The sequence below is a fragment of the Dipodomys spectabilis genome, unplaced genomic scaffold (genome assembly GCF_019054845.1).
Source record: "Dipodomys spectabilis isolate Male_0828 unplaced genomic scaffold, ASM1905484v1 ptg000002l, whole genome shotgun sequence".
NCBI classification, from domain to species: Eukaryota; Metazoa; Chordata; class Mammalia; order Rodentia; family Heteromyidae; genus Dipodomys; species Dipodomys spectabilis.
In genome coordinates, this window is record NW_024870679.1 from 43,295,774 (window position 1) to 43,354,581 (window position 58,808).

The window sequence follows — 58,808 nt, forward strand, 5'->3', positions numbered from 1 at the left end:
TTGAAGGCTGGTGCTCTACCACTCGAGCCACACTTCTCTTTCTAGTCCCAGCTTTTTGGTGGTTAATTGGAGATGAATCCCACAAACTTTCCTGCCTCAGCTGGTTTAGAACCATGATCCTTGGATCTCAGCTTTATGGATTATAGGTGTGAGCCACTGGCACCTGGCTCCTACTTTACCTTTTGACCACAAAGAAGTCCTGCTTCAAACTCAGAACAAAAAAAAAAAAAAAAGAACAACAACTTTGGGCAGCAAAGAAAAAAAAAAGAGAAGAAAAAGGAATACTTTTTTCTCATTATTTTTCCTTTATGCAAAGTCCATCACTTACCCAAAAGGACCCCTCTTTATTAAAGGGAAGATGGTTTTGTGACATGACAGTACGTGCTCTAACATGTTGTCTACCTCCCTTGAGAACTGTCAACGCATAAGCCTCCTACTGACCCTCAAGGACCTCTGGGATTCCTCTCAAGCTTTGGCCCTGCTAAACCACTCAGCAATTCCTGGGAGTTGGCTGTTCTCCTACTCCTCACCCCCATGTCAGTATCAAGGAGCACTGGATTAAGTGTCATATCTCACCATCACAGGCTGGTGAATTCAGGTCCTGCCAAATGGCCAATCTTTGTGAGCAATAAGGAGTCAAATGGTTCAGAAGGGCATAGGCAGAAACAAATGTAAACACTGCAATACTCAGCCTGAAAATTCTAAACATGTATGGAACCCCCTTGAAATATGCATGTTTTCTGAACCAGCACCCTCACTTCCAGAGAATGGAAAATAAATATATTGTTGATTTACAATTAAATTTACACACAGAAAAAAATGGAATGGACTCGGAATGTGGCTTACTGGTAGAGGGCTTGCCTAGCATGTACAAAGCCCTGGGTTTGATTCCCCAGTACCACATAAACAGAAAAGGCTGGAAGTGGAACTGTGGCTCAAGTGGTAGAGAGCTAGCCGTGAGCAAAAGAAGCTCAGGGACAGTGCCCTGGGCCCTGAGTAAAAGCCCCAGGACTGGCCAAAAAAAAAGGTGTGAATAACTCAAAGGTGTGAGTAACTCAAGGGAAGGGGTGAGATAAATGCAATATACCCTTAGGATGGAATACTATTCAGTTATTAACATTAATGATATAAAACTGACAGAGAATGGTAGTACAGAATATTGGGTTCTGAAAGCAAGTAATGAAGTAGGTTATATGGTCCTGTTTTCATTTTTAAAATATATATCTATATAAAGGAACAAAAAGGTCAAGAGGTACCATTATACTAAATCATTAAAAGGGATTATTTCAGGACATTGGAATTACAAGTGATTTAAATTTCTTGTGAGTTTATTTTCTACATTTACATGCTATGTGAAATGTTAGTATGTCTAGTGTGTACCCCTCTAAACAGAACAGTACAGAACAATCAAAGCCAGGTAGACAAGGTATCTTCAACACTGAATGACCCCACACGTAGAAATGTAGTAGACTGTGTGTTCCAGCATGTTCCAGCACTGGTAGCTACATGGCTTGAAGAGTCTTCCAAGGTTCCCTGAATGCATGGCGAGTCTTCCTCCTAGAGGATCTGACCACCTTCTTAGTTTGGGTTAAGAGCTGACAGATGTCCAGCAGCAGCAGGAGCCCCAGACAAACAATGGCTGGGATGCAGGTGCTCAGTGATTCTTTCAGAGATGCCAAAGTGAAGATTGCCCCTGGAATGCAAGGTGAGGTCCCTGAGGGGCACCCAGGAGATTCCATCTTGGGCTGACTGCCTCAATCCCACCCCTTCCATTAAGCACCCTGCCCCACAAATCAGCTGCACTCCTCTCTGGCCTCCCCAAAGAAAGTAGGACTGAGTATCAGAAGTATCTTACAAGTGACAAGAAAGAAACAGAAACATTCCAGTCAAACAGTAGGGGCTCTTCTCCTTTCTTAATCTTACATCATACTGGCAGAAGCAGGCAGAGGACTGGTGGTGGAAGAGTGGCAAAGATCTGAAAAAGGAAGAAAGTTCTAGAAATGGAAAAAACATCAGAGAAGAGGCAAGGCTGTAGCTGTGGTAATAATAATGGTTTACCTGTAATTCTAGCTACTCGGGAGGCTAAGATCTGTTTGAAGCCAGCCCAGGCAAGGAAGTCCCTGAGACTCTTCTCTCAAATTACCGCTCCCCCCTTCCCCCCCCACACAAACAAAAACCTGGAAAAGCTGTGACTCAAATTAGCCTTGAGTGAAAAAGCTAAGGGATGGTGCCTCCATTGAGTTCAAGCTCCAATAATGGCACACACATACAAAAAAATGATAACCGGCACACACATACAAAAAAATGATAACCCATGTCTGTCTTTTTTTGTTATTTGGTCAGTCATGGGCCTGGGCGCCGTCCCTCAGCTCTTCAGCTCAAGGCTAGAGCTCTACCACTTGAGCCACAGCGCCACTTCTGGCTTTTTCTGCTTAGGTGGTGCTGAGGAATCGAACCCAGGACCTCATGCAAGGCAAGCGCTCTACCACTGAGCCACCTTCCCAGCCCCCATGTCTGGCCTTTTAAGCCATAGCTGTTTTGTGGATCTCCAGTTCTGTGGGAAAAGCTTCTAGCAGAAGCCCTTCTAGAGAAACTCTGTGCCCCCTGCTTTTCTGCTCACCACTCCTAACTGCGAGGTGTGTAAGTCAAGTGGCAGCTGCTGCTCCTCCCAAAAGTGAGCTTGTGGCAGAACAAGTAGGGGCTTGGTGGTTACAAAACATCCTCACAATAGAATATTATACAGCCATAGAAGTGATATGGGAGAAAATCAATTCAACCTGAGTCAGTGCTGGACATTAAATTCCCAAAGTACCTGCCCTAGTCTTGAAGCTCACAGAAGATGCAGCTGAGCGGGAAGTGTACCAAGACTCAGAGAAAAGGGAGACAGCCAGATCTTTCCATCATCTTCCCCCACCCCAGAAGACCCTAATTCCCAAGGCTAATTGGCTCTCTTACCCATCATGAGCAGTGTCAAGAGCAAGTTACTGATCTCTTGCAGCATCGGTGGGCCCAGGATCAGCAGCAACCCAGCCAGAAGTTCCAGCCAGCCCACCGCTGTTTGATAGTTCATGGGATCTGGCTGGTAGCCGAACAACTTCAACGGGAACACATCAGTGAACTGCACAAACAGGGCTTTCTAGGGGAATGGTGGAGAATGCCAATCAGTAACACTGACCAAGGACAAGTTGCCCTGAGTCAACAGGAACTGAGGCCTGACTCCTCCAACAAAATATGCCTCTAAGATTAGGTCAAGGCCTGAGGTGAGCCTGGAGAAAAAACGGTTCCCTTCTGGGGCTGAGCTTTGGAATCAGGAAACAGTGTAGAGGGCTTGGGGTGGTGCAGAGATGGCCTGATTTTCTCACAAGACCTCTCCAAGTCCCAGGAGGAGGGAGCCAGGCTTGAGCTGTCCCATCTCCGGCCAAGGCTTTGAGAACTCCAGATTTTTCTTCTCCTTTGGACCATGCCTGCTTCCTTCTTCAGGATGCTATGAAGGGAATATTTAGAGGTGGCACAGAAGAGAGGGGCAGAGAGGAGGCTGGAGGGTGACATCTAAGCCTCTCTTTCAGGTTCCTGAATTAGGAGGACTTGGTTTAGGTGCTGTTTCTGGACTAGATGTGAAACTTTTGTCAAATTATGCATCACCCTGAGGCTTGTTCCTACCCTCGGTCCCCCCACACCCTGTTCCCCCCCCCCCCTCCGTCCCATCCCCGCCGTGGGGGTTACAAACCAGGCCTTACCAGGCTCCCAAGGACCAGGAAGTGGGGCATTCGGTCACTCCCTCCGTTCCTCCCCCCGCCCCAGATCCCCTTGGACTCTTAATTTGCCCGGGGATTGCATTCTCGACCAGGGGTGGAGGTTCGATGTCCTCCACCTGGGAGAGCTGCAGAGACCTCGAGGATTCCCCGCCCCCCCCCCTCCCCCCCACCCCCAGGAAGGTCCCAGCCCCGGCGCTGTCGGACCCCGCAGGGAACTAGACGGGGCGGTCAGGCCGAGTGCACGCCGCCGGGTCCCTTCCCGCCGCGCCGCGCCGCTCACCATCTGCTCCGACACCGGAGAAGAGAGCTGCGAGAGCTTGGCCGCCCCGGTGAGCACGAAGAAGCCGCCCAGCAGGAAGCGCAGAGCGGCGAGCGCGCGCGCCATGGCCGCGCCTGCCCCGGGCCCTGCGCTCGGCCGCCCCGGGCTGCCCGCGAGGCCGCCCCGCCCCGCCCCGCCCCGCCCCGCCCCGCGGAGCGCTAGGTTGGTCTGTTTTGTCCTTTTGCTCGGCCGGAAGGCCGCGCCACCCGCTCCCGCCCCTCGCCTCGCCTCGCCTCGGGGGCCGGGACCGCCACGGTCTGCGCCAGCGCCCAGCACCCGGCGCGCGGGACGGGGACCGGGACGCGACCTACCGGATCTGATAGTCAGGCCCTTGGACTTCGGGCTGAGCCTCGACCTCCCCGCCAGTACCTAGTACCAGTAAACGTGGCTACAGAACAGCCAGGCTCCCGCTTACCGGTCCCTCCCAGACCTCTCTAGCTGCCGGCCACCCAAGCTAGACCCAGGGTCTGCATCCCTGGAGGCGCTGATGACCGCCACTGCAATGGCTCAGGAAGTGCTTGGCGCTGGTGGCTCACGGCTGTAATCCTGCTAAGGACGCTGAGGCCGACTTGGACAGACACCCCCCCCCCCCCCCCCCCCCCCGCCGTGAGACTCCTATCTCCAATTAACCACTCAAAAACCGGACCTGGTGCTGTGGCTCAAAGTGGTAGAGCGCCAGCCTTGAACGAAAGCGCTGAGGGACAGCGACCAGGCCCTGAGTTCAAGTTTTTAAATTAGTACACGGTACAATCACTAGTCATAACCAACAATTACAGTACATCCTCCTTCCCCCTAACTGCTCTAGCTCGAATTAAAACATGGAAGACGTCTGTGAATCTAGAAATTTGAAGCTATGGAAATTGGCTTCAGCCAACCAAGTCTGGCCCATCCATCGGTGGTGGAAAGCTGTGAACTTTGGGCCAAATCAGTCAGCTGACGGTGCTGCCCCCATATTTAATTTTTAAATGGAAAATGCCTAAAAGCTTTCATGACATATGAAAATCATCTGAAATTCCTCTCAGTATTAATATACAAGCTACACTTGTATATTATGTATGGATGTTTTTGTACTGCAAGTGCAGAGTAGTGACCACAATATGAGGAGAAAAATGAGGGCTGGGAAGGTGGCTCAGTGGTAGAGCGCTTGCCTTGCATGCATGAGGCCCTGGATTCGATTCCTCAGCACCACATAAGCAGAAAAAGCTGGAAGTGGCGCTATGGCTCAAGTGGTAGAACGCTAGCCTTGAGCTGAAGAGCTGAGGGTCAGCGCAGTGCACAGGCCCAGAGTTCAGACCCCAGGACCAACAAAAAACAAGTCTAAAATATTTACTATCTAGTCCTTTATGAAAAATTTTTGCCAAGTACTAGTCTAGCAGGTCTTCCTGGAAAGTCTCAAACATTTATGCTGTTTCCATCTGTGGGATGTCAGGGACTGGCTAGAGAATGAAATTCCCCTTCCCTCCTTGTGTGTGCCTGAAATGGGATTTGAACTCAGGGCCCTGTTGTTTGTTATCCCTTGGCTTTTTCACTCAAGGCTGGAGTTTTACCACTTAAGCCACACTGCCACTTCCAGCTTTTATTTATTTTACTGGGTAATTAGAGATAATCTCATAAGACTTTTCTGCCTAGGCTGTCTTTGAACTGGGATCTCCTAATCTCAGCCTCCTGAGTAGCTAGGATTACAGGCATGAGCCACCTGTGTCCAGCTTCTTATGTACTTTCTAAATGTACTGTTTAAACATCCAGGAGCTGGGAAGGTGGCTTAGTGGTAGAGTGCTTGCCTTACATGCATGAGGCCCTGGATTCGATTCCTCAGTACCACATAAGCAAAAAAGCCAGAAGTGTTGCTGTGGCTCAAGTGGTAGACTGCTAGCCTTCAGCTGAAGAGCTGAGGGACAGTGCCCAGGCTGAGTTCAGGCCCCACAACTGACCAAAAGAAAAAAAAAATCCAGGTAGGGCTATTACAAACTAGGTCTTTAATTACCTTCAATCTTGGTCATCAACCCAAGTTTATTAGCTAATATTAGCTAAATTTTCTACCTTGTATTAAAATTACACATAATTATGTATAAATGTACAATTACCAAGTCTCTCCACAAAGAAAAATTATTAAAGACTTTAATTATTGAAAACACAAATCCACACTAGGAAATTATATTGTAGGATACTTATACAAAATTTCACACAAAATTATAGACTCTAATGATAAGCAATATGCAGGTTGCTATTCTTTCTCCTTCACTAACTTTTCTACTCTTGGAATTAAGGATGTGACTGCCAGTCGTAGAGCAGGGCCAGAAATCAACAAGCTTCTCTGTTTTGACTCAGCCAAAGCTGAAAAGGTAGCATCACACAAGTAAACAGTAGAAAAGGGCAATAAAAATTTCATTGCCTTTTCATGGAGTTCTGGATAATCTGCCTTTGCATTTATCCAAAACTGAGTTACAGACACTGATTTAAATACTGATTGCAATCCTAAATCTGAAGATAACTTTGTCAGTTCTTCTTCTTCCACAACAGTAAAATTATTATTTTGGTGATTCATAAAAGGATTAACTATCCACAAATTTCCTGAACGCAAGTCTCTTTCTGGTGGGTAACAGTCATGGAACAATTGAAAAAGTCCTTGCAGATGCTCAAAAATGATGCTTGTAATGCTTTTCACATTTAAGTCTGTTGATTTCACAAACTCAGATAACGAAGGAAGCATGTCATAATCACTCTCCTGTGTGTACTTCAAGCACAATTTTAACTTTTCCTTAAATATGTCCATTTTGTTATACAAACTGAAGAAAGTCGTCATGCTTCCTTGGAGACCTGAATGTAATTCGTTTATAAGCGAAAATATATCTGCTAAATAGGCCAACTTTGCAACCCATTCCTCATCATGAAAATAAGAAGCCAAATCTGAATGTTTCTGATTTAAAAATATTTCAACTTCATTTCGCAATTCAAACAATCTCGTTAAAACTCTCCCTCTTGATATCTGACGAACCTCAGCATGAAGTGGTAGATTCACATGCTCAGACCCTGGCTCTTCACACAATATCGTTAACATTCGTGAGTTTGATGCATTGCTTTTTATGAAACTTAAAATTTGTGCTGACTGTAAAAGAATTTCTTGTAAGCATGCAGATATCGTTGCAGCTGTCAGATGTTCCCGGTGAATAAAACAATGTGTGAATGCCATTGTATTCATGGCCACTTCCTCAATTTTTGACCTTAAACCAGAATACCTGCCAGTCATGCTGGTAGCTCCATCAGTACAGAGACCAACACAATGTTTCCAACTCAGGGATTTGCTATCAATGTATTTATTTATTACTTCGAAGATCTCAGTACCAGAGACTGGAGAAGGCATTTCAATGCAAAATAATAATTCTTCTTTTACATCACTACAATCATAGTCAATGAAACGAATATAGCACAAGAGAAGGGTGACGTCTGAGATTTCGGATGACTCATCTATCTGAAGGGCAAACCACTTCGACTCTCTGACCTTCTGAATCAGCTGATCTTCAACATCTGCAGAGAGCTCTTCAATCCTATAGCCAATTGTATTATTAGAAAGAGGAATGGTTTTCATTTTGTCTCCTGCACTTGAACCCAAAACTTCTGAACACATTTCTACTAAATATGGTTTAATTAATTCTTCAGCAATGGAGAATGGCTTCTTGCTGGCAGCAATTTGGAAAGCAATTAAATAAGAAGCTTTCACAAGTGACTTTTCAACTAGTAAACATTTTTTTAAAGAACTGTTTTGACGTTCCATTTCAAGAGATTTTTGTTCAAAAAAATCTATTGGCTTGTTTTCCAATTCTGAATGTTTTGTCTTCAAGTGATGAGAAAGGCTTGCTGGCCTCATGCTTTCACTGGGTAAGATCTCTCCACAAATGACACATTGTGGCCTTGGTGAACTCTCTTTTGATCCAGGACACATGATAAAACCGACTTTTAAATATTCTGCATCATAAGTCTGGAAAAACCCTATTCTATTTTTCTTTGCAGGTGGAGAATCGGGTTGTGCATCATTTCTCTCATTAGGCATAGGTAAATCTGAAGGAAACATGTGAATCACTGTTACGTTCAAGAACAAGTGAGCAATGTTTTTCTGTTTTTCACACACACATTTACAATTTACACTGTGCTACTATCTGTATTTTCTTTTTTTTGTCGGTCGTGGGGCTTGAACTCTGGGCCTGTGCGCTGTCCCTCAGCTCTTCAGCTCAAGGCGAGCGCTCTACCACTTGAGCTACAGCACCACTTCCGGTTTTCTGGTGGTTTATTGGAGATAGGAGTCTCATGGTCTTTCCTGCCCAGGCTGGCTTTGAACCGTAATCCTCAGATCTCAGCCTCCTGAGTAGCTAGGATTACAGGCGTGAGCCACCAGCGCCCGGCCTACTATCTGTATTTTCAAAGAATACACTACTCAAGAGGCGGAAATAAAGATTCATGTTCTGAGGTTAGCCCAGGAAAAATTAACTCAAGATCTTTTCTTTTTGGGGTCGGGTCGTGGGGCCTGAACTCTGGGCCTGGGCACTGTCCCTCAGCTCTTCAACTCAAGGCTAGCGCTCTACCACTTGAGCCACAGCGCCACCTCCGGCTTTTTTCTTTTTGCTTATGTGGTGCTGAGGAATTGAACCCAGGGTCTCAGGCATGCAAGGCAAGCACTCTACCACTGAGCCACCTTCCCAGCCCCTAACTCAAGATCTTATCTTAAACTAAAAGCAAAAGGTCTGGAGGTTTGGCTCAAATGATAAAGTGCTTATCTAGCAAGCGAAAGGCCTCAAGTTCAAACACAAAAGTTTAAAAACAACTGATATGCCATTAATTTAGCTTAATGCTTAGTCAATAACAATATGTTATTTTATGTTTGTGGCTTTTTTTAAGACAGCCTCTCACTATATGTTATATAGTTATGTTATAGAATTATGTTAGTCTTGAACTTGTAATCCTCTTGTTCTAGCCTCCCAAGTGCTAGGATTATAGGAATATAACATGATGTCCAACCAATTATTATTTTACTTTGACTCTGTGGTGGTACATAGGCTAGAACTCAGAGTCTCATACTCTCAGTTACTTTCAAAGAGTTCAGAAAAAGGAAAAAGAGGAAAGAAACATTGGAAAGTTAACCCTTGGTAAACAGATATAAAAGATGTAGCCAGGCAGTGGTGGCTCATGCCTGCAATTTTAGCTCCTTGGGAAGCGAAGATCTGAGGATCAAGACTCAAAGTCAGCCCAGGAAGGAAAGGCCATGAGACTCATCTCTAATTAACCACAGAAAAACCACAAGTGGTGCTATGGCTCAAAGTGGTAGAACACTAGCTTTGAGCAAAAAAGCTCAGGGACAGCACCCAGGTCCTGAGTTCAAGCCCCACAACTGACCAAAAAAAAAAGAAAAAAAAGATGTACTGGAATTTGTTATGCTGCATTATTAACATATTTGAATCTTAAAATTTTTCATACTTAGGATTAGGAAAAATATGAGTAACAGATTTTAATAGCGCCAGTGAGGGTACAGAAAAATGGATCCTCTTGAACACTGATAGTTGAAATACAAACTCATAGAACTTTTCAGAAGAACACTATAGCAACAGATCTTCAAAAGCCTTAAAAATCTGGGGCTGAGAAGGTGGCTCAGCGGTAGAGTGCTTACCTTGCATGCATGAGGCCCTGCGTTCGATTCCTCAGCACCACATAAGCAAAAAGAAAAAAAGCTGGAAGTGGCGCTGTGGCTCAAGTGGTAGAGCGCTAGCCTTGAGCTGAAGAGCTAAGGGACAGTGCCAGGCCCAGAGTTCAGGCCCCACAACCGGACCCCCCCCCAAAAAAAAAAAAAAAAAAAGCTCTAGGACTGACCACAAAAAAAAAAACAAACAAAAGCCTTAAAAATCTATAGTAGGGGCTAGGAATGTGGCTTAGTAGTAGAGTGCTTGCCTAGCATGCACAAAGCTAGTGATACCTAGTATCACCTAAACAGAAAAAACTAGAAGCTCTGGCTCAAGTGGTAGAGTGCTAGCCTTGAGCAAAAGTAGCTAGGGACAGTGCCTGAGCGCTGAGTTTGATCCCCAGTGCCAAAAAAAGTCAACAAAAACAAATAAGTAAATAAGTATCTAAATGTCCAATCTTAGGATGATGGTTATGTCACATATAACTGCAACCTATATGGGGTTTTGGGTTTTGTTTTGTTTTTTTGTCGGTCGTGGGCCTGAACTCTGGGCCGGGGCACTTTCCCTCAGCTCTTCAGCTCAAGGCTAAAACTCTACCACTTGAGCCATAGCACCACTTCCAGCTTTTTCTGCTTATGTGGTGCTGAGGAATCAAACCCAGAGCCTTATGCATGCAAGGCAAGCACTCTACCACTGAGCCACCTTCCCAGCCCCAACCTATTTGTTTTATGAACCCCAAATACATAAACTTATATTGATGCAAAATGTTTTCACTGTAATGCCAAGTGACAAAGAAACTGACAATAGTACACAGAAAACAATCCAATGTTTAATCTAGAATTTTTTTTAATAATCTAGAAATTTTAAAAAAATATATAAGCACACACATACCACACATATCGGTGTCCACAGACCCTTTACTATCTTGCATACAAGGTAGTATATACACAAATAGTATATAATTTCAACACGATTATAAAATAATCAAATTTCCTGTCAAAAATTAGATTCGCTTTGACTCCAACCAAAGGAAAGGCACCATACATAAAATATCAATAATTACTAACAAAGCTTTTTTTTTGAGACAGGTTCTCACTATGTAACCCAAACTAACCTTAACTCAAGATCTTCCTGCCTCAGTCTCTCAATACCATATGACACCACACCCAGCTCCAGTTTTTGTTTTTTATGGTCACTCCTAGGGACTGAACTTAAGGACTTCACCCATGCTAGACAGGTACTTCTAGTCAGGAATTCTATAAGACTAAGATTTTCAGTCTAACACTTTTTTTTTTTTTTTTTTTTTTGGGTCCGGTCGTGGGGCCTGAACTCTGGGCCTAGGCGCTGTCCCTCAGCTCTTCAGCTCAAGGCTAGTGCTCTACCACTTGAGCCACAGCGCCACTTCCGGCTTTTTTCTTTTTGCTTATGTGGTGCTGAGGAATCGAACCCAGGGCCTCGAGCATGCAAGGCAAGCGCTCTACCACTGAGCCACCTTCCCAGCCCAGTCTAATACTTTTTTAAGACTAGGTTTACTCTACGACGGAAAATTAATATTTTAAAAAAGAAAAAAAGACTAACACCAGTGATTACCAGCTGTAAACTTAGCTATTCAGGATCTGGAAGATCAAATTTTGAGGCCAGCCAGAGCAAAAAAGTTCACTAGATCTTATCTCTAAAATCAACAGCAAAAAGCAGAGCTAGAGGGAGGCCTGGCTCAATGATAGAGCATCAACTTAGCAAGCATGAGGCTTCGAGTTCAGTACCACCAAAAAACAAAGTGCCAGGCACCAGTGGCTCAAACCTGTAATCCTAGCTACTCAGGAGGCTGAGTTCTGAGGATGGCAGTTCAAAGCTAGCCTGGGCAGGAAAGTCCATGAGACTCTTATCTCGAATAAACCACCAGAAAACCGGAAGTGGTGCTATAGCTCAAGTGGTAGGGCGCTAGCCTTGAGCTGAAGAGCTGAGGGACAGTGCTCAGGCCCAGAGTTCAAGCCCCATGACAGATTAAAAAAAAAAAAAAAAAGAGTAAAGGTTTGAACAGTAACTGCTTTAACTTTTTTTTTTTTTTTTGTCGTGGGGCTTAAACTCTGGGCCTGGGCGCTGTCCCTCAGCTCTTCAGCTGAAGGCTAGCGCCCTACCACTTGAGCTATAGCACCACTTCCGGTTTTCTGGTGGTTTATTGGAGATAAGAGTCTCACAGACTTTGCTGCCCAGGCTGCTTTGTACTGTGATCCTCAGATCTCAGCCTCCTGAGTAGTCAAGATTACAGGCCTGAGCCACCAGCACTTGGCTATTTTTTTTTGGTCAGCCATGGGGCTTGAACTCTGGGCCTAGGCACTGTTTCTCAGCTCTTCACTCAAGGCTAGTGCTCTACCACTTCAGCCATAGCACCACTTCCTGCTTTAACTTTCTTACAAAAGCAAGCCAAAAAACAAACTTTCTACAAGGGAAAGCACAAGGAAACATACCTGTCTGACATTCTATGTGCTGCAAATGTGGTTTGCAAGAGGTGGCCTTGGTCTGTGTGACCGGCTTACACAATATACCTTTGTTCTTCTGAAGCTTGGGAGGCTGAGAACACTGGGGAGGCAGAAGTTTCAGGGTCATTGTTGGCGTAGATTCCTAGTTAAAAATAAATTCAAAAAAACAAAGAGTGGTTTTAGTACCTTACCACTAAGTATATTTGCTATCACTTGAAAGGTAGCACTCTGAAAATATACACTGATTCCTCCTTCTCTTGATCAGTATCAGTCCCATTTGATTTAAAAAATGTTCTGGGAGGTCAGGGATGTGACGTGATAATGAAGTGTGTGCATGCCTGGCATGAGTGAGGCTTAGGCTCAATCCCCAGCAGAATGCACACACACACACACACACACACACACACACACACACACACTGATGCCTATAGTATGATCCAAATATGAAAATATTTTTTTGCTGATTAGAACTGGCTACTTAGAAAAATTAGCTACAACCTGAGACCATACACAAAAAACATATTCAGTATCAATTAAACATCTCAATGTGGAAAAAAGAAAAAGTACTGTACAACTTCAAATGATGAAGAAAGAACTTTAATTGAAAAAGAGTAAAAGGAAAAGATGAACACATTGACTAGAACTTCAGACTTTTGAAATGAAGGGTCTTTATAAAACCAAGCTAAAATATAAACAGAAGACTGTATTTAAAACAGATTTATTCATTCAGTACATATTTACTGAATGTTTACCATGAGTTATATACTGTTCTGGGAATACAGAAGAAAATAAAACAAGAGTCCTGCTCTAATGGACCTTGTATTCTATGGGGAGACAAAGAAAGCAAACAAAAAGAACAAACATAATGTATAATTCAGGTGGTGAATAGAGATGTGAAGAAAAAAAATCAAGCAGGAGCCGGGTGCTGGTGTCTTACACCTGACCTAAAGATCACGGTTCAAAGCCAGCCCAGGAAAGAAAGTCCATGAGACTCTAAGCTCCAATTAACCACCAGTAAACTAGAAATGGCGCTGTGGCTCAAGTGGTAGTTAGCTTGAACTGAAGAGCTCTGGGACAGCGCCCAGGCCCAGAGTTCAAGCCCCACAACTGACACACAAAACAAAACAAAACAAAAAAACTTTTCCATTTCTATATTAAAACTTTTTCCTGAGATATATTAGTGCTTTTATAAATTTCTTATATTATTTTCTGTATTATATAAATATAAGAAATTATGGTGGGGAAGGTGGCTCAGTGGTAGAGTGCTTGCCTCGCATGCATGAGGCACTCGGTTCGATTCCTCAGCACCACATAAGCAGAAAAAGCTGGAAGTGGCGCTGTGGCTCCAGTGGTAGAGCTAGCCTTGAGCTGAAGAGCTGAGGGACAGCGCCCAGGCCCAGAGTTCAGGCCCATTGACTGGCAAAAAAATAAAAATAAATTATGTTAAATATATATATATATTTTTTTTTGGGTCCGGTCGTGGGGCCTGAACTCTGGGCCTGGGCGCTGTCCCTCAGCTATTCAGCTCAAGGCTAGCACTCTACCACTTGAGCCATAGCTCCACTTCCGGCTTTTTTCTTTTTGCTTATGTGGTGCTGAGGAATCGAACCCAGGGCCTCAGGCATGCAAGGCAAGCGCTCTACCACTGAGCCACCTTCCCAGCCCTTTTTTTTTTTGGGTCCGGTCGGGGGGCCTGAACTCTGGGCCTGGGTGCTGTCCCTCAGCTCTTCAGCTCAAGGCTAGCACTCTACCACTTGAGCCACAGCGCCACTTCCGGCTTTTTTTCTTTTTACTTATGTGGTGCTGAGGAATCGAACCCAGGGCCTCATGCATGCAAGGCAAGCGCTCTACCACTGAGCTACCTTCCCAGCCCTTAAATATTTCTTTAAGTATTTTTTCCATCTGACCTACATTTTGGTCTAAATTAGCTGGAGAATTCCAACTAAATTTTCTTCCATTTGTTTACTCGGCTGTCATACTCTTTATTAATTATCCATATTTCTCCTGTTGATCTAAAATGATACCTATCATTACTAGATTTATATACTACATATATAGTAACTATGTATGTGTGTCTTATTTCTGAGTTTCTGTTGTTTTAACAATGTACATGGTTTTATAATACCTGTAGTCTCCCTATAACTTTAATAATACAGACACTCTTCTCCCCCCCACCCCACCCCCAACCTGCTTTTTTTTGCCAGGTCTGGAGCTTGAACTCAGGGCCTGGGCAATGTCCCTGAGCCTCTCTGTGCTCAAGGCTAACGCTCTAGCGCTTGAGCCACAGTACCATTTCCAGCCTTTTCTGTGTATGTGGTACTGAAAAATCGAACCCAGGACTTCATTCATGCTAGGCAAGCACTTTACCACTGAGCCACATTACCGGTCCTCTTCTCCCCTTCTTTGTCTTCTTTTCCAGGAAGGCATTGAAGTTGCAGAGGAATAACATGATCTATTTTGTGTTTATCAAAGATCATTCTAGCAACAATGTAGAGAAAAAAATGTGAAGGGTAAGAATGGATACGGAAGATAGGGAAGGGTAACTACAGAAGAAAAACAAATGGTTTCTTACTATGAGGGTTAAGAAGCAGAAAAGAGCTAGACACTGGTATATCTTAACTGCTCAGAAGCTGAGATCTTGAGATCAAAGCCAGTAAGGGAAGGAAAGTCCAATCAGACTCTTATCTCCAATTAACAAGCAAAAAGATAAAAATGGAGGTGTGGTTCAGGTGGTTGAGCACTAAAGTTCAATGCCTGGAGTCCAAACCCTATAACCAGTACAAAAAAAAAGAAAGAAAGGAAGAGAAGGAGAAAGAAGACAGAAGAGAGGAAGGAGCACTGGAGAGAAGTCTAGAGAGAATATAAACATTCTAGATATATTTGAGACAACTATTAAGCATCCAAGTATAAATGTTAAGTAGGCAGTTAGATACATGAATCTGGATTTCAAAGGTCAGGGCCAGAGAAATGTATCTGGGAATCAGCCATCACCTAAGTAGTATTTAAAACTATCAGGCTGTTGGAAGTGGTGCTAGTAGAACGCTCGCCTTGAGCTGGAGAGCTGAGGGACAGCACCCAGGCCCAGAGTTCAAGCCCCCCAATCGACCAAAAAACAAACAAACAACAACAACAAAAAACTATCAGGCTGGGAAGGTGGATCAGTGGTAGAGTGCTTGCCTTGCATGCCTGAGGCCCTGGATTTAATTCCTCAGCACCACATAAGCAGAAAAAGCCAGAAGTGGCACTGTGGCTCAAGTGGTAGAGTGCTAGCCTTGAGCTGAAGAGCTCAGGGACAACATCCAGGTCCAGAGTTCAGTCCCCACAATGAACAAAAAAAAAACCTATCTAAGGACATATGGGATTGTGCAAGATTTTATAAATACTACTTAGAATGGTATATGGTTTAAAATGTATGAATTATTTATTTATAGAATTTTCCATTTAATATATTTAAACTGCAGTTGATTGTGAATAACTGAAACTACAAAAACAAAAAATATGCCAGGAGCCAGGTATCAGTGGCTCGCATCTGTAATTCTAGCTACTCAGGAGGCTGAGATCTGAGGATTGCAGTTCAAAACCAGCCCAGACAGGAAAGTCCCTGAGATGCTTACTTCCAATTTACCACCTAAAAACTAGATGTGGAGCTGTGGTTCAAAGTGGCAGAGCACTACCTTAAGCAAAAAATCTCAGGGACAGGGTTTAGGCCCTGAATTCAAGCCCCAAGAATCAACAATCAACCAACAAACAAAAGCATCAGCGACAGTGGCTTGGGAGTATATAAGCCCCAGGACCAGCATTAAAAAATAAAACTGGGGCTGGGAAGGTGGCTCGTGGTAGAGCGCTTGCCTTGCATGTATTAGGCCCTGGGTTCAATTCCTCAGCACCACATAAGCAAAAAGAAAAAAAGCCGGAAGTGGCGCCGAGACTCAAGTGGTAGGGCACTAACCTTGAGCTGAAGAGCTGAGGGACTGCACCCAAGCCCAGAGTTCAGGCCCCACGACCAGACCCAAATAAATAAAAATAAAACTATGGACAAAAGCAAACTGCTTCATACAAGACATTGTAGAAACTAGGAAAAAAAATTCAACAGGAAAACAAAAGCAAAGAAAAGCAGAAAAAAATTTCAAAGCAGGGGCTGGGAAGGTGGCTCAGTAGTAGAGTGCTTGCCTTGCATGCATGAGGCCCTGGGTTCGATTCCTCAGCACCACATAAGCAAAAAGAAAAAAGTCGGAAGTGGCGCTGTGGCTCAAATGGTAGAGCGCTAGCCTTGAGCTGAAGGACAGCGCCCAGGCCCAGAGTTCAGGCCCCACAACCAGACCCCAAAAAAACAAAAACATTTCAAAGCAATGAAAATCCAAGATGGACAATGTTGGCTCACGCCTGTAATCCTAGCTACTCAGGAGGCTGAGATCTGAGGATCCAGGTTCAAAGCCAGACTGGGCAAAAAACTAAGTGAGACTTTTTTTTTGTCCGTCGTGGGGCTTGAACTCTGGGAGTGGGCACTGTCCCAGCTCAAGGCAAGCGTTCTACTGCTTGAACTACAATGCTACTTCTGGTTTTCTAGTGATTTATTGGAGACAAAAGTCTCACATATTTTCCTGCCCGGGCTGGCTTTGAACTGTGATCCTCAGATCTCAGCCTCCTGAGTAGCTAGGATTACAGGCATGAGCCACCAGCACCCAGCTCCCTATTGGGTTCTTCCGTAAGACTCTTATGTCCAATAAACAACTCAGAAACCCCGAAGTGGCACTATGGCTCAAGTAGTAGAGTGCTTACCTTGAGCTGAAGAGCTGAGGGGCAATGCCTAGGCCCAGAGTTCAAGCCCTATGACCAACAACAAAAAATGTTCAAGCCTTATGACCAACAACAACAATAACAAAAGAAAATGAAAATCCAAATGACAAAATATATATATAAGTAAATTTACAAATAATCAGTGACATACAAATTAAGAAAATAGCAAAACCCTATCAAACAGAATGGCAAAATAAAAAAATTTAAATATCACAGTATTAAATGATGATGAGACTGCAGAAATGGGTAAAAACTAAAACAGCCAATATGTAAGGCAATTAAAAACCTAAATATCCAATTACTTTGACTCAATCATTCCATTTTCTATTTCTAAACAAGAAATACCTGCATATATGCACAAATAATATACTTATGTATATACATAAATATATCCTTCTAATAGTGAAAACCCAGAAAGAGTCTGGTGTTTAAATATGGTACCTACAGACAATACTATATACCAGTCAATAGGAATGTACCCAAAATACTGTGTCACATATTAACATAATATAGGAAAGATAATATTAAAATTTTTTTCATGCAGGGCTGGGAAGGTGGCTCAGTGGTAGAGTGCTTGCCTTGCATGCATGAGGCCCTGGGTTCAATTCCTCAGCACCACAAAAGCAGAAAAATCCGGAAGTGGAGCTGTGGCTCAGGTGGTAGAGCACTAGCCTTGAGCTGAAGAGCTCAAGGGACAGCGCCCAGGCCCAGAGTTCAGGCCCCACGACCGACCAAAAAAAAAAAAAAAAACAACAACAAAAAATATTCGATTGTGGGGATTGAGAGTGCCTGCTGAGCAAGCCTGAGTAAAAACCCTAAATTAAACAGTAATACCATGAAGAAAAATAAACAAATAACTTTGCGATAGGGGCTTGAGCACGGGGCTATCAAGCCTGAGGTGAGAAAAATTAAAAAACAAAAAAACAGAAAATGAGAACTGGAGGCTTGGTTCGAGTGGTACAATATGAATAAGAAAGCTGAATGAAAATTCAAGGCATGACTTCAAGCCCTAGTCCTGCCAAAGCAAACAAACACACAAAAACATAAAGTAAAAGAGGGTTACATTTTCAGGGTTACATAAATCCACAACCAATGTTTTAGATTGTATAGGATGCTTACATAAACATGTTAATACCTAATAACATGTAACACATTAGTACCTTAATTGAATAATTGTTAATGGTGTAGCAATTTACTAGCCATGTAATTTTAAAGTATAATTTAATGCACAACATATAATACGCAATTAAATACAAGTTAATTTAATGTCATTTCATTAACTTAATTTGCTCTGTTGCCTGAAAAAAGTTAAGCAGAAATTATCATCATTTCCATGACAAATAATAGGAAAGTTAGGATATACTAAATTCAGGTAAGTAATCTTTCCACATTACAGTGAGAGCCAATCTAACTCGTGCAAGACTTTTACTGAAAAATAAATGTAATGTAGTTCAAGATTTTTCTCATTTTCCCCAGCTAAGCATTTCTTGATATGCAGCCATATTTTCCATCTTTTGCCTTGCTACCTTAGAACAGAAATCTACATGTAGATGCTCTTCAAAAATACTAAGTGCCAAGCCGGGCGCTGGTGGCTCACGCCTGTAATCCTAGCTACTCAGAAGGCTGAGATATGAAGATCGTGGTTCAAAGCTAGCCCGGGCAGGAAAGTCCATGAAACTCTTAGGTCCAATTAACCACCAGAAAACCGGAAGTGACGCTGTAGCGCAAGTGGTAGAGCGCCAGCCTTGAGCTGAAGACTTGAGGGACAGCGCTCATGCCCAGAGTTCAAGCCCCACGACCAACAACAACAAAAAAAATACTAAGTGCCACCAGGCACTAGTGGCTCGTGCCTATAATCCTAGCAACTCAGGAGGCTAAGATCTGAGGATCACAGTTCAAAGACAGCCTAGAGAGTAAAGTCAGTGAGACTCTAATCTCCAATTAACGACCAAAAAGCTGGAATTGGGGCTGTGAACCAAATGACAGAGCACTAGCCTTGAACAAAAAAGCTCAGCAACAGCACCCAGGCCCTGAGTTCAAGCCTAATGACTGGCACCAAGTCCTTCATCCCCCCCGCCCCTCAAAAAACCTAACTGTTGCTAAAATGTGGTCAAAACTAAATCCCACATTAGTGTTGGTTGTGTTGAAAGTCTAGGCTAATTAACCACTGTGTCCCACATCAAGCTGTTTTCCAATTCTAGCCCAAGAAATTTTCAATCCTTTCATCTGTGCAAAGCTGCATTTTGCATCACTTTCACAATTTTAATGTTTTTTTGGTGGGTTGTGGGGCTTGAACTCTGGGCATAGGCACTGTTCCCTGCGCTCTTTAGCTCAGGGTGAGTGCTCTACTGCTTGAGCCACAGCACCACTTCCAGTTTTCTAGTGGTTTATTAGAGATAGGAGTCTCATGCACTTTCCTGCCCAGGCTGGCTTTGAACCATGATCCTCAGATATCAGCCTCATGATTAGCTAGGATTACAGGCATGAGCCACCAGTGTCTGGTTACTTTCACAAATTTCTTACAGCAAGCATTGTCTTCCCAGAGAAGTCTCTTTAAGTTAAAGCCTGGATAGCATCAGAGGTAGCACACACAATTTCTTACCCTTTTTTTTTTGGTCAGTCATGGGTCTTGATATCTGGGCCCGGGCACTGTGTCTGAGCTCTTCAGCTCAAGGTGAGCACTCTACCACCTGAGCCACAGAGTCACTTGCAGTTTTCTGGTGTTTAATTGGAGATCAGTTTCACAGATGTTCCTGCCCAGGCTGGCTTTAAACCACAATCCTCAGATCTCAGCCTCCTGACTAGTTAGGACTACAGACGTGAGCCAGCCACCAATGCCCAGCTCTTGCTCATGCTCTCACACACACACACACACACACACACAAACACATACATATACACATAAATATATACTATATATATAATATATACACAATATAATAATATGTATAATATATATATAGCGTGTATGTGCGTGTATATGTGAAGGTGCACCTGCATACTAGTCTTAGGGCTTGAACTCAGGGCCCGGGAACTGTCCCTGTGTTTTTCTTTTTCTTTCTTTTTTTTTTTTTTGGTCAGTCATGGGGCTTGAACTCTGGCTTGGGCGGTGTCCCTGTACTCTTCAGCTCAAGGTGAGCACTGTACTGCTTGAGCCACAGTGCCACTTCCATTTTTCAGGTGTCTACCTACAAATAAGAGTGTCACAAAAGCTGGGCCCTGGTGGCTCACACCTGTAATCCTAGCTACTCAAGAGGTTGAGATCTGAGGATCTCAGTTCAAAACCAGCCCAGGCAGGAAAGTCTGTGAGACTCTTATCTCCAATAAAAAACACGAGAAAGGGGCTGGGAAGATGGCTCAGTGGTAGAGCGCTTGCCTTAAATGCCTGAGGCCCTGGGTTCGATTCCTCAGCATCACATAAGCAAAAAGAAAAGGCCAGAAGTGGCGCTGTGGCTCAAGTGGGAGAGTGCTAGCTTTGAGCTGAAGAGCTGAGGGACAGAGCCCAGGCCCTACGACCGGACCAAAAAACAAACAAACAAAAAAAAAAAAACCACTAGAAAACTGGAAGTGGCGCTGTGGCTCAAGTGGTAAGCGCTCGCCTTGAGCTGAAGAGCACAAGCACAGTGCCCAAGCCCAGAGTTCAAGCCCCATGACCGACAAAAAAAAATAAATAAAAAATAAAAATATAAAAAAAATTAAAACTCTGGGGCTGGGAAGGTGGCTCAGTGGTAGAGTGCTTGTCTTGCATGCATGAAGCCCTGGGTTCGACTCCTCAGCACCACATAACCAAAAAGAAAAAAAGCTGGAAGTGGCGCTGTGGCTCAAATGGTAGAACGCTAGCCTTGAGCTGAAGAGCTGAGGGACAGCGCCCAGGCCCAGAGTTCAGGCCACATGACCAGACCAAAAAAAATAAAATAAAAACTCAATGACTTTCAAACAAAACTCAGATGTGATTAAAAAAAAACAAAAACATAGTGTCTTTATGCTGGTAGTTTAAGAGTACACCCTAGCCAGGCGCCAGTGACTCACGCCTGTAATCCTAGCTAATCAGGAGGTTGAGATCTGAGAATCAGGTTCAAAGCCAGCTGAGGCAGGAAAGTCTGTGAAACTCTTATCTCCAGAAAACCAGAAGTGGCGCTGTAGCTCAAGTGGTAGAGTGCTAGCCTTGAGCTGAAGAGGGCAGGGACAGTACTCAGGGCCAGAGTTCCAGCCCCACAACTGACTAAAAAATAAAAAAAGAGTACACCCTGTCTGGGCACCAGTGGCTCACACCTGCAATCCTAGCTACTCAGGAGTCTGAGTTCTGAGGATGAGGGTTCAAAGCCAGACTGGGCAGGAAAGTCTGTGAGACTCTTATCTCCAATTAACCACCAGATAACCGGAAGTGGTGCTGTGGCTCAAGTGGTAGAACCTTGAGTTGAAGAGCACAGGGACAGTGGCCAGGCCCAGAGTTCAAGCCCCATGATGACAAAAAAAAAAAAAAGTATACCCTCTGCAGTTAGAGGAAATGGTCAAAAACAAGAAAGACTGGCCCCCTGCACACACAGCATACTGTCTGCCTAGCATTCACAAGACCCTGAGTTCAGGCCCCAGTGCCACTAAAAAAAGCAAAAACAAAAATAAGTGCATTGCTTATCCCAAAAAAATGATAGCCAGGCAAGGATAATGAAAAAGAGGAAAGAATTCTGGCAATTTGGGCATGAATATTTCTGATGGAGTAAAAGACGGTAACAGCTAATCAAAAGCTTTACTTTAAGTCAGGCCTAGCTTTCTAATTTTAAAGCCCATTGAGGTTTTAAGAATACAAAAGTAAGTGTGTGTGTGTGTGTGTGTGTGTGTGTGTGTGTGTGTGTGTGAAAGTCAAGCGAGTTTTGTTGACTCACACCTGTAATCCTTGCTTCTAAGGAGGTTGAGATCTGAAGATCAAGGTTCCAGCCAGCCAGGCCAGGAAAATCTGTGAAACTCTTTATCTCCAACTAACCACCAAAAAAAAAAACAGTCGAAGTTATAAAGCACTAGCATTGAGTAAAAAAGCTCAGGGACAGCACCCAGGTCCTGAGTTCAAGCCCCATGACTAACCAAATAATTTTAAAAAAAAAAGGTGCAGGGCACTGGTGGCTCTCACCTATAATCCTAGCTATTCAGGAGGCTGAGATCTAAGGATCTCAGGTCAAAGCTAGCCTGGACAGGAAACTCCGTGAGACTCTTTGTTTGGGTTTTTTAAACTATTTTTTTTGTCTTTTGTTTTGTTTTGTTTTGTTTTTGGGCCCGGTCATGGGGCCTGAACTCTGGACCTGGGCGCTGTCCCTCAGCTCTTCAGCTCAAGGCTAGTGCTCTACCACTTGAGCCACAGCGCCACTTCCGGCTTTTTCTTTTTAGTTATGTGGTACTGAGGAATTGAACCCAGGGTCTCAGGCATGCAAGGCAAGTGCTCTACCACTGAGCCACCTTCCTAGCCCCTTGTCTTTTCTTTTTTTGGTACTGGGGATCGAACCCAGGACTTTGCACTTGCTAGGCAAGGGCTTTGCCACTGAGCTACATCCCAGCCCTAATGAAGGTTTTGGTTTTTGTTTTGTTTTGTCAGTCATGGAGCTTGAACTCTGGGCCTGAGTGCTGTCCCTCAGCTCTTCAGCTCAAGGCTAGCGCTCTACCACTTGAGCTACAGGGTCACTTTCTGTGAGACTCTTATCTCCAATAAACCACTCAGAAAAACACAAGTGGCACTGTGGCTCAAGTGGTAGAGCAATAACCTTGAGCTGAAGAGCTGAGGGACAGCACCCAGGCCTAGAATTCAAGCCCCATAATTGACAAAAAAAAAGTTAAAGCCAGCCTGAGCAGGAAAATCTATGACTCTTGTTTTTTGTTTTGTTTTGTTTTTGTTTTTCAGTCGTGGGGTTTGAACTCTGGCCTGAGCACTGCCCCTCAGCTCTTGTTCTCAAGGCTAGTGCTCTACCACTTGAGCTACAGCACCACTTCCGGTTTTCTGATGGTTTATTGGAGGTAAGAGTTTCACCGACTTTCCTGCCCAGGCTGGCTTTGAACCGTGATCCTCATATCTCAGCCTCCTGAGTAGCTCCAGTGCCCGACTATTCTATGACTCTTTTTTTTTTTTTTTTTGTCGGTTGTGGGGCTTGAACTCTGGGCCTGGGCGCTGTCCCTCAGCTCTTCAGCTCAAGGCGAGCGCTCTACCACTTGAGCTACAGCGCCACTTCCGGTTTTCTGGTGGTTTATTGGAGATAGGAGTCTCACGGTCTCTCCTGCCCGGGCTGGCTTTGAACCGCGATCCTCAGATCTCAGCCTCCTGAGTAGCTAGGATTACAGGCGTGAGCCACCAGCGCCCGGCTCTATGACTCTTATCTCCAACTAACCACCAAAAACTGAGAGGCAGACCTATGGCACAAGTAGTAGATCACCAGCCTTGAGTAAAAACAGTGCCCAGAACCTGAGTTCAATCCCCAGTATTGGCTGGTACATACACACAGACAAACATGCACACACTGACATGCACACACACATATACACATCAAAGACTTGAACGTAGATGTGAAAAATAAACAACCAGATAGAACTAGTAAGCACTAAAGAAACTAATAAATTTAGCTACTAGTGGCTTACACCTGTAATCCTAGCTAATCAGGAGGCTGAGATCTGAGGATCCTATTTCAAAGCCAGCCCAGGTAGGAAAGTTTGTGAGACTCTTATCTCCAATAAGCCACCAGAAAACCGGAAGTGGCGCTTTAGCTCAAGTGGAAGAGGGCTCCTCTTGAGCTAAAGAGCTGAGGGACAGCACCAAGGCCCAGAGTTCAAGCCCATGACTGACAAAAAAAAAAAGAAAAGAAAAAGAAAAACTAAACTAATAAATTTAAACATAAACAGTAAAATAAATCAGGAATATATCCTTATTAATGACTTACAGTTAAATAGTAAAAATTCAAAAAAAAGTTACTACATATTACCACACATTTTGAAGGTAGGCTGCAAACAGCAAAGTATTCAGATATATTAAATACTATATCCAAATGAAAATAAACCCAGGTGGTATTATCAGCAAAAAAAAATTAATAAAACTTACATCTTTAATTATCTTGGCTGCCTCACTGGTAGTAGTACCTGTTATAAATTAAAGCATACATTGTAAATCCCAGAATATACTTAAGTGAAAACTGAAACCAAGAAGGTAATTTCCTTAGGTGGATTAGAGCCTACACCAGAACTTCTCAAAAAGATGGTACAAAGGAAGTTCATCGGTTCATCAGTTCATCGGTGCATCAGCTACAAGGCCTGATAAAGGTCTAAGGCTCCCCATCCCCAGCCTATTCTACTGTATCCCAATCTCCAGTGGCAAGTATCTCCAGAACAAGCATATTGCTATCATTTGTGTTCTTAAAGAAGTGAACTTCAGCCGGGTGCCAGTAGTTCATGCGTGTAATCCTACCTACTCAAGAGGCTGAGATCTGAGGATCACAGTTCAAAGCCAGCCCAAGCAAGAAAGTCCATGACACTCTTATCTCCAATAAACCACTAGAAAAATGGAAGTGGCGCTGTGGCTCAAGTGGTAGAGTGCTCACCTTGAGGTGAAGAGCGCAGGGACAGCACCCAAGCCCAGAGTTCAAGCCCCACAACCAACAAAAATAAAGAAGTGAACTTCACATACTCCCTCCTTTCCCACCCACATACCTTGCTTAATACCCACTCACTCTCCAGAGGCAGAGGAGTATATTTCCCTATACAGTATAAGGTAGAGGAAGATACTACCAGTAAGAATACTTAGGCAACACTTACCTTACCAGCTAGCTAATGCCTTTACACCAAATCATACCTTTTAAAACACGGTTAGTGTTTCCTGTGGGTTGGGTAGGAGGTATTTTTGCCAATGACACCACACTGGTTATAACTGGTGTTGTAGCTTTCCTTGTAGAAGGGTGCTTGATCAGCGCAGCTATTGTCTTAGGAGCACCCACTGGTTAAAATTTAAAAACAGGTGAGACCTGATGTAAACAAAAGGGTCACTCTAACACACACAAACATCTGTTTGACAACTAAATTTTCAAGAAGTGGTAGAAATATCTAACTGTATAATTACAGGTTGGGTGGTTTGGGCCAAATTAGTGCTCACTGGGTTTAAAAAAAGACTGATTATGTAAAATTATAAACTTCAAATGACATTTAACAGGTTAATATAGTTACTAACTCTGGAATGAATTGGTTTGTTCTATAAGAAGTTTCCTTTAAGTGGGGCACCAGTGGCTCACACCTGTAATCCTAGCTACTCAGGAGGCTGAGAGCTGAGGATCATGGTTCAAAGCCAGCCCAGGCAGGAAAGTCCATGAGACTCTTATCTTCAATAAACCACTACTAAGCCAGAAGTAGCGTTGTGGCTCAAGCGGTAGAGCACTCGCCTTGAGCTGAAGAGCACAGGGACAGCGCCCCAGCCCAGAGTTCAAGCCCCACGACTGATAAAAAAAAAGAAGTTTCCTTCAAATAAAAATTTAACAATTTTTATAAAATTTTTAAAAATCTGGCAATCTTATAAGTAAATTGATAAAAGAGCTATCCATCCATCTTACAACATGAATTGCCCACCACCTCGACTGGTCCTAAAAACTACAAGGCTACACAAAGGCCTATGCCTTTGTGTTCTGAACACATAAAGTAATATTTATTGAATAAAAATAAATAAATAAAGTAATATTTACTGAAATGAACTCTAAGAAATGGAAACATCTTTGCGACTTTTGTTTTCTTTTTTTCTTTCCTTTTTTTTTTTTTTTTTGTTGGTTGTGGGGCCTGAATTCTGGGCCTGGGCACTGTCCCTCAGCTCTTCAGCTCAAGATTAGCACTTGAGCCACAGCGCCACTTCCAGCTTTTTCTGTTTATGTGGTGCTGAGGAATCAAACCCATGGCCTCATGCATGCAAGGCAAGCACTCTACCACTGAGCCACCTTCCAGCCCAGTTTTTGTTTTCTTTTTGTCTTCTTTGTTTATCTGTGTTTGGGAAGGTAAGGGGGGCACACAAATGGAGGGACGGAAGGTAAACAAATGCATCAGTGGTACTCACCAGCCACTATGTTGAAAGTAAACTATACAATTTGTAGATGAAATGGGAGGGAAAAACTGGGAGACAGCGAGGGAAGGGGTGACACTGTCAAAAAGAAACTTAGGCATTACCTAACTTCTATAACTGTAACTCTTCTTTTTATTTTTTGGTCCGGTTGTGGGGCCTGAACTCTGGGCCTGGGCACTGTCCCTCAGCTCTTCAGCTCAAGGCTAGCGCTCTACCACTTGAGCCACAGCGCCACTTCTGGCTTTTCTTCTTTTTGCTTATGTGGTGCTGAGGAATCGAACCCAGGGCCTCATGCATGCAAGGCAAGCGCTCTACCACTGAGCCACCTTCTCAGTCCAACTGTAAACTCTTCTGCACATCACCTTTATAACAATGATTTGTAAAAAAAATGGACAGCTAATACCAAAGTCAGCATGAGGCATGTGCAGTTATGAAAGTGTCACGGTGGGCAAGAACATATTGCAAAGAGCCATAGGTTCTGCCAGTTAAGTAGCATTCCAGGCAGGCTTTAATCAGATTATATCATCAGTGTTTTTTTTTAATCTAATACTTGAAATATACCACATATCTATCTATTTATTCTTTGGAGTGTTTTGACCACATTAACTGTCCTACTTGTAGGACAGTTTTTATTCTTAGCCAGGAAAAAACTTTGCTACCTACGAAGAATTGGTCTACTTTATTTTCTGAGATAATTAATGTGCTGTCCTTTCTTCCTTGGCTATGAGCAAGTTCTAGATCATATTTTACACCAGTCACAATTATATTAATAAACAAATCTCCCTTTTCTTTGCCCTGATTTTCTATTTTTATTTATAATTTATTAACTTATGTTAACATAAATTCAATGAAAAGCAATCACAATAGTTAGATGTGGTGGCTGATCCCTGTGGTTTCTGCTACTCAGGAGGCAGAGATCAAGAAGACTGCAGTTCAAGTACAGTCTTGATAAAAAGTTCATAAGACCCTATGTCAAAAGTTCACAGACAAGGGCTGGGAAGGTGGCTCAGTGGTAGAGCGCTTACCTTGCATGCCTGAGACCCTGGGTTCGATTCCCCAGCACCACATAAGCAAAAAGAAAAAAAAGCCAGAAGTGGTGCTGTGGGCTCAAGTGGTAGAGTGCTAGCCTTGAGCTGAAGAGCTGAGGGACAGTGCCCAGGCCCAGAGTTCAGGCCCCACGACCAGACCCCCCAAAAAAAAAAAAAGTTCACAGATGAGGGGCTGGGAAGGTGGCTCAGTGGTAGAGTGCTTGCCTTGCATGCCTGAGACCCTGGGTTCAATTCCTCAGCACCACATAAGCAAAAAGAAAAAAGCTGGAAGTGGCGCTGTGGCTCAAGTGGGAAAGCGCTAGCCTTGAGCTGAAGAGCTGAGGGACAGCGCCCAGGCCCAGAGTTCAGGCCCCACGACTGGACCCAAAAAAAAAAAAAAGTTCACAGACGAGGCTGGGAAGATGGCTCAGTGGTGGAGTGCTTGCCTTGCATGCATGAGGCCCTGGGTTCAATTCCTCAGCACCACATAAGCAGAAAAAGCTGGAAGTGGAGCTGTAGCTCAAGTGGTAGAGCGCTAGCCTTGAGCTGAAGAGCTGAGGAACAGTGCCCAGGCCCAGAGTTCAGGCCCCACAACTGGCAAAAAAAAAAAAAAAAAGTTCACAGATAGGCTGGGAAGGTGGCTCAGTGGTAGAGCGCTTGCCTTGCATGCCTGAGGCCCTGGGTTCGATTCCTCAGCACCACATAAGCAAAAAGAAAAAGGCCGGCGCTGTGGCTCAAGTGGTAGAGTGCTAGCCTTGAGCTGAAGAGCTGAGGGACAGCACCCAGGGCCAGAGTTCAGGCCCCATGACTGGACCCAAAAAAAAAAAAATTCACAGTCCCTCACAGTGGTCACATCTATAATTCCAGCTACATATAAGGCCTAGGTAAGAGAACTTTGGCCTGAGGCTAGTCCAGGGCAAAATCATGAGGCCCTATCTAGGGGAAAAAAAAAAAAGGGTTAGGGAAGAGATTAAAATATTAGAGTACCTGCCTACCAAACAAACATGAATCCCTGAGTTCAAATCCCAATACTGTAAAGTAAAAAAATTAAAGTTTAGTAGTTAGATGTTCATTAATGTCCTGGTGTATTTAATTATGACATCAAAAAGCAAACAGAATTAATTTTCCAGGCTGGGAAGGTGGCTCAGTGGTAGAGTGCTTGCCTTGCATGCATGAGGCCCTGGGTTCCATTCCTCAGCACCACATAAGCAAAAAAAAAAAGAAAAAAGCCCAAAGTGGCGCTATGGCTCAAGTTGTAGAGCTGAGGGACAGTGCCCAGACGCAGAGTTCAGGACCCACGACCAGACCCCCCAAAAAAAGAATTAATTTTCCCACAAGTGTCATTACAGATTCTTCAAAGAAATTTAGGCTATTTAAATGCACTGAAATATGTTCTTAAATTCTTTAAAACTGTATGTTGCTGACACAAAAACCTCATTAGCCTAGTTTAATTTTACCTTTATTTTGTGGAATAGGTTCATTCATACTTTGCTGATGGCAGAACTTCAGGACACAGAACAGGTTACAGAAATGCTTGATGTTGCCTCGCCACTTGATGGACTCACTCAGCTTACCCTGTCGTTTACAACTATCACACTTGGCCATCTGTCAAAGAAATGTAAAGCAAGATAAGGTTGTTACTATAAAATTAGGACAGCTGAGCATGGTGGTGATGCCTGTAATTCTAACACATGGGAAGTAAAGGCAAGAGGATCACATGTTCAAGGAGAATATGGGCTACATAGGAGGTTCTAGGCCAAGCTGCATTATGAGATTCTGACTTTAAAAAACCAAAAATTGAACTGGGAAGGTGGCTCGGTGGCAGAGTGCTTGCCTTGCATACATGAGGCCCTGAGTTCGATTCCTCAGCACCACATAAGAAAAAAAGCCGGAAGTGGGTTCGATTCCTCAGCACCACATAAGCAAAAAGAAAAAAGCCAGAAGTGGCGCTGTGGCTCAAGGGGTAGAGCGCTAGCCTTGAGCTGAAGAGCTGAGGGACAGCGCCCAGGCCGAGTTCAGGCCCCACGACCGGACCCAAAAAAAAAAAAAAGAAAGAGTGGAGTCCCTGCTGACTAAGCCTAAGTAAAACCGTAAATTAAACATTAATACCATGAAGAAAAATAAATAAATAACTTTGTGATAGGGGCTTGAGTATGGGCCAATCAAGTCAGAGGTGAGACCCTGAGTTAAACTCCAATACTATACATAAAAGAGATTTAAAGGGGCGGAGAAGGTGGCTCAGTGGTAGAGTGCTTGTCTTGCATGCATGAGGCCCTGGGTTCGATTCCTCAACACCACATAAGCAGAAAAAGCTGGAAGTGGCGCTGTGGCTCACCTGGTAGAGCACTAGCCTTGAGCTGAAGAGCTCAAGGACAGTTCCCAGGCCCAGAGTTCAGGCCCCACAAGTGACAGGAAAAAAAAAAAAAAGGGGGCTGGGAAGGTGGCTCAGTGGTAGAGCGCTTGCCTTGCATGCTCGAGGCCCTGGGTTCGATTCTTCAGCACCACATAAGTAAAAAGAAAAAAGCCGGAAGTGGCCCTATGGCTCAAGTGGTAGAGCACTAGCCTTGAGCTGAAGAGCTGAGGGACAGCGCCCAAGCCCAGAGTTCAGGCCCCACAACTGGACCCAAAAAAAAAAAAAAAAAGATTTAAAAATATTAAAAATCAACAAACAAAAAGTATTATAAAGTTATGAATAGATAGCAATAATAAATCAGAGACATTTTGAAAAAAGATGAGTCAGTTCAGACTACAAAATAAAGTTTTTACCTTAAAATATTGCAGTGAAGGGCTGGGAAGGTGGCTTGCCTTGCATGCCTGAGGCCCTGGGTTCGATTCCTCAGCACCACATAACCAAAAAGAAAAAAAAAAGCCGGAAGTGGCGCTGTGGCTCAAGTGGTAGAGCGCTAGCCTTGAGCTGAAGAGCTGAGGGACAGCGCTCAGGCCCAGAGTTCAGGCCCCACGACCGGACCCAAAAAAAAAAAAAAAATTGCAGTGAAAAATACATCTGCAGGGTGCCAATGGCTCCTACCTGTAATCCTAGTTCCCCTGGAAGCTAAGATCTGAGGATTGTGGTTCAAAGCAACCCAGGTAAGAAAATCTATGAGTCTCTTATCTCTAATTAACAACCAGAAGTGAAGCTGTGGCTCAAATGATGGAGCATTACTCATTGTTTTTGTTTTTGGTTTTTTGTTGGTTGTGGGACTTGAACTCTGGGCCTGGGTGCTGTCCCTCAGCTCTTCAGCTCAAGGATAGCACTCTACCACTTGAGCCACTTGCGGCTTTTCCTGCTTATGTGGTGTTGAGGAATCGAACCCAGGGCCTCGGGCATGCGAGACAAGCACTCTACCACTGAGCCACCTTCCCAGCCCCCGGAGCACTACTCTTGAGCAAAAAATGCTCAGGGATGGTATCCAGATGCTAACACCCCTACCCTCCCCCCCAAAAAAAAATGAGGGGGTAAAAAAGAAGCTGCATATTATAATAGAAAGAATATGAGCTTGGAACTATAAGGACTTCAGTTCATTCAACAATTATCTAATCAGCCTCATTGGTCTTAAGCTATGTAATTGGACCTAGTCCTGTTCTGGTGATCAGAAGACATCACTTTCCTCACTAAGAATTACTTGTGGGTAGCCCGGCATCGGTGGTTCGAGCCTGTAATCCTATCTACTTAGGAGGCTGAGATCTGAGGATCACAGTTCAAACCAAACCTGGGCAGGAAAGTCCATGAGACTCTTATCTCCAATAAACCACTAGAAAACCAGAAGTGGCGCTGTGGTTCAAGCAGTAGAGCACTCGCCTTCAGTTGAAGAGCTGAGGGACAGCGCCCAAGCCCAGAGTTCAAGCCCCACAACCGACAAAACAAAAAACAAAAATCATTTGTAGGTGATGCAGGCAAGTAAACATGAGTTTTCTAGAATGCCATAGGTACTGCCTAGTCATTCGTCACCTACCAGAATGCTCAAGGGCATGTTAGTTAAGTTGCATAGACTTTCTTCCTCATCCTGAATTGAAACCTAGCAATAATGCACCCATCTGTTGACCCGGTGCTAAGCATTAAATGAAACCACACTTAGGGGCACCACCTATGTATTATTGGTTCAATTAATTGTAGCTAACACACTGGCCTTTCAAAAATGTACATTTTGAAGCCGGGCGTGGGGGCTCATGCCTGTAATCCTACCTACTCAGGAGGCTGAGATCTGAAGATCACAGTTCAAAGCCAGCCAGGGCAGGAAAGTCCGTGAGACTCTTATTTTCAATAAACCACTAGAAAACCAGAAGTGGCGCTGTGGCTCAAGCGGTAGAGCACTCGCCTTGAGCTGAAGAGTGCAGGGAAAGCGCCCAGGCCCAGAGTTCAAGCTCCACAACCAACATTAAAAAAAAAAAAAAAAAGTAGGTAAGGTTGTCAGTTATTGTCATTTGCATCTATGAAGTGAGAACAGGACCTGACTTCAAATTCCTCACAGAATTCTGAATGGGAGAGCCACATAAAGGCAACACGACCTCAAATTCATTCAAGAACATCCTCTCACCCAAAAAAAGCACATTCCTCAACAACAAAATCTCCAGAAATCCTAAACTTCATGTTAATATTAAACCAAATTTTTTTGTAGGAAGCTCATAATTTTCTTAAGCAAGCTCTAAGCATTATTTTTTCACACAATATAGCCACTTTTTTTGTTGTTGTTGTTGTTCGTGGGGCTTGAACTCCGGGCCTGGGCACTGTCCCTCAGCTCTTCAGCTCAAGGCTAGAGCTCTACCACTTGAGCCATAGCGCCACTTCTGGTTTTCTGAGTGGTTTATTGGAGGTAAGAGTCTCCCGGACTTTCCTGCATGAGCTGACTTTGAACTGGATCCTCAGATTTCAGCCTGTGAGTAACTAAGATTACAGGCATGATCAACCAGCACTAGCCCCATATTTCTTTTTGTCGAATGTAGAACATTGCACTTGCTAAACTAGCACTTTGCCACTGCACTACATACCAGCCCATGACCTTATTTAAAATAGAATCTAATTTTCACCAACTTCAGAATCCAAAACAAAAAACATTATTTACCTGATAAAATAGAACTGTGAATTTGGACATGCACTCCTCACAACAAAACTCTTCTAACTTGCCCTCCAATCGATTTTCTACCAAATTTGGTGATACTTGTGAACAATAGCTGCACATCTTACAGTAGTTTCCCCATCGTTCTCCAAAGTCTCGAACAGACAGGAACTTGCAAACTGAGTACCAAAAAAGATAAGAGACAGAAACATAAAATTTACATAGCTTCAAGGAGGTAGAATGACTTTTTGTAGACTTAGATACAAACTTGAAGCTAATTTCTAAGTATTTGATATACTTACTTGCTTTTAGGTTATAGGATAGTCTCTTTATATTCTAAACAAACACAGAACAACTTCTAAATATACCCTAAATACTTGATCTCTCATAAAATAGATTAACTTAAAATTTTTCTATGTTAGCCAGCGCCAATGGCTCACACTGTAATCCTAGCTACTCAGGAGGCTAAGATCTGAGGATCACGGTTCAAAGCCAGCCCGGGCAGGAAAAGGGCAGGAAAAGTCCGTAAGACTCTTATCTCCAATAAACCACTAGAAAACCAGAAGTGGTGCTGTGGCTCAAGTGGTAGAGCTAGAGCGCTCGCCTTGAGCTATAGAGCTGAGGGAGAACACCCAAGCCCAGAGTTGAAGCCCCACGACCGACCAAAAAAAAATTTTTTTTTCTATGCTAATACTACTGACTTAAGTTACTTTTAATAGTTTTTCTTTGCTAAAATTATTCAAAACATTTAAAATACAGAATGTAACCAGGTACAGTGATTTATTGCTTTATTATTACAGTGGTTAATTGGTGATGATACAAAGGATTACAGTTCAGTCAGTGTCTGGCACTAGTAAAAAAGTAAAAACAACAACAAAATACCTGGAAAGAAAATTTAAAGGGGCTGGGAAGGTGGCTCAGTGGTAGAGTGCTTGCCTTGTATGCCTGAGGCCCTGGGTTCGATTCCTCAGCACCACATAAGCAAAAAGAAAAAAGCCAGAGGTGGTGCTGTGGCTCAAGTGGTAGAGTGCTAGCCTTGAGCTGAAGAGCTGAGGGACAGCGCTCAGGCCCAGAGTTCAGGCCCCACGACTGGAAAAAAAAAAAAAAAGAAAATTTAAAAAAACGTAGAGGCATGGCTCAAGTAGTGGAATACCTACCTACTAAGCAAAGGCCCTGAGACCACCAAAAAAAAAAAAAAAAAAAACCGGCCAGATGTTAGAGTGAACTAAATGTAAATTCATTGAAGATCACACTATACGTCATTAAAAAGAAATTACAGTTGAGCATGATGGTGCATGCCTGTGATCCTAGTATTTGGGAGCCTGAGGCAGAATATCAGTAAGGTCAAGGCCAGCCTAAGCCAGAAACTGAGATGCTGCCTCAAGTCCCACCCCTTAAGTGAAAAATTACTTGGATTAATTGCCCAACTTATAATGAATTATTTCACGATAACAGCACTGTGTGAACACGAGGCTTCATTACCTTCACTACAGAATGGCTTGTCAACTCCTGAGAATCGCACAGTTTCCTTTATGATTTTCTGCAGTTTACAGTAGTCACACATTGCCATGACTTTATTTCTTCTTTTGTATTCCTCAGAGCAAGTTGTGCCACAAAACAGAAACATTCTACCCTGCAAAGACATAGCAATCATTAAGATCAAACTAAGCAGTGGCTTTCTCTTTAAAGATATCCTTTACCTTGTCTTTTTTTTTCTTTTCTCTTAATCAGTCATGGGGCTTGAACTCAGGAACTGGGTGCTGTCCCTGAGCTTTTTCACTTAAGGCTAGTGCTCTACTACTTTGAGCCACAGCACCACTTCTGATTTTCTGGTAGTTACTTGGAGATAAGAGTCTCACGGACTTTCCTGCCCAAGCTGGCATCAAACCACGATCCTCAGATCTTCTGAGTAGCTAAGATTATAGGTATGAGTCATCAGCACCCAGCTTTCTTTGTCTTTTAAAAGCAAACCTAACACAACCATGGAAGATGAAAAGCCAGAAGGGCTTTAGTGGATGAGTTTATCTTCAACCCCTTTCACAATCTCTTTACCTTGTAGAAAAGCAGCTCTGGTTTTGTGGCAAATTGATGGGTACAGTAGTGACATATGAGTTTCATAAATGTATTGGTTAAAGCAATCTGCTGGGATTGTTCAGCAAGAGTCTGGAGGGCAGCTGCAGCGGGGCCGCTGACTGGACTACTGAAGGGGTTGGTGGAGGCAGCTGTGGATACTGCTGACCCTGAAGGCACACTCACGACCACTTGGCCCTGGGACAGGGTTGCTACTGAAGAGTTTGTTCCCTTTGGCTTGTTAAATACATTCTGAATGAACACAAAACAAAGATTTCATCAACTGAGAAAATAACTTAGTAACTTTCATTTCCTCATTTTTAACAAATTCCACTATATGGTTCTCTTTCAAATCTTAAATCTCACCAAAAGTGCTTCACATGTATACTTCTAGAATAGGACTGAAAAACTGAAATGTCTCCAGGACATGCCTTTAATACATTACAGGCTTGTCCTTTCCACAAAGGTACCCTCCACCCACACTATCACTGATAACCAATTCTTGGTGGCTATTAAGACACAGAAACACCTAGTAGCTCATGCCTCTAACCCTAGCTACTAAAGAGGCTAAGACCTGAAGATCGCAGTTCAAACCCTGCCCAGGCAGGAATGTCCATGAGACTCTAATCTCCAATTAACACCAGAAAACTGGAAGTGGCACTGAGGCTCAAGTGGCAGAGCACTAGCCTTGAGCTGAAGAGCTGTGGGACAGCACCCAGGCCCAGATCACCACCACCACCACCAACAACAACAACAACAAAAAGTCACAGTAAAAACAAAGGCGCAGGGGCTGGGAAGGTGGCTCAAGTGGTACAGAGCTTGCCTTGCATGCCTGAGGCCCTGGGTTCGATTCCTCAGCACTACATAAGCAAAAAGAAAAAAGCCGGAAGTGGCGCTGTGGCTCATGTGGTAGAGTGCTAGCCTTGAGCTGAAGAGCTGAGGGACAGCGCCCAGGCCCAGAGTTCAGGCCCCACGACCAGACCCAAAGCAAACAAACAAAAACAAACGCGCAGTAGCAACTAGCTGTCTTTTTTCTTGGAGCCAAGGATATCAAATCAGGCCTCCATTGAGGGATTAAAATATTACTCACTCTTCCTGCATTCTGCAGAGTGTAGAGAGAATGGGACCATTGGCTTCTTCTCATTCCTTGACAGGAATTACTAGGCCTGACCCATGACAAGAAGGGGTACAGGAGCCTCCACAGGCTACAGTTCTTCACTATACAACCTCTCAAAACACATGGGAAACTTGAAAGGGAAAAGAGCCAAGGGAACAATGGGAGAAATGGGTAGTTTAGGCCCCAGAATAAGGAAGCCTCACATCTGGACTCAAAACATTTTATAAAAAAGCCAGGCGCCGGTGGCTCACACTTGTAATCCTAGCTACTCAGGAGGCTGAGATCTGAGCCAGCCTGGGCAGGAAAGTCCATGAGACTCTTATCTCCAATAAACCACTAGAAAACCGGAAGTGGTGCTGTAGCTCAAGCGATAGAGCGCTCGCCTTGAGCTGAAGAGTGCAGGGACAGCGCCCAAGCCCAGAGTTCAAGCCCCATGACCAACAACAACAAAAAAAAAACATTTTATAAAAATGACATCTTGGGGGCTGGGAAGGTGGCTCAGTGGTAGAGCACTTGCCTTGCATGCATGAGGCCCTGGGTTCAATTCCTCAGCACCACATAAGCAAAAAGAAAAAAGCCGGAAGTGGCACTGTGGCTCAAGTGGTAGAGCGCTAGCCTTGAGCTGAACTGCTGAGGGAAAGCGCCCAGACCCAGAGTTCAGGCCCCACGACCGGACCCCCAAAAAAAAAAAAAAAAAGACACCTTGGGACTGGGAAGGTGGCTCAGTGGTAGAGTGCTTGCCTTGCATCCATGAGGCCCTGGGTTCTATTCCTCAGCACCACATAAGCAGAAAAAGCCGGAAGTGGTGCTGTGGCTCAAGTGGTAGAACACCAGCTTTGAGCTGAAGAGCTCAGGGACAGTTCCCAGGGCCCAGAGTTCAGGTCCTACAACCGACCAGGGGAAAAAAAAAAATGACATCTGGAACCCTACATGAGCCCAGTTTTGTTTTGTTTTTTTTCCTTTTTAGCTTAAACTTAAGACTGAACCTCTATAATCAACATACTGGCTTAGATAAGTACCTAAGAAGCACTGCTGGGATGAACTACCTTGGATCATACCTGGAAAGCCATCACACAGCTGGAGCTACAGAAGCTATATATGGTTCCATTTGACATGGCTAAGTGATACTGGGGGATTGCTGAGGTCTTACAACTGTGACAGGAAACCTTAAGACCTTATGACAGAAAATAAAAAACAATGAGTTTGTTATACAAATGAACAGTAACCTAGTATTAGGAAAAAGAAAGTAAAACACTCAGCTTCTGTTGGTATCTTCAAGGGACTGATATCCTCAGGACTCTCCAAGAACACTAAGTTTCTTACATAAAATGGTACAGTGCTTATATGTAATCAGGTGCAGCCTCCCAAACGTCCTATCAGATACTTTAAATCATCTCTATAGTACATATAATATATAACAAAATGTAAATATTGCATGAACAACTACAGTTGTTCTCTATTGTGACAATGCTTATACATATGTATATTATTTTCCTAAATAATTTTATTCATAGTTTGTTGAAATGTATGGATATGAATCCACTGATGTGAAAAAAAAAAACTGTAATCTATGGAAAGTATCTAGGAGCTTTACAACACTCTATGAATCTAATACAACTAACCTTAACTCCCAATAATTAAAAAAAAAATAGCCTAAATTATAATTGTTCTGTCTTCTCACATATGAAATGATAAACTTGTGTTTCACAATTTGAAAACCAGTGAAAAACTACTGACACTTAAAAGTCAGTTCATGGGTCTTTAACCATATAGGGAGAAATTCAGGTTATAACACAATGAAAGAAAAACAGTTACAGTCTTCCTCAACAGTCTTAAATTTGTAAATTTATCAAATGTAAGTATTACCTGAAGAAGTAACAGTCTTAACTCTGTAGGCAGATAAGCAGTTAACAGAGCAGAAAAGCTCAGTTTTCCCTGAGTCATTTGTAGTCTCAATCATTTCAGCAGAGGGCCTCAATGATTTCCCCAAGGCATAGGGAGGCTTCTGCACTGAATTCTATTAAGAAAATAAAATTACATTTAGATGTGTACAAGAATACATAATTACATTAGTGTTTCAAAAAGGAGACGAAAAGCTACCATAACCTCTGTCTGTGTTTGAAATCTGTGAGCATGATAATGAAGGCATACTATATAAACTTGTCTGAGAATTGGGATATGGGAAAAATAATTTCTTTCAGATAATAAAACATAAAATAAAAACTGAAAATACTGAGATATTTTAATAACCAAACACACTACAAGTAATAATTGTGTTAATAATAACTGTCTTCTCATCACAAATAACCAGAAAAGATCAGGTAATCCCTGAACCAAAAGGTTACCTCTATATAGACCAGGATCTCGGACTAAGTGACTCTACCACATTTAAAGCTATCTAATTTGAAAGAGCCTTCAGCAAGAAACCAAAATAAAGCTTACTGAATATCAGGAGATCCAAAAGGACTGCATACTTTTCAAGCTGAGTTTTATACTCATGCTTTAAGAACTGTATATAAGGGCTGGGAAGGTGGCTCAGTGGTAGAGCACTTGCCTTGCATGCCAGAAGCCCTGGGTTCAATTCCTCAGCACCACATAAGCAAAAAGAAAAAAGCCAGAAGTGGCACTGTGGCTCAAGTGGTAGAGCGCTAGCCTTTAGCTGAAGAGCTGAGGGACAGCACCCAGGCCCAGAGTTCAGGCCCCACAACCGGACCCCCCCAAAAAATTGTATATAATTCTTATATAACAGCATATAACTGTAATATGACAAAATGATCATAGTGGCTGCTATTACATCACTAATAGTATTAGTTATTGAATGTTTTCCATGACTTTCTAGAATTCATGCAAAGCCATGTTTATACACTGTATCAGAAGATTCTTTCAACAACATAGTGAAGTGCTTTCAAAAATTAAAACGAGGCTGGGAAGGTGGCTCAGTGGTAGAGTGTTTGCCTTGCATTCAAGAGGCCCTGGGTTTGATTCCTCAGCACCACATAAGCAGAAAAAGCCGGAAGTGGCACTGTGGGCTCAAGTGGTAGAGCACTAACCTTGAGCTGAAGAGCTCAAGGACAGTGCCTAGGCCCAGAGTTCAAGCCCCATGACCAACCAAAAAAAAAAATTATAACAGAGTTAGGCACCAGTGGTTCATGTATTTAATCCTAGCTACTCAGGAAGCTGAGATATGAAGATCGCAATTCAAAGCTACCAAGACAGGAAAGTCCATGAGACACTTATCTCCAATTAGCCACCAAAAAGCCCAAAGTAGAGCCGTACATCTCAAGTGGTACAGCACTAGCCTTGAGCAAAAATGCTCAGGAACAGTGCCTAGGTCCTGAGTTTAAGCCCCATGACTGGGCAAAAAAAAAAAAGTGGTCCATTTCAGTTGGGTATTGGTGGCACTTAGCTTTAATCCTAGCTATCTACTAAGTCAAGATAGGATCACAGTTCCCTAGAATAGATAAAAAGTTTGAGAGACCTAAGGCTGGTTGAAACCAAAGGCTGGATACATCCTATCTCAAAGTATAACCAGAGCAAAAGGGGCTAGAAGAGATAATTCAAGCAGTGGAGTGCTTGCCTACAAAATGCAAAACCCTAAGACAACCTCCCCTTACCCCCTGCAGAAAACAAGTATCCCATTTCACTGTTACCATTTCATTCCACAATCATTCTGAATATATTTTTCTCAAAAAGTAATTTCATATCAGGTTAAACATCAGCATGAACTCTTGTTTTGAACTTCATACCTTGTAGCCAGTTCAGGACTGAGCCTAACTATTTCCAACAGGTTGGTATTCATACCTGCTTGTATGCTGTGATGCTTGTTGAACTAAAAACCTTCTGTGATTGGTAAGAGCTACTATAGCAATAGCTCCCACAGTTTTCACAACAGTTCATAGTGAGGTTGTTGGTAGTGTGAAATTTTGAAAAACAGGCATCACTACAAAGACCATGTACCACATTTTGGTATTTAACTTCAAATCGAATCTAGGAAATAAAAACAGACATACACAAAGTGAAACAAAACCTGTTTTTAAAAAAGAGACAGGGATGCCAAGCACTGGTGGCTGACGCCTGTAATCCTAGCTACTCAGGAGGCTGAGATCTGAGGATAGTAGTTCAAAGCCAGCCCGGGCAGGAAAATCCATGAAACTCTTATCTCCAATAAACCACCAGAAAACTGAAAGTGGTGCTGTGGCTCAAGTGGTAGTCCTAGCCTTGAGCTGAAGAGCTGAGGGATAGCACCCAGGCCCAGAGTTCAAGCCCCACGACAACAACAACAAAATATATATGGGGGAGAGAGGGGGGGAGAGAAAGAGAAAGAGAGACTGGGACTAGGAGGAGGGCACAGAATCAGAGGGAAACAGGAAAATATCCAACAAAGGGGCCAGCTGCACTGGACATTGGTGAAAACGAACTAAGCAACTCAAGGGCAGCAATGGAGGGAGAGAAAGAGAGGGAAAGAAGAAACAGCTTACGGTAAATGGAAAGAAATGTACATATCACCTGATGTGGAAGAAATAGCTATATTGTCAAAGCTCATAGAATTCACAAACTTCATAGATCATGATTATGACAAGGTGCCTCATGAAGATTAAAATGTGTTTGTGATTTTAACTAAATATCACTATCCCACAATTAAAGAAAAAAATAGACTGGGACTGTGACTCAGTGGTACAGTGCCTGCCTACAACACATGAGGTCCCATGTTCATTTCTCAGCAACTATAACACCAAAACACAAAACTGATCTTTCAGCACAATCTCAACGAAAGTAAAATTTAACTTACATAAGCATTTTTCTGACACATACTACACTTAGTCGAAATCCCATTGGTATATATAGTTACAACAGGTTTTTTCTTCAGTTCATAAGAAGACAAGCATGATTGGCTGCAGAAATCTTTGCTAGAAGAGGAATTTTCAAACTGGGTTGTGATCACATTCTTTGGATTTAAAATGGCTCTAAAAAGAAATAACAAAAACAAAATGAAATATATATAAATTGTAAATCCCCCCCCCTTTTTTTTTTTGGTCATGGGGCTTGAACTCTGAGCCTGAGCACTATCCTTGAGTGCTTTAGCTCAAGGCTAGCACTCTACACTTGAGCCACAGTGCATTCCAGTTTTCAGGTGGTTAACTGGAGATAAGTCTGACTTTCCTGCCCCGGCTGGCTTTGAACCAGGATCCTCAGATCTCAGCCTCCTGAGTAGCTAGGATTATAGGCATGAGTCACCAGAGCCAGTCCTAAATTCCTATTTTATGAGCAAAAATAACAATGACTAGAGGCAGTCCTTGTGCAGAAAAAGCTTTGGATAAAGCATCTGTAAACTTGGATTTGAGGATTACTTGTTACTGATCAATAAGTGATAATGAGTAAGATAACTACTATCTCAACTTCCTCATTCCTAAAATGGGATTTATAGCTGAGGCATATGGCTTACAGTTCTAACCCTAGCTACAGAGGAGGCTTACAATTCTAAACCTAGCTACTGAGGAGGCTGAGATCTGAAGGATCTCAGATAAAAGTTAGGTGGAACAGAAAAGCCTAAGAGACTCCTAAAAGCTTGGTTGGAGGTTTGGATCCAGTCAGTGGTTGAACACCATCTGAACAAATGTAGACCCTGAGTTTAAACCCTGGTACCAGAAAAAAAGAAAGGCAGCCGGGCACTGGTGGCTCACGCCTGTAATCCTAGCTACTCAGAAGGCTGAGATCTGGGCTGAGATCTGAGGATTGCGGTTCAAAGCCAGCCCAGGCAAGAAAGTTCGTGAGACTCTGATCTCCAATAAACCACTAGTAAACCAGAAGTGGTGCTGAGGCTCAAACAGTAAGCACTAGCTTTGAGCTGAAGAGCACAGGGACAGCACCCAAGCCCAGAGTTCAAGCCCCACGACCGACAAAAAAAAAAAAAAAAGAAAGGCAAAAACGGAATTAGATACCTAATTCCTAGATATATAGAGGGAGAATTACAACAAAAGTAATGACTGAAAGAGAGTGAAGGAAGGAGTGATACTACCCAAAAAGAAATGTACTCATTACCTGACATTGCCTTAATAATTAACAATAAAAACTAAAAACAAAAAAAAACTAGTGAAATTTCCAACTCCAAGCAAGTTTCATCTGAGCCAGAGGAATCTAAGACTAGGTTTAATGGGCATTCCACAACTGTTCTCTCCAGGCTTTTTAGCTCAAGGCTGACACTCTACCATTTGAGCCATAGCTCCACTTCCAGCATTTTGCTGGTTAACTGGAGATAAGTCTCATGAACTTCTCTGCTTAGGGTGAACCACAATCCTCAGATCTCAGCCTACCAGGTAGCAGGATTAAAATCTTAAACTCAGGGTCATTCAGTAGTAACCAGGATAATTTTTTTTTCTTTGATAGGTTGTATGGCTTGAACTCTGGGCCTGAGCACTGTCCTTCAGTTCTTTAGCTCAAGGCTAGCACTCTACCACTTGAGCCACAGTGCCACTTCTGGCTTTTTTCTTTTTGCTTATGTGATGCTGAGGAATCGAACCCAGGGCCTCAGACATGCAAGGCAAGCACTCTACCACTGAGCCACCTTCCCAGCCCCTCATGAGACTTTTGTCTTCAATAAACTACTCAGGAAACCAGAGCTGAAGAGCTGAGGGACAGCGCTCAGGCCGAGTTCAGGCCCCACTACCGGACCCAAAAAAAAATGTTTAGTCGGGCGCTGGTGGCTCATGCCTATAATCCTAGCTACTCAGGAGGCTGAGATTGGAGGATCGCAGTTCAAAGCCAGCCCGGGCAGGAGAGACCATGAGACTCCTATCTCCAATAAAACCACCAGAAAGCCAGAAGTGGCGCTGTAGCTCAAGTGGTAGAGCGCTCGCCTTGAGCTGAAGAGCTGAAGGACAGCGCCCAAGCCCAGAGTTCAAGCCCCACGGCCAACAAAAAAAAAAAAAAAAAAGAGTCTCACAGACTTTCCTGCCTGGGCTGGCTTTGAACCGTGATCCTCAGATCTCAGCCTCTTGAATAGCTAGGATTACAGACGTGAGCCACCATCACCCAACCAAGATAAAAAATGTTTTTAGTGCTGGGATGGGATCCAGGATCTTGTACTTGCCAGGCAACCACTTCTCACTAAGCTACATTCCTAGCTTTAAAAATAAGCTTTTGTTTTTGTTTTTTTTTGGGTCCGGTCGTGGGGCCTGAACTCTGGGCCTGGGCGCTGTCCCTCAGCTCTTCAGCTCAAGGCTAGCACTCTACCACATGAGCCACAGCACCACTTCTGGCTTTTTTCTTTTTGCTTATGTGGTGCTGAGGAATCGAACCCAGGGCCTCAGGCATGCAAGGCAAGCACTCTACCACTGAGCCACCTTCCCAGCCCTAAAAATAAGCTTTTAACTGTTATTACTCTACATAAATAACTAATAGCATACATTTTTAAAAATTTCATTTGCTGTCTCATTCATGTTTCTGTGGCAGCTTCTGGCTGTAAGAAGATATGAGGATATGTGTCTTGTGGTCTGGAGTTGTAGAGTGGCTGAATTTAATCCCACTAGCTCTAGTGGATGAGACACCATTGGAGAAGGAAGTCTCACACTACATTCCTGGAAGTACTATCAGGAAAACAGGCAAAACACACCAAGTTTATCAAATACAGTAAAGTAAGAGAAATGTTTATGTGACTTTGCTATTTCTTTCTCTGTCTGAATCTAAACATTATTGTAAAAAAACAATAATCCCAGAAAAGCTTACAAGGATATTAGATGTACACAATTATTTTTGTAACAATTTATACATACTATTAAGAGTGCTATTAGCCGGGTGTTGGTGGCTCATGTCTGTAATCCTAGATACTCAGAAGGCTGAGATCTGAAGATTATGTTTTGAAGCTAGCCTAGGTAGTAAAGTCCCTGAGACTTAACCACCAAAAAAGGCAGAAGTGGAAGTGTATCTCAGCTCAAGAGGTAAGCTTTCAGATTTTTTTTTTGGTTGGTCGTGGGGCTTGAACTCTGGGCTTGGGCGCTGTCCCTGCACTCTTCAGCTCAAGGTGAGTGCTCTACAGCTTGTCAGCTTTGAGCTGAATGAAAAGCTCCAGGACAGTTCCCAGGACCTGAGGTCAATCCCCAAGGACTCACACACACACAACTATATATATATATACAGAGAGAGAGAGAGAGAACATATTATTTTATCCCTCACTGTTTTTTGTTGTTGTTGTTGTTTGTTTTTTTTGTCAGTTGTGGGTCTTGAGCGCCACCAGAGCACTGTCCCTGAGCTCTTCAGCTCAAGGCCAACACTCTACCACTTGAGCTACAACACCACTTCCAGTTTTCTGGTGATTAACTGGAGGTAAGAGTCTCACAGCCTTTCCTGCTTCGGTTGGCTTTGAACCATGATCCTCAGATCTCAGCCTCCTGAGTAGCTAGGATTACAGGTGTGAGCCACTGACACCCGGCTTATCCCACACTATAATAACTAAAAAAGCATTGTTAAGGCCAGTGGCTTATGCCCATAATATTAGCTACTCAGGAGGCTGAGATTTGAGGATGGCGGTTCAAAGACAGCCCAGGCAAGAGAGTCCCTCACGCTCTTATCTTCAATTAACTACCAGAAAACCAGAAGTGGTGCAGTGGCTCAAGGAGATAAGAGTGTTAGCCTTGAGCATAAGAGCTCGGGGACAGTACCCAGGCCCTGTGTTCAAGCCCCACAACAGATCAAAAAACAAAAAAAAATAAAACCCACATACACATACACCTACAAGAATTATTAAATATCTTAAATACTTTTGTCCACAATTTCAGGATACATGAGTGGTCCTACAACCCCACAAATAATTTATTTCTTTCCATAGTAAAATTTAAACTAAGAAACAGAACACTGGTTTAGACAATACTTCTAATAATGAGTCATTTGTTTCTTTAATGCTGCAAAATTTGTTCAGCATGTTTGAACTAAACTATATATAAACTTTAAAAACTAAAGTGACATGGATACCATTAGGAATTTCATACTTTGAGCAGTTTGTGCAGGTTTTCTTGGGAGGAGGTGGTAGGCAGACAGATGAAGAATATTCAGTAATACATCGTGTAGAACAGAAGAACTGAGTAGATCCTGTCTTGTGGTAGGCAGTTTGGCCCTTATAAAGCATTCTTTTACAAGCAGAACAATAAACCTGAGGAGCTACAGCTGGAACTGAAGGAAGAGATGTGTTTGGGCCAGACTGTGCAAGCTGAAAGCCCGGGGTCAACTGTTGGACTAGCAAAACAAAATAAGAAAAAAAAATTGTAATATCAATACTAAAGCACATATATTCTTGATGACCAAAATTTCTGTTTCGAAATCCAACACCAAAGAGGTAATAAGCTCTCCAAAACAAGAAGTGTCAAGCTTTTTTTAAAAAAATCATGACCCATAGGCAACATTACATTTTAATTATAACCCAGTTCTCATAAATTTGTATGTGTGTGTGCACGTACACACGCAACTTATAACTGAAACAGAAGTTTCATGAAACAAAGTTCTTTACTTACATATACCACCTTCTGATATAACTGCACTGTTTCCTTTATTTAAATGCTGATGATGAACAGTTCCTGCAGTTTGAGCAACGTGCTCTAAAGAAGAAGAAAGGCTTACACGAGGAGATGCTCTCCCTTAAGTCCATTAGACAGAATAAATATTATTCATTGTAATTAACTTACACACTTTTATTTCTTACCAAGAGGACTGTCGCTAACTGAAAATACTGCACTAATTTTCAGTTCATTTTCTTCAGTTTTTGGCGGTTGAACCTGTTCATATTCCTTTTCAAACAGAGAGAAATAGAAATGGAGGGGAAAAGAGAGGAATGAGTACAGTATACTTAAGTAAACTAAAAATTCAAGCAAAATCTAATTGTTACTACATTCATCTCTTTTTTTTTTTTTTTTTTTGGAGGTTCGGTTGTGGGGCCTGAACTCTGGGCCTGGGCACTGTCCCTCAGCTCTTCAGCTCAAGGCTAGCACTCTACCACTTGAGCCACAGCGCCACTTCCGGCTTTTTTCTGTGTTGCTTATGTGGTGCTGAGAAATCGAACCCAGGGCCTCAGGCATGCAAGGCAAGCGCTTTACCACTGAGCCACTTTCCCAGCCCCTACATTCATCTCTTGTATATCCTAATTCCAATCACTTCACAAACATCTCAAATGTCAAAACTAACTTATCAGACTAAATTTAATGTTTACAAAGAACCTTTCAGAATTGGAGAACATTTCCTTTTTTTTTTTTTTTTTGTCTCTCATGGGGCTTAAACTCTGGGCCTGGGTGCTGTCCCTGAGCTCTTCAGCTCAAGGCAAGTGAGCCACAGCGCCACTTCTGGTTTTCTGGTGTTAATTGGAAATAAGAGTGGTGTCACGAAGCCAGCACCTGTGGCTCATGCCTGTAATCCTAGCTACTCAGGAGGCTGAGATCTGAGGATCACGGTTCAAAGTCAGCCCCGGCAGAAAAGTCCGTAAGACTCTGATCTCTCATAAACCATTGAAAACTGGAAGTGGCGCTGTGGCTCAAGAGGTAGAGCGCTTGCCTTGAGCTGAAGAATGCAGGGACAGCGCCCAGGACCAGCGTTCAAGCCCCACAACCAACAAAAAAAAAAGTGTGTCACAGACATTCCAGCCCAGACTGGCTTTGAACCACAATCCTCAGATCTCAGATTACAGGCGTGACCCACCAGCGCCTGGCAGAACATAACTTTTTTTTTTTTTTTTTGCCAGTCATGGGGCCTGAACTCTGGGCGGGGGCACTGTCCCTCAGCTCTTCAGCTCAAGACTAGAGCTCTACTACTTGAGCCACAGCGCCACTTCTGGCTTTTTCTGTTTTTCTGGTACTGGGGAATCGAACCCAGGGCCTCATGCAAGCAAGGCAAGCGCTCTACCACTGAGTCACCTTCCCAGCCCCTTAAAATATAATCTTGATATATGAGAATAATACATATCCATATCATCCCCACCTTTTTTTTTTTTTTTTTTGGTGCCAGTTTGGAGCTTGAACTCATGGCCTGAATGCTGTTCCTGAGCTCTTTTGCTCAAAGCTAGCATTCTACCATTTCAGCCACAGCTCCACTGCCTTTTTTTGGTACTTAGTTGGAGATAACATTCTTACTGATTTCCTGCCCAAGCTAGCTTCAAACCATGATCTTCAGAGCTCAACTTCCTGAGTAGACAGGAGTAGATATGAGGCACCAGTGCTGACCCACTTCTTGTTCTCTAGGATATATTTACAAGGGAATGATAAATAAAATTAAATCTGAAGGATGTAAAGTTTAAATCCAAATTAATACTTTTAAGATAACAGATTTACTAAGCTGTTACATCTGTTATTGATATCACAGCTTAAATGACTTATCCTTAATGTACTCTTTTAAGTGTTGTAAAAAGAAAATGTAATCATTAACATTTTTTTTTAGTATTTGGAAAAGAATTGCTCTTGGGCTAGGGCCATCCCTCAACTAGTAGAGTACCTGCCTAGTAAATTTGACACAGGGTTCAAACCCCAATAATACACTCCCTCCAAAACAAATTCTCGGAAAAAGAACTGCTCTTTATTCTTAAATCCCCTCCCGGGTATTACAATAGCTTTCCATGTTTCAAAAAGGAAGTTTTATAGAAAGTCTTACTTCTCTGAAAAAAAAAAAGATAATCATTATAGCTATGCTTTTACCTTCCCTACATTTAGCAAAATAAAACTGACAAAAGCAGTTCCAAAATTAGTTTTGAATTTTCTTGGTTCCATCTCAACCAACAAGACAGGCGTGCTAGTATGTACTTGTGATCCCAGCTATACATGAGGACTGTGGTCTAACACCAGCTGCAAACAAAAACCTAAAACCCTACCTGAAAAACAACTGAAGAAGAAAGTGTTGTGGTTATGGTTGAAGTGGTAGAGCAAGATGCCTAGTAAGTGTGAGTTCAAACTACAATACCACCAAAGGGACAGGGGGAAGATCAAGAGGAAGGTGAACTGTATAGAACGGTGACATGAATCCATTCATGAGAGGAGAGCCTTCATAACCTATCTTATTAAGCCCTTCCCTCCACAATGTTGAATTGGGAATTACATTTCCAACACATGAACTAAGAGAACATATTCAAACCACCAGGCTCCTTTAACAGGAAAAAAAGTAATAGTTTGAGTTATTTTATCTTATAAGCAACAAACTGCTAAACTAATGTTTTCAATTCAACAGACTGAAAAGGTAACTTAAAAAAAAATCAGGAAGTGCTTACTTGAGCATCATGCGGTTCTTCTTTAATTTTGTCCAAAAGCCTCTGTGGTACTATGGCTTTGTCACATCCACCATCCAAAGATTCTTTCATTCTAAGTTTTTATATGGAAAGTTTCCCTAGTTTAAACAGATTTCCTGGCAATGGATAGTTGGACTCCTAAAACATAACATAAAAGATTGGCATTCAATGATTTGTTACGTTTTCCTTCATGTTTATACTAGAAGCTTTAGGATTGAGCATTTGAAAAAGATCCCTTCTGGGACTATAACTCTGTTCTTTCTTCCTACTTTCTGTTCCTTTAATAGGTTCGTTTACTTATGATACTTCAGCCAGCAAAAGCTCACACTTCCCTAGAACTTTTTTTTTTTTTTGGGTCTGGTCGTGGGGTCTGAACTCTGGGCCTGGGCGCTGTCCCTCAGCTCTTCAGCTCAAGGCTAGCGCTCTACCACTCTACCACTTGAGCCACAGCTCCACTTCCAGCTTTTTTCTGTTTGCTTATGTGGTGCTGAGGAATTGAACCCAGGGCCTCAGGCATGCAAGGCAAGCGCTCTACCACTGAGCCACCTTCTCAGCCCTTCCCTAGTACTTTTAAAGACAAGCACTGTAGCTCTAATATGGGGAAGGCTGTTGAGTGGAATTAGATTGACAGATCAAGCCAAAGGAGAAAGTTAGCAAGCCTCAGTGGGACGGATGCCAGGTACAGTTCCGGATACTATGAGTATTATGACTTGAAAGTTCATATCAGCTTGTTTTGTTTTCTCTCTTTTCAGTTGGGAACTCTCTAGATAGCTCTGAAGTGCTGGGATTACAGACAGGCATGAGCCCATCATGCTCAGACTCCATGTCAGCTTTCATTTCCCAAAGTGGAAAAAAGCAATCGCCATTCACATTTAAATTCACTCTTCTCTAGGATCCTGCAAAGGCACTGTTTTGAAGCCTGACACTAGATCGGAGCTCAAGATCCCATTCACAAGTTAATAGGTACGAGTTCTTAATTTTTGAAAACTGAAGTTTATCGTATTTATTTGTTCATTTATTTAGCAAGTTTGAGGATTGATCTGTGCTCTATCACATGAGTCACACCTCACACACAAGTGAGTGACCTATACCTTCCAGGGTGTCGAAGGAGGTCTAAGCTCCTCTGAGTCCCAATTCCCAAATGACATTCTGTAAACAAGGCGTAAAGATGAGTAGACACACATGGGAAAGCTGAAGCAAAATAGGAAACTCTGCTCAAGCCATCAATCCAAACTGGCAAGCCGGGCATGGAAATGGACAACCAGATTAACAGTCCGTTCGGAAGAAGGGACAATTTCTGACTACGTGCCACAGCTGGAGCAATCTACCTGGGATCATCCCCGTGTCGCTCGCGTTCCGAAGTTCGCATTCCCACCAATTCCCAACACCAGTCACTTGAGAAAACTAAAGCCGAAGCGCAGGAGCGAACGCTGGTGACCAGCGAGTCCCACGGGCAAACCCCTTCGTTCCCACTTCCCTAGCCTCCCAAGGCTTCACCCAAGCCGCAAAGGGTGCAGCCGCCGCCACGCAGCCCGCCCGGAGTCTACGGGTCACGTGGCTCGGCCCCACTCGGCCACCCCACCCCCACAGCCGCCGCCACCTCCGCCGCGGCCACCACCACCTCCGTGCGCACTCCTGCTTACACCTCCCTCTCCCAGACGGGCGTGGACTCAAAAAGTGCAATAGGACCTAGGCTCCCCGGCCACACCGGGACAAGTTTTCTTCTCACACAGGAATTCCACCCGAAACACCGCAACGCAATCCCCCGCCGGCCGAGCGGGTGGAACCTTAGTCTCCGCCCTCTTTTCCCGACATGCTCCAGACCTGAGAGCACTTGGCCTTCCCAGCTCTTTCCCGTCATGCCCTAGGCCTGATCTGATTGGCTATTCACGACCTACTCTCCGCCCTCTTCTCCCGTCATGCCTTAGTATGGGGGAGGGAACTGGACCTTCCCAGCCTGCTCTCTGCCTCTCTTTCCCTGCCAGAGTTCCGTGGACCTTCCCAGACAGCACTCTGCCCTCCTTTCCCATCATGCCCCAGGCTTGAGCCTAATGACTCCCCCGCCCCCCCCCCCCCCATCCCTGTGACTTCCCGGGTACCCCTGTCTCCTCAGTGATGATTGACTTCTTAAAGAGACCTAGACTCAAATATGAAAAAGTAGAAAGCAGCTTTGGGGAAGGGCTATGGGAGGTGTTAGATGTTGCTGTAAGTTCTCCGCTTCAGTTTGGCTGACAGTTTCAGTTGATCTTGGCGGGAAGGCATGGTGGAGCTGAAGTGCTCACCTTGGAGGAGGCAGCTGCCTGCGCACTCTGCCCCATGTGTTCATGGCTGCTCCAAGAAATAGGGGCTGCAGAGTTCAAGCCCTACGACCGGACCCCCCCCCCAAAAAAAAAAAGAGGCTTCACATAATATTATTCTTGCCTTCCTGTTTTGCTCTTTTTATCCTTTTACCATATGGGAGATACAGCTTTATTCCCCATTTAGGAGAAACAACAAGGAGCTATTTGGAGCCATAGAGTGAGTCCTTACAAAACATCAACTCTGGGCTGGGAAGGTGGCTCAGTGGTAGAGCGCTTGCCTTGCATGCTTGAGACCCTGGGTTTGATACCTCAGCACCACATAAGCAAAAAGCCAGTAGTGGCGCTGTGGCTCAAGTGGTAGAGCGCTAGCCTTCAGCTGAAGAGCTGAGGGACAGCGCCCAGGCCCAGAGTTCAGGCCCACGACTGGACCCAAAAAAAAAAAAATTAACTGTTGTCACCTGATCATGAACTACCTAGCCTCCAGTTCTATGAGAAATAAATTTCTGTTACTCACTTGGTGGTATTTTGTTGTGGCAGCAGAACACAATTTTCTTAATATATGCATTATAAATATATTATCTCTGGCCGGGCGCTGGTGGCTCACGCCTGTAATCCTAGCTACTCAGGAGGCTGAGATCTGAGGATCTCGGTTCAAAGCCAGCCTGGGCAGGAGAGACCGTGAGACTCCTATCTCCAATAAACCACCAGAAAACCGGAAGTGGTGCTGTAGCTCAAGTAGAAAAGCGCTCGCCTTGAGCTGAAGAGCTGAAGGACAGCGCGCAGGCCCAGAGTTCAAGCCCCAAGACCGACAAAAAAAAAAAAATATATATATATATGTATATATATATATTATCTCTGTGTTGTGTTTTGATGAACATAAAAAATCTTTTTGCCTACTGCTTCGGCTGTCTTGTTATTTTCCCACCAAGTGCTGGTAGCTCAAACTTGCAAACCTAGCTCCTCAGGACTCTGAGATCAGAGAATTGCAATTGAAAACCAAAAAAACGAACAAACAAAAAACACCAGAATACCTTTCTATCTGAAGTTGGAAATTCTTGGCAAGATATTTTGTCTTTCAATTTTAGATACATTAATCTCTTGGAGTTGGATTTTGTATATGGTGTAAGATATTTATCTTCTTTAAGCACTGTTTTTGTTGTTTTTGTTTTTGTGTTTTGGGTCCAGTCGTGGAGCCTGAACTCTGGGCCTGGGCACTGTCCCTCAGCTCTTAAGCTCAAGGTTAGTTAAGCACTGTTTTTGAAAAGCCTGTCTTTTCCCACCTGCTGTATATTGTCATCATTGTCATATGTTAATTGTATGCACAGATTTGTTTCAAGACCATGTAGTCTGTTCTTTGTGTCTTTCCTTGTAGAAAGACCACATTATATCAATTTCTGCAAAAGCTTTATAAATCATAATATTTGATATGAAAAACCTCCCCACTATGTTCCTGAAAATTGATTTAGCTTTTATATAAGTGCAAATTGTAGAGCTGGGCGCTGGTGACTCACGCCTGAAATCCTAGGTACTCAGGAGGCTGAGATCTGAGGATCACAGTTCAAAGCCAGCCCAGGCAGGAAAGTCAGTCAGATTCTTTAATAAACCACTCAAAAACCAGGAGTGGTGCTGTGGCTCAAGTGGTAGAGCGCTCACCTTGAGCTGAAGAGCTGAGGGACAGTGTCCAGGCCCAGAGTGACCAAAAAAAAAAAAGTGAAAATTGTAGACTCCTACTCTGCTATTTATGACAAAATTTCTCTTAAAACTTTTAGAATCACTGTAATATTTCCTACTCGTGAGACTGAGCCTCTGGATCAAAGTTCTAAGCCAGCTCAGCAGAAAAGCACATGAAACTCCCTATCTCCAATTACCCTCACAAAATGCTGCTCTGGAGGTGTTGTTCTAGTGGTGGAGCACCAGCCATGAGCAAGAAAGATGAATGAGCACAAACCCTAAGTGTAAGCTTGAGTACCAGTGTGCAGACACACATACACACACACACACACACATACACACACACAGAGTTGGAGTTTTGTTTACTATTACACTGAAGCTATATGCCTCATGCCTCATTTGGAAAACCAGTATTATTATTCATTATATTGAATTATGTCCCCCAAAATATGTTGGAGTCTGTCTGTCTGTATGTCCCTCTCTTCCTCCCCCCTCTCTTTATGTTGCCAGTACTAGAGCTTAAACTCATGCTATACCACTTGAGTCATAGCTCCACCTACGGCTTTTGATAGTTAATTAAAGATAAGAGTCTCACAGACTTTTCTGGCCAAGCTGGCTTCAAATGTGATCCTCAGCTATCAACCTCCTAAGTAGCTAGGATTACAGGAATGTACCACCAGTACCTTGCTCAATAATATTATTGAATCTCATGGGATTTGAGCAATCTTAATGACTGCAATACAAAAAGAAACAGTTTTAGACCAGAATCTGTGATATTAAGTAATTCTTTTTTTTTTTTTTGGTTCCGGTCGTGGGGCCTGAACTCTGGGCCTGGGTACTGTCCCTCAGCTCTTCAGCTCAAGGCTAGCGCTCTACCACTTGAGCCACAGCACCACTTCTGGCTTTTTTCTTTTTGCTTATGTGGTGCTGGGAATCGAACCCAGGGCCTCAGGCATGCAAAGCAAGCGCTCTTACCACTGAGTCACCTTCCCAGCCCTATTAAGTAATTCTTTTTTCTTTTTTTGTAGTATTAGCCCTTTTTTGTTTGTTTTTTTGTCATTTGTGGGTCTTGGACCATGGGCCTGGGCACTGTCCCTGAGTTCTTCAGTTCAAGGCAAGTGCTCTACCCCTTGAACCACATCGCCACATATGTTTTTTTGTTCTTTTTTTTTTTTTTTTTTGGTGATTAATTGGCGATAAGAGTATTACAGACTTTCCCGCCCAGGCTGACTTTGAACGGTGATCCTCAGATCTCAGCCTCTGATTAGTTGGTATTACAGACATGAGCCACCAGCACTCAGCAAGACTTTTAAACAGTTACTCTACTACTCAAACCACATCTCCAATAATTCTTTTCTACATACACATTTGTTTTTGGCAGTTCTGAGGTCTGAACTCAGAGCTATATGCTTGCTAAGGAAACATTCTACTGCTTGTGCTATGCCCCCAGCCTGCAAGTAATTCCTTATTTTGCTGTGCAAGGTAATTTAGACTGGGAATATAAAATTTGTCTTGTTTAATGTTTTAAACCACAGGACTTACAACTCTTCGTGTGTGTGTGTGTGTGTGTGTGTGTGTGTGTCCATCCTGGGGCTTGAACACAGGGCCTACACACTGTCCCTGAGTTTCTTTTTGCTTAAGGCTAGTACTCTACCACTTGAGCCACAGCACCACTTCCAGGTTTTTCTCTTTTTAATGAAGAATAAAACCCAGGGCTTCATGAATGCTAAGCAAGCATTCTACCACTAAGCCACATTCCCAGCCCTCCCCCTGAGCTTTTGTGCTCAAGAGTAGTGTTCTACCGTTTGATCCCCAACTCAACTTCCAGCTTTTTGTTTGTGAATTGGAGATAAGAGTCTTATGGGCTGGCTTTGAACCAAGATCCTCAGATCTCAGCCTCTTGAGTAGCTAAGATTGTAGGTGTGAGCCACCAGCATCTGGCAATCTCCAGTTTCTTGTTTTGGGGTGGGGTTTTTTGTTTGCTTTTGTCAGTCATGGGGCTTGAACTCTGGGGCTGGGCACTGTCCCTGAGCTCCTTTTGCTCAAAGTTAGCACCCTACCACTTGAGTCACAGTGTCACTTCTAGCTTTTTCTGTGATAAATTGGCAATTTGAGTCTCATAGCCTTTTCAAACCTCAGTCCTCAGATTTCAGCATCTTGAATAGCTAGAATTACAGGTGGGAGCCACCAGCACCTGGCCAATCTCTGTCTTTTTTTTTTTTTTTTAATAATCTTTTTGTCTTTTTTGGGGGGGATGTTACTGGGACTTAAACTCAAACCTCATGCTCAGTCAATTTACTTGCTCACAGCGGGCAATATATAACATTTGAACCATGCTTTGATGCTGAAATTTTCCTACTTAATTAGAGATGGAGTTTTTCTGACCAGGCTGGTTTTGAACTTTGATCTTCAGCTTCCTGAGACCTGAAGGTTCCCCATTTTCTGCCCTGGATCTTATTCTGGTAAAAATCACTGGGCCTACCTAAAGGGATAGATGAATGCCCTTGGGAGGGCTCTTCTCAGTAATCTTATCCACCCCCAAGGCAATCCCAGACACTGGATCAGATTCCTGGGTATATCACCCTTGTGTCAAGAGCTAGAAACCTTCAGATGACCCAAAGATTTCCTCACCAGCTCCAGCCCAAGACTTCTCCCTCTCCTGAGAACCACTAGAAGACTTAAAACTATTATTGTTTGAAAGAAAATATAACCTAGGATAAATATATAGCAGACGTCTTTCTGGTCTTCTTTTTTTTTTTTTTTTGCCGGTCATGGGGCCTGAACTCTGGGCCTGGGCGCTGTCCCTCAGCACTTCAGCTCAAGGCTAGTGCTCTACCACTTGAGCCACAGCGCCACTTCCAGCTTTTTCTTCTTATGTGGTACTGAGGAATCGAACCCAGGGCCTCATGCATGCAAGGCAAGCACTCTACCACTGAGCCACTTTCCCAGCCCTTTCTGGTCTTCTTGATACTTTTCTTAGTGGTGGACTTTGCAGAATGGTTCCCCTGCCAATGCTAATTTTCATTATTCTCCAGGCTTAGGTCATATTGCCCTGCCTGCACCAAGTACATCCCTGTATGCCTGGGTTTTTGCCTGATGTCCATAGGGTGGAGGTCACTGTTAGGTTTTTAAAAAGAGGTAGCCGAGTAAGAACAGCACCACGCACGTGGTATTTAGGTAAGGGGTAGGTTTATTTAGTAGACCTGCTGGAACCAGGCAAGGTTGGCACTCACGTGGCTGGCAAAGACCTGGGAAAGAGAGCTGGAAAATAGCTGGGAAAGAGCTAGAAAAGAGCTAGAAAAAAGAAGAGAGAGCTGGGAAGGAGCTGGAAAAGAGAGGTGGGAAAGAGAGAGCTAGGAAAGAGGGCGTCTGGGCCTGGGCTAGCCCTTTTCTAGGGTATGGGCAGAGAAAGGTGTGGCTACATCAAATTCAGAAGTGACCTCAGAGGATGCAGATGTGACCTCTTCCAGGTGTGCCAGTTGCCTAGGTAATGCAGGTACTGGGTGGAGACTTTGCTGAGAGGAGGGTGGAGTCTGCTCGCCATCCAGGAGTGGACCTTACAGTCAGTCCTTCAGGTATGGTCCTCGATAACTGACTCACTCTAGACTTCTGTTGGCAAAGCAAGAAGGAGTGTGTGCTATAACCAATACCTCTTGTTGCAGTTACAGGCCAAATGGTTACAGGAACAGTCTTTGCAGGTCCAGCTGAGCTGTAAGGTATGGAAATAAATGAAAACACAGCTCCCATCAACCACTCAGCTCCAGACATTATTGGGACCACTAATAGGGATCCTCATACTTCTCATGCTTGGACCCTATGTGTTGAAATTACTAACAAAGTTTGTGCTCTCTCACCTAGATCAATTAAAACTAGAAATGGTCATGGGGCACTGGTGGCTCACGCCTGTAATCCTAGCTACTCAGGAGGCTGAGATCTGAGGATCTCGGTTCAAAGCCAGCCTGGGCAGGAAAGACCGTGAGACTCCTATCTCCAATAAACCACCAGAAAACCGGAAGTGGCGCTGTAGCTCAAGTGGTAGAGCGCTTGCCTTGAGCTGAAGAGCTGAGGGACAGTGCCCAGGCCCAGAGTTCAAGCCCCACGACCGACAAAAAAAAAAAACAAACAACTAATCACAACGGGCACCAGTGCTCACGCCTGTAATCCTAGCTACTCAGGAGGCTGAGATCTGGGAATTGCAGTTCAAAGCCAGCCTGGGCAAGAAAATCTCCAGTAAGCCACCAGAAAACTGGAAGTGGCACTGTAGCTCAAGTGGCACACTGCTAGCCTGATCTGAAGAGCTGAGGGACAGCACTTAGGCCAAGAGTTCAAGCCACATAACCGACAAAAAAAAAAACAAAAACAGATATGAGCCAGGTGCCAGTGAGTCGCCTGTAATCCTAGCTACTCAGGAGACTGAGATCTGAGGATCACATTCCAAGCCAGCCAAAGGAGAAAAGTCTGTGAGACTCTTTTTTTTTGTTTTTGTTGTTGTTGTTGTTTTTTGGTTGTGGGGTTTGAACTCGGGGCTTGGGCGCTGTCCCTCAGCTCTTCAGCTCAAGGCGAGCGCTCTACCACTTGAGCCACAGTGCCACTTCTGGTTTTTCTAGTGGTTTTATTTTTTTATTTTTTATTTTTGCCAATTGTGGGGCTTGAACTCTGGGCCTGAGCACTTTCCCTCAGCTCTTCAGCTCAAGGCAAGCACTCTAGGACTTGAGCCACAGCACCACTTCCGGTTTTCTAGTGGTTTGTTTATTTGTTTATTTATTTATTTATTTATTTGGGTCCAGTCATGGGGCCTAAACTCTGGGCCTGGGCACTGTCCCTCAGCTCTTCAGCTCAAGGCTAGTGCTCTACCACTTGAGCCAAAGCGCCACTTCTGGCTTTTTTCTTTTTACTTATGTGGTGCTGAGGAATCGAACCCAGGGCCTAAAGCATGCAAGGCAAGCGCTCTACCACTGAGCCACCTTCCCAGCCCGGTTTATTGGAAATAAGAGTCTCATGGAGTTTCCTGCCTGGGCTGGCTTTGAATCGTGATCCTCCTGAGTAAGTAGGATTACAGGCATAAGCCATTGGTGCCAGGCCTTTTTTTTTTTTTTTTTTTTTTTTGCAAAAGGCTAGCACTCACACCACTTTGGGCCTTGGGTAGACTTTTGTTTTGTTTGTTTGGGGTTAATTAAAGATAAGAATCTCACAGACATTCCTTTTTAGGCTGGGTTTGAACTGCAATCCTCACATCTCAGCCTCCGCAATGGCTAGCATTACAGATCTAATGCTAAGCACCCGGTTTATAATCAGAAACTTTCTTTTATTTGTTTGTTTTGTTTTTTTGCCAGTTATGGGGCCTGAACTCTGGGCCTGGGTGCTGTCCTTCAGCTCTTCAGCTCTTCAGCTCAAGGCTAGTGCTCTACCACTGAGCCACCTTCCCAGCCCCATCAGAAACTTTCTGATTGCAGAAAGGCTCTGCGAAGGAGGAATTAACTACTTATGTTGATAATGTGCAGACCAAGACTGCAAACTCTTCTTGAAATGTCACAGCAGGGATTAAAACAAGCAAAGCCTCAGACTGTAACCTCCAAACTGTGATCCAGCTGTAAAGGCTAAGAATATGGGAGGATATAAGACTGAACCTGAAAGGCCTATAGATTTCTTGTCATTCACACTTCACAGATATATTTGTTAAATCCTATGCTCAAGGCAGAAAAAATAAAATAAAATTTACACACATCTCTAATTTCATCCATTACCCCCAGGCTCAAGGACTTGTGAAGTTACTTCCTCTTGGAATTGGCCAGTCTCTAGAAAGGAGTACAAGGGAAGAAGACTCAGCCTGCCTGTGATGGATGGAATTAATCTACCAAGCTGGAGAAACTAAATAATTAAATTCCTAATCACTCCCTAAGCCAGTGAGGCCAATATGGTGGATAGTGGGAGAGGGAGCATAGGCCCAAACCAATAACCTTGAAAGCAAGAAAGGCATGAAAAGCAAAGCAGGAAAAGAATTCTTTAGAACAAGGAGACTTTATTCCATGAAGTCTGGTTGTAATACTTGAAAACTAACCAATATAAGTCATATAATAGTACCAAAGATTGGGGATGTAACTTAGGTAGAGCACTTACCTAGCATGCACGAGGACCTGTGTTCAATTTCCAACACAGGAAAAAAAAATAGCTTAAAATAAAAAATCACATCATTGAGCTGGGAATGTGGCTTAGTGGTAGAGTACATGCCTAGCATTCATGAAGCCCTGGATTCAATTCCTAAGTACTGCAGAAACAGAAAAAGCTGGAGGTGATGCTGTGGCTCAAGTGGTAGAGTGCTGGCCTTGAGCAAAAGGAGACTCAGGAACAGTGCCCAGACTGTGAGTTCAAGCCCCAGGAATGACAAAAAATTTAAAAAAAAATCATATGAGCCAGGGGCTGGTGGCATATGCCTACAATCCTAGCTACTCAGGAGGTTGAGATCTGAGGATAGTAGTTCAAAGCCAGCCTAAGCAGGAAAGCCCATGAGATTCTATTTTTTTTGTGGGGGGGAGGTTCAGTTGTGGGGCCTGAACTCTGGGCCTGGGCACTGTCCCTCAGCTCTTCAGTTCAAGGCTAGCGCTCTACCACTTGAGCCACAGTGCCACTTCCGGCTTTTTTTTTTCTTTTTGCTTATTTGGTGCTGGGGAATCGAACCCAGGGCCTCATGCATGCAAGGCAAGCACTCTACCACTGAGCCACCTTCCCAGCCCGTCCATGAGATTCTTATCTCCAATAAACCACTAGAAAACAGGAAGTGGTCCTGGGGCTCAAGTGGTAGAGCACTTGCCTTGAGCTGAAGAGCACTGGGACTGTGCCCAATTCCAGTGTTCAAGCCCCACAACCAACAAAAAAACAACAACAAAGTCTATGAAGCCAGGGCGCGCAGGTGGCTCACACTTGTAACCCTAGCTACTCAGGAGGCTGAGATCTGAGGATCACGGTTCAAAGCCAGCCCGGGCAGGAAAGTCAGTGAGATTCTCATCTCCAATAAACCACTCAAAAACTGGAACTGGTGCTCTGGTTCAAGTGGCAGAGCGCTTGCCTTGAGCAAAAGAGCTAAGGATAGCACCCAAGCCCAGAGTTCAAGCCCCACAGCCGACAAAAACAAAAAACAAAAAACAAAGTCTATGAAACTCATATTAGTTAACCATCAAAAAATGTAGAAGTGGAGGTATGGCTCAAGTGGTAGAGCACCAGCCTTCATAGAAAAAACTAAGCC

At 43.6% G+C, this 58,808-nt stretch overlaps 2 protein-coding genes across 6 annotated transcripts; both read right to left on the minus strand.

Moving 5' to 3' along the window:
* Positions 1 to 1,305: 1,305 nt before the first annotated feature.
* Positions 1,306 to 4,166, minus strand: Tmem35b (transmembrane protein 35B). 2 transcript variants are annotated; one of them, XM_042677622.1, is made up of 3 exons: positions 4,036 to 4,166; positions 2,956 to 3,136; positions 1,306 to 1,557 (listed from the first exon to the last, which is right to left on the minus strand). In XM_042677622.1, the coding sequence occupies exons 1-3, from the start codon at positions 4,138 to 4,140 to the stop codon at positions 1,433 to 1,435; spliced, it is 411 nt and encodes a 136-aa protein (XP_042533556.1). In that variant the 5' UTR covers positions 4,141 to 4,166; the 3' UTR covers positions 1,306 to 1,432. The 2 variants fall into 2 exon arrangements, with proteins under 2 accessions (XP_042533556.1, XP_042533548.1); XM_042677614.1 differs by having other exon boundaries at positions 1,306 to 1,693.
* A 2,010-nt stretch (positions 4,167 to 6,176) lies between these two features.
* On the minus strand, positions 6,177 to 49,423 carry Zmym6 (zinc finger MYM-type containing 6). 4 transcript variants are annotated; one of them, XM_042677590.1, is made up of 18 exons: positions 49,327 to 49,423; positions 47,580 to 47,735; positions 45,039 to 45,123; positions 44,851 to 44,934; positions 44,332 to 44,575; positions 40,140 to 40,314; positions 39,152 to 39,337; positions 37,217 to 37,367; positions 36,409 to 36,524; positions 34,216 to 34,485; positions 33,646 to 33,796; positions 32,170 to 32,342; positions 28,567 to 28,714; positions 24,837 to 24,977; positions 24,090 to 24,127; positions 17,000 to 17,047; positions 12,209 to 12,362; positions 6,177 to 8,130 (listed from the first exon to the last, which is right to left on the minus strand). In XM_042677590.1, the coding sequence occupies exons 2-18, from the start codon at positions 47,667 to 47,669 to the stop codon at positions 6,299 to 6,301; spliced, it is 4,086 nt and encodes a 1,361-aa protein (XP_042533524.1). In that variant the 5' UTR covers positions 47,670 to 47,735; positions 49,327 to 49,423; the 3' UTR covers positions 6,177 to 6,298. The 4 variants fall into 4 exon arrangements, with proteins under 4 accessions (XP_042533524.1, XP_042533507.1, XP_042533516.1 ...); XM_042677573.1 differs by having other exon boundaries at positions 49,287 to 49,423; XM_042677582.1 differs by having other exon boundaries at positions 49,241 to 49,423.
* Between the last annotated feature and the right edge of the window lie 9,385 nt (positions 49,424 to 58,808).

What these genes read in the sequence shown, in the direction of transcription:
- Zmym6 (XM_042677590.1), bottom strand. Translation starts at nt 47,669, where the DNA reads ATGAAAGAATCTTTGGATGGTGGATGTGACAAAGCCATAGTACCACAG. An exon ending in AAGAACCGCATGATGCTCAA is followed by an intron (nt 45,124 to 47,579) that starts GTAAGCACTTCC and finishes CTGTTTGAAAAG; the next exon opens with GAATATGAACAGGTTCAACC. An exon ending in GCATCACAGCATACAAGCAG is followed by an intron (nt 37,368 to 39,151) that starts GTATGAATACCA and finishes TTTTCTTAATAG; the next exon opens with AATTCAGTGCAGAAGCCTCC.
- Tmem35b (XM_042677614.1), bottom strand. Translation starts at nt 4,140, where the DNA reads ATGGCGCGCGCGCTCGCCGCTCTGCGCTTCCTGCTGGGCGGCTTCTTC. An exon ending in CTCCGGTGTCGGAGCAGATG is followed by an intron (nt 3,137 to 4,035) that starts GTGAGCGGCGCG and finishes CCATTCCCCTAG; the next exon opens with AAAGCCCTGTTTGTGCAGTT. An exon ending in CTTGACACTGCTCATGATGG is followed by an intron (nt 1,694 to 2,955) that starts GTAAGAGAGCCA and finishes CTTGCATTCCAG; the next exon opens with GGGCAATCTTCACTTTGGCA.